Source organism: Sorghum bicolor, chromosome 4, assembly GCF_000003195.3.
Source record: "Sorghum bicolor cultivar BTx623 chromosome 4, Sorghum_bicolor_NCBIv3, whole genome shotgun sequence".
NCBI lineage: Eukaryota > Viridiplantae > Streptophyta > Magnoliopsida > Poales > Poaceae > Sorghum > Sorghum bicolor.
Window position 1 is genome coordinate 51,403,280 of NC_012873.2, and position 60,948 is coordinate 51,464,227.

Here is a 60,948-nt window from a genome sequence, read left to right on the forward strand (position 1 = left end):
TTTTATCTCTTGCCTACTTAGTTTCTATCGGTTCTCTCTTTTAGGTAACCTAAATTTGGACAAAGGACGCTAGGATTGGAAGTTCTATGTAATTCAAGCTGGGATTCAAAGTTCTATATAAGTGGGATCAGTATATGTTCTTGTATATCTCAATTAAATGATTTTTGCATTTACATAAGAAACTCACTGCATATGGATTTTTTGCTCTCTCATACAGAGCTAGATTGTTGCTGTGCTGAACCAATGAAGGTCATGAATGAACGGACCTAAAGGCAATTTTTTTCAGCAACTACAAGCTAACTCACTGACCTACCCAATGTGAACAAGCTGAACATGAGAAAGTAATTGCAAAGAGCTATTAATTTAGTCACCTTATTACTTAATCACATCATATTAGCTTTGTATATGGTTATCATGACCAAATTTACATAAAAAAACTTTTCTATATACATGTACAGTCATATTGGGGTATCTTTGTATCAGATAACAAAATTTGCCGTGAATTCATAAGGATAGTGCATTTCTTGTCTTTATACAAATAATAAATAAATTGATCTGTTTGATGTAAAGATAAAAGATACTTTTGAGGAAGGACATTAGTAGAATACACCACCATAAGGACCACCACAAAATTTAATGAAGTGTTTTTATTGAGATTATTGGTAACAACAACATCTAAATATCATACAAGTACCCCGTTGCAACGCACGAATACTCACCTAGTACAGGCAAAAGGACTGTGTCCTCTTCTTTTTTATTATTAATTCAGTGCTTCCCCCCCCCCCCCCCCCCCCCCGTGTCTTGACATGCCATTCACTCACTTTTGGGTTTGCACAAAGGAATTACGGATCACTCAAGATTTCAATTGCTACGTTTAAAAGAAAATTGGAGTATGGAACTAACTACAGTCCTATAATTGTGTGTTTCTGCGCCGTTGCTGTGGAAGAATCTCTGGAGCATTTGTTTCTACGACGTACTACGTGAAACTCTTGACCATGCATCACTTGCACATGCATGTGTATATGTTGGGTTGGTCAAAGACAGAGGGAGTGAAGACCACCAATACAGCTAAGGCCTTGTTTAGTTGTGAAAAATTTTGGGAAATGGACATTGTAGCACTTTCGTTTGTATTTGACAAATATTATCCAATCATAGACTAACTAGACTCAAAAGATTCGTCTCGTCAATTCCGACTAAACTGTGCAATTAGTTTTTATTTTCGTCTATATTTAATACTCCATGCATGCGTCTAAAGATTCGATATGACGGGGAATGTGAAAAATTTTGCAAAATTTTCAGGGAACTAAACAAGGCCTAAGCATGGCATTGCATTCACGCAGAAGTACAGCTTGTAGCTACCTAGCTATAGCTGGTAGCTCCTCCGGGCCAGTGGCCAGGAAAGCATGAGTTGAGCAGGCAGGACAGAGGAACAGCGCCGAAAGAGAGGAACAATCTTCCTCCTCAGCTCGTATCCGGAGCATGAACAAAATGCACGCCATGCTGCAGGTCTGGTCAAGCCGAATGATGGCAATGTACATGTGAAGTGAAGTGAAGTGAAGGTGATATTTACTATGGTTGACCATCAGACGAGATCTTTGAACTTGTTTAGTTCGACCCAAAATCTAAAAAAAATTCAAGATTTTTCGTTATATCGAATCTTACGGTATATACATGAAGCATTAAATATAGATATAAAATAACTAATTACACAGTTTGACTGTAAATTGCGAGACTGATTTTTTAAGTCTAGTTAGTATATGATTAGATACTAATTATTAAATACAAACCAAAGTGTTATAGTAGCCAAATCTAAAAAAAATTCGGAACTAAATAAGGTATTTTATAGTTTTCACCCTTTGTCAGTCAGATATGACTGTAAATTTCGTCGTTCCTCCTGTAACCACTAGCTGCTTTTTCTGCATTGTATGGAGACGAGAAAGAAATGCTTTGCGCGCTCGCGAGGGCCCACAACAGGCTGTCTGTTGGGCTAGTTCTGCATGGGCCGGCATTCACTAGACGAAGTGATGGCCCAAACAAGATTGCGCCAATCTAAACTCACTTACTCCGAAGTCCTAAACTCCTAATGTGGCAGCTTAAAAAAGAAGTCCACTTAGGTGACTCAACTCTCATGAAAGTCTAATTTTCATCTATGAATTTCAAAATTGGGAAAAATACATCTCAAATCGTGTATATTACGTCCCTGACTTGGTTATCAGTGGTTTTGAAGGTAGTTTTGTCTTTTTCTTTCTTATTTATTTTTTTATTTATTATTTTAGCTAAATCTTTGAAAAACCATAGTAAATCACATAAAATTCATAAAATAGTAAATCTAATTTTGTTAGACTCTAGATAAGTAGATATACACAGTGAACATATAATATGGTATGCTTTAGTATAAAATTTTTGTTATAGCTTTCTATCTGTATTTTTATGTAATTAATTAGAATAATTCATAGCTACAGTTTCTATGGTCAAATTGTGGTGATTTTTTATGTTGGACTAATTATTATACGTTTAAACTATGGTAAAAATTTCATACTCATTAGATCATGTATAACTTAGTTATAGATTTATTAAGATTTAACAAGTATAAACTTAAATAAATCTATAACTAAGTAATACATGATCCTATGAGTATGAAATTTTTACTATAACTCAAAAGCATAGAATAATTAGCCCACCATACAAATTTCATCACAATTGGACCATGCTATAATTATTCTAATTAATTACAGAAAAGCATAGATCTAAAGCTGCAATAAAAATTTTATACTAAAGTATTATATATTCGATGTGTAGATCTACTCATCTGAAGTACAACAAAATTAAATTTTCTATTTTATAGTTTTTACGTGATATACTATGGATTTTTTTAAAAAATCTGCCAAAATAAATAAAAAGAAAATGACAGAACCGCTTTCAAAACCAGGTCATGGATGTAATGTGCACGGTTTTAAAAATTGAGAGATGTATTTTGGTCGGTTTTAGAGTTCAAAAATGAAAAGTGGATTTTCGTAAAGTTAAGTACCAAGTGGAGTTTTTCGGCTTAAAGAGTTCATGTGACGTGAGGAACGGGTCGTAGCTAGAGTACTACACCCGATCGACCCAGACCGTAGCTAGAGTACCAGTACACTACAGTGAATCTACCCCTAGCTTCTTGTCGGTTAATTCGTCCGAGCTGAAACAGTTCATGTGACGTGAGGAACGGGTCGTCTCGTCGTTTTTGTTCGTGTTCTGCCCGCCCGTGCGTGCAGCGGCAGTGCAGGGGTATACTATATGATATGATGACCACAAGTACGAGATCGATCGAGATATGCCATCATCGATCCGTCTTCCGTTGTTCCCGGCTGCCATGATGGTAACGGCCGGGTTGGGTCTGGTTCGATTGCAGAATCCTCTTGAATGCAACGCGATGCATCATCATCATCGTTTGCTAGCTATAGTCGCATAGGCCTTGTATTGTAGCGACATGGAATTAGGGCCGGTGTGCGTTCAGACCGACGACAGTCAATACTCACGTACGTGCATGACTAAAATCTTGCATTGATTACATTTTGGCACCCTCTCTGTTTCAAAATATATGATGGTTAGTTGGCACAAATAACTGACTAGCTGAAAACATATTCCCTCCATTATAAATTATAAGCTATTTTCATTTTTTCGATACATAGATTTTACTATGTATTTAGGTATTTGTTATATCTAGATACATAACAAAACTGATGTATGGAAAAAATTCAAAGTGACTTGTAATTTGGAATGGGAGGAGTACTAATTAACTAGCTTGTTCTGATAAATGTCATTTATTCAAAAATAGTGTGAGTACAAGATTATTAGTCTCTCGTGCTCTGTGCAAACTGTGAACTTTTGTAGATATAAATCCTAGCCCTTCGTGCTGTCAAAATAGATATAATACGATCTTAGAACGATGATCATCAATACAAATTTGCCATCGAAATTGGTATATATTGAAGGACCCACCGTATCAAACTGTTGCTAACAATAGAAACTTGAATATATGGAGTGAGAAAGTCTTCACGTGCTTTCTTTTTACTCCTAACTAGCAAACATGACCGCTTGTTGCAATAAGACATTAGTCCTAAGGCCCATAATTAGCTAGTTATCCACTGCTGCATGATCGGGCATTAGCACCGGTCGGGAAGGGCCTGTTGCCCCGGTTCCCGAGCCGGTGCTGCCCTTCCGGGACTAAAGGCCCACCCTTTAGTTCCGGTTCTGGCAACCGGGGCTAAAGCCCCCCCCTTTAACACCGGTTGGTAAAGGGTCCTGCCAGGGCTGCCACGTTGCAGGACCCTTTACCAACCGGTGTTAAAGGGTTTCTTTTTCTTTTTTTTGTTTCACTTCTTCGGTTCTGTTTATTGTTTATATATAATATATAATAATAGATTTTTCAATACATGTTTTGCTGAAACAATAATATATTTATATTACACGGATATTAAGCATATATAAATGAAAATTATAGGCTTAGCTTAATAATTAAGCTTTGCCTATAATAAAATGAATAGACCACATCAAAAATTAAATAGATATGTAAAAAGCTTTATATATATATAGTTTTATATGTACAAAATTCGTAACACATATATACATAGAGTTTTTTCTCCCAATGTCTACAACCGATACAAATGATCATCGTTGTTTGGAATAAGAGTTTCGTTGCCGTTGAAGTGAAACTCGCCGTTTGGATTGATCACTTGGTCGCGGAGAAATCCTGCTATCGTCTCTTGGATAGCTTTGATTCGGTCTTGTTGTAGGACCTTTTCCCTCAGCCATTCCGTCTTTAAAAGGTATTAGTTATCTAAGTTATTCAATATAATTCAGGAGATAATGGAAAGAGACATGTAACGTACTCTGAGCGTCTCTATGGGTGTTTGATTGACTTGTGCCATCATGAATTTGCACACGTAATATGCACATAGATTGTTCCCCCCTTCTTGTCTTAAACACCACTGTACGATATATATATAAAAATATTCACGACCACGACAATAAGAAGGCTAAAAGTTAGCGAAAGTTTGTTAACTAGTAGAACTTACTTGTGGATGTATTATGTTAAGCGGCGCTTTACATCCACTGAGATGTTCACGGTCAATGAATCTTTCCCAAACCCTATACACAGCCATTGTGGATAGTGAACTAATAATTACAGAGTCATATTATGATATTTTTGTAGCTGAGATCGACAATACGTACCTTTGAATAATGTTTACCATTTGTTGATAATTTTCTTGTGGTTTTCTCATTGAGTCAAAGATTATCAACCGGTTCTTGGGAATTTCAATGACCTTGAGTATCCAGTGAAAGCTGTTTACACACACACATATATATAGTCAGTCCTATAATATAAAATAAAATATGCATGCACTTAATAACTATATAACTCACTCGAAGTTGAAGGGGAAGAGTATTTTTTGTTTTTCTTTTTGGTTCACAAAGAACCTCATAAGACTGGTGCAGACTTCTGTCTCATGATCTGCTGTCCACACTGCCTGCGGAGCCTTGAAAACAATATAAGGGTCAACGAACCCAATACTATTGTCATTTCTCATTCTGAGCTCTCTCATTTGGTGCCTGCATATATACATACAAATCCTAAGTGTGTAAGGATTATATACATGTAATTAAAGAAGTTAGAAGTACAATAAAAAGAAAAAAAATACTTACAGACAAAAGCAGCTGACAAGAGATTTGTCAAGAGCGTCGAGGTGGCATAATTGGTGCAATTCTTCGAACTGCACGTATATGAGGTCATCTCCACGGAAGTAGTGATGTTGTCTAATACGAACAGAAATCCAATTCTCTCCCCTTTTAGACGTCTCAATGCACCATTTGTTTATTGCAAACATTTGTGTGCCGAGCTCGTGTAAACGCTTAGGGTCGAATAGACTCCTGCCTGGTTCATATCTTGCCCTCCATTGATCAACTACCTCGGCTTTTTCAAATGTTTGGTATCCAAGAATGGCGGCAATTTCTTCCATATTTAAACCGCTCTGTCCAAAGTAACGCTCAAGCGAGTCTAGCTCAGACAACGCTAAGGATTTCTTTGGCATCAAGTCTTCATTTGAGCCGTATTGATTTGGCACAATCAAAGGGGGCACCGGTTTTGATACTTCTCCGAGCTGTGGGACCCCCTTTCCTACTCTCTTCTTAGTAGGCTGTGAAGACTTGACCAGAGACCGCTCATAGTCCGAAAGTGCTGGCTTTTTCTGAGCTTCGCGTTGCTTCTTTTGATGGTCCGCCACCTTCTGCATCAGTTCCGATGGCTTCACATAAAAGTACGGCTTTTCTAGGTTAAGCCGTTTTTTCCTATCCTCCTTTATTTTATCAAAAATTTGTTGGGCCTCAGCTTTGGATGTAGCAATTACCTCCTCTTCACTCTTTTCGTAAGGTAATTTTTCTGGCGTCTTAGCTCTCTTTGCTGAGGCAGCCTTCTTTGGAGGTGGGACCGATGACTTCGGTCCTTCTTGGGCGGACCGCTTCTCTCGCTTTGGAGGCGAGGGGACCGACCGTGCACTCTTTGGAGAGGGCGGTGCAGACGATGGAGGTGGTGGGGCCGATCTTTTTGGCGTTGGAGAACGCGGTGGAGGAGTTGGAGACCTCGGTGGAGGAGTTGGAGACCTCGGTGGAGGAGGTGGAGACCGTGGTGGAGGCGGTGGCGGGGTCGGTGTGGCCACCACAGGTGTTGGAGGAGATCCAGCATTATCACCGCCCGCAGCACTATGATGTGTTGGGGAGAGAACTGGACTTAGGTTGGAGGAGTCCCTGCAAAGAAAATAATTACAGGTTTTGTGAGCAAACTTTTTTTAAATTTCAATACATAATAAATAATATAAGAAGTAAAATCACACACAAACCTATGCTGAGGAATAATTATGAAGCGCTTGCGCCAACAAATAAATGTCTTCTCAGCTTCACCTAAGGTCTTCTCTCCGTCTCCCCCTTCTATGTCTAGTGGCACATTGCCACAACCTTTCTCAACCCTATCAACCGAGACGCTAGCATATCCACCAGGTACTGGTCGATTATGGATTCTTGGAGTTCTCGTTCGGTCGATAGGGTTGACAACAGCGATAGCCACCTTTTTGGTGGCATTCCCATCTGGTACATGCAGCTCACAGGTAGTAAAAGCCTCTGTGACATCATCCACGGGGAAGTGTAGCTTCGTGTCATCCTGAATGGTTGGTACTTCTGTGGATGCGAAGCTGCTTTTCAACTGGCCTGGGGGGCTAACATTGACCTCAGGCTTTGATGTACCTTGCCCTTTCGTCATTTGACTAAGTGCTGCTTGCACTTGCCTTTGAATCTCTGCCTCCATCCATTCTTCACGAGCTTTCTCGCGCTCTTGTGACTACAGAACAAAAGCTTCCAGGCGGCGGATCCGCTCTGCCTCCTCATCCTTCTTTCTCTGGCGGCTTCTGTAGGTATCTTGATCGGCTTGGAATGATTGCAGCCATGAAACTGCCCCATAGCCTCTCGTACGCCCACCGTGCTCAGGATTTTCAAGCGCATAGGTGAGTTCATCCTTCTCCCTGTTAGGCCTGAACTCACCAGATTGAACCGCCTCTCGTGCACGGACTAGTCTCTCTGCTGCTCTAGAGATTTCTTGGCCCCAAACTAGCGCCCCGGTGTCTGGGTCCACGCTTCCCCCATGACCGTAGAACCAATGCTTCAAGCGCTCGCTCCAATTCTTTGCTATTGTCTCGGGTGTGACCCCCCTAGCATGCATCTCCTGTTCCATTCGGTCCAACTTGGGAACAGCACTCTTATAACCACCTGATCCCATATGATGGTGGTATGTCTTTTTACTGGCATTCTCTTTGTTTCTATTGGCTCGTTCCTCGCCCTCTTCTGATGTTTTGTACTGCACAAAGTCATCCCAGAAGGCCCTCAGCTTTACATATTGCTTGAGGTTGAAATTTGGAGTCTCGTTTTTCTTGACATATTTATTGTACAAAGACTTCTTTCAATTCTGGAAGAGTACTGCCATCTTCTTCATAGTCCAGTCATAAATTTGCACCTTCAACTCTTCATCGTTGGTGTCGAAGGTGAAAACGTTTGTGACGGCTTTCCAAACTAACTCCTTGTCACGATCAGAGACAAAACTGATCTCAGGAGCACCTCGCTTCTCTCTCCATTCACGAGCACTGATCGGTATTTGATCTCTCACAAGATATCCACAGTGACTAACATATTTATTTGCATGCTCACCAAGTGGTCTGTCTGTAGCTATCTCAAACTCAGAGATTACATAGCGGCCCTCCAACGGCTTCTTTGGCCCTCGTGGAGGTACGCTTCTCCCTGTAGAGGTCGATCCAGAAGGCTACACATAGATATAGAAACAAAAATACTAAATTAATAACCAAGTAATAAGTCTAAAACCTAATGTAAGAGATGCATTAATTATATGTGTTTACATTTACATACCTCGCCAGTATTTTCTTCTTGTTGCACGACAAGTTGTTGCTCAGGGGCATTGCCCTCTTGTTGCGCAGTACGATTGTCTTGCATGATCTCGTGGTAATCAACAAAGTACTGAATACCGTCGTCGATCATATTTTAAATGACATCTTCTATATAATCAGGATCATCATGAGGACGGTCAGCCATTTCTATATCTGCAACCATACATATATATTAGAGACTTCCATATAATACACTAGAATAATATACTAAAAGAATAATACTAGAATAATAGTACAAACAATAATATATACAAAACACTAGAAAATAAAATAGATATTAGAGACTTATATACTACTAGTACTACTACAAATGAAAGTGCTGGAGTTCTCCAAAAATAATACTAGAATCTTAAGCCTAGTAATACACTAGAATAATATAGTAAAAGAATAATACTAGAACAATAGTACAAACAATAATATATACAAAACACTAGAAAATAAAATAGATATTAGAGACTTATATACTACTAGTACTACTACAAATGAAAGTGCTGGAGTTCTCCAAAAATAATACTAGAATCTTAAGCCTAGTAATACACTAGAATAATATAGTAAAAGAATAATACTAGAATAATAGTACAAACAATAATATATACAAAACACTAGAAAATAAAATAGATATTAGAGACTTATATACTACTAGTACTACTACAAATGAAAGTGCTGGAGTTCTCCAAAAATAATACTAGAATCTTAAGCCTAGTAATACAGTAGAATAATATACTAAAAGAATAATACTAGAATAATAGTACAAACAATAATATATACAAAACACTAGAAAATAAAATAGATATTAGAGACTTATATACTACTAGTACTACTACAAATGAAAGTGCTGGAGTTCTCCAAAAATAATACTAGAATCTTAAGCCTAGTAATACACTAGAATAATATAGTAAAAGAATAATACTAGAATAATAGTACAAACAATAATATATACAAAACACTAGAAAATAAAATAGATATTAGAGACTTATATACTACTAGTACTACTACAAATGAAAGTGCTGGAGTTCTCCAAAATAATACTAGACTCTTAAGCCTAGTAATACACTAGAATAATATAGTAAAAGAATAATACTAGAATAATAGTACAAACAATAATATATACAAAACACTAGAAAATAAAATATAATACAAGAATAATACAAGAATAATATACTACAAATATATACTAAAAAATAATACTACAAATAATATACTAAAAAAATAATACTACAAAATAATACAAGAATAATATTAATATATTACAAATATATACTAGCATAATATAATTTATAACACGTCAACACTACACTTATACTAATGTACTAAAAACTATTACTAGAATAATATACTAACATCATGCATTATTTTTTAGTGTATATATATATATATATACTTAATATATATACTAGCTAACATTCATTAATTATTATTTTTGTGTAAAAATATATAGAAATCACTAAAATTGCAAAGTGATTGGCATATAATTCATAACATTTATTTATTTTATATATATAAACTGCAGTGGAGTATTTATTATATATATATATATGTATATATCGATCTCGGTTTTGGATTATACATGGCGTGTGACGCGCGGGGCCGGGCGTGGAGAGGCGTAGATGGCGGCGCTGGTGGAGATGGTGGTCGCGGCGGCGGCGCTGGTGGCCGGAGCTGGCCGCGGCGGCACTGGAGACGGCGGCGCTGGAGATCGGCGAGGTCTCGCGCGGGCAGATGAACGGGCGGCGGCGTTGGATACGATGAACTCGACGAAGACGAAGATGAACTGCTCAGATCCAGTGCGCCCATGACTTAAATAGAGGCGGACCCTTTAGCACCGGTCTGTGGCTAGAACCGGTGCTAAAGGGCCTTTAACACCGGCTGGTGGTCCCCCTTTAACACCGGCGCGTAACACCAACCGGTGTTAAAGGGTCCCTTTAGCACCGGTTCCAGCCACGGACCGGTGCTAAAGGGTCCTAGGCGGGCTCGGGCGGGGTCCCGAAAATTTTCAGGGCCAGTTCTAAAGGCCCTGTTTTTTACTTTAGGTCATTTTAAAGTGTTTATATATACAGTTTATATTATAAATTGTATAGTAAATTAAATATTTTACATAATATTTTTTAAACAGTGACATATATTGTAATTTTTTTAATGTACACATGAAAATTTTTAACCTTAAATATCTTGCTGTATATTTATAATTTGCAATGATTTTGCAAGAAATGTTTAGTATTTTGTTAATGCAAAAATATATTATTCCAATAAATTTACAAAAAAATTATCCAATCAATTGGAAATCTATTTTCACATCATATTGACGTTAAACTTTTTATTTTTGTTATTTATTACTCGGAATGGTAGTAGGGTATAGTTTAAATCAAATAAAAAATCTATTTATCATATAAAAATATATATCTTGATGAACACACCCTTTGACCAAACCCTAGATTGTCCCAAATAGAAAAGTCATGAATACAAAGTTTGTTACACTCATCAAGTTGTACATTTTGTCTAATGGTCAACTTTTCATTTGGAAAAGTTTGAACCACTGAATTTTGAATTTTCAGAGAATTCATAGCCACGCAGCGGTTTCGGAACCCTAGATGGTCTCGAATGGAAAAGTCATGAATACCAATATTGTTCCACTCATCAAAATCTACATTTCATATATATACCATTTTTGCATTTGAGAAAGTTTTGGGAAGGTGTAGTTGAAAATCCACAATTGACACATATAGTTTCATATAGTTTGTGTGAGATTCAAGATTTGGTGGGTATTGTTAACTTAAAATTTCTCAAATGGAAAAGTTGTGTATATAAAAAGTTTAGATCTTGATGATATCTAACAACTTGGTATTCAAAAGTTTTTCATTTTAAGTAATTTAGTTTGTCATTTGACCAAGTTTGACCAAAACTCGTCTTGGATTTTAAAGAAATGTGCTTAGGATTGGCTCAAACATATCCAAATGGAAAAATAGACAATATATAAAATGTAGATCTTAATGATCTCTAATAACTTTATATTCAAAATTGTTTCATTTGAAGTCATCAAATGGGCCATTTGATCAAGTTTGACCAAAGTCAAAGCATTGGTTTTTACAAAAACACCCTTTGATCGAACCCTAGATTGTCCCAAATGGAAAAGTCATGAATACAAAGTTTGCTACACTTATCAAGTTCTACATTTTGTCTAATGGTCAACTTTTCATTTGGAAAAGTTTGAACCACTTAATTTCGAATTTTCATATAACTCATAGCCACGCAGCGGTTTCGGAACCCTAGATGGTCTTGAATGGAAAAGTCATGAATACCAATATTGTTCCACTCATCAGAATTTACATTTCATATATAGACCATTTTTGCATTTGAGAAAGTTTTGGGAAGGTGTAGTTGAAAATCCACAATTGACACATATAGTTTCATATAGTTTGTGTGAGATTCAAGAATTGGTGGGTATTGTTAACTTAGACTTTCTCAAATGGAAAAGTTGTGTATATAAAAAGTTTAGATCTTGAAGATATCTAACAACTTGGTATTCAAAGTATTTTCATTTGAAGTAATTTAGTTTGTCATTTGACCAAGTTTGACCAAAACCCGTCTTGGATTTTATAGAAATGTAATTAGGATTGGCTCAAAATTATCCAAATGGAAAAATGGACAATATATAAAATATAGATCTTGATGATCTCTAACAACTTTGTATTCAAACTTTTTTCATTTGAAGTCATCAAATGGGCCATTTGACCAAGTTTGACCAAAGTCAAAGCATTGGTTTTTACAAAAACACCCTTTGACCGAACCCTAGATTGTCCCAAATGGAAAAGTCATGAATACAAAGTTTGCTACACTTATCAAGTTCTACATTTTGTCTAATGGTCAACTTTTCATTTGGAAAAGTTTGAACCACTGAATTTTGAATTTTCATAGAACTCATAGCCACGCAGCGGTTTCGGAACCATAGATGGTCTCGAATGGAAAAGTCATGAATACCAATATTGTTCCACTAATCAGAATCTACATTTCATATATAGACCATTTTTGCATTTGAGAAAGTTTTGGGAAGGTGTAGTTAAAAATCCACAATTGACACATATAGTTTCATATAGTTTGTGTGAGATTCAAGAATTGGTGGGTATTGTTAACTTAGACTTTCTCAAATGGAAAAGTTGTGTATATAAAAAGTTTAAATCTTGAAGATATCTAACAACTTGGTATTCAAAATATTTTCATTTGAAGTAATTTAGTTTGTCATTTGACCAAGTTTGACCAAAACCCGTCTTGAATTTTATAGAAATGTAATTAGGATTGGCTCAAAATTATCCAAATGGAAAAATGGACAATATATAAAATATAGACCTTGATGATCTCTAACAACTTTGTATTCAAACTTTTTTCATTTGAAGTCATCAAATGGGCCATTTGACCAAGTTTGACCAAAGTCAAAGCATTGGTTTTTACAAACACACCCTTTGACCGAACCCTAGATTGTCCCAAATGGAAAAGTCATGAATACAAAGTTTGCTACACTCATCAAGTTCTACATTTTGTCTAATGGTCAACTTTTCATTTGGAAAAGTTTGAACCACTGAATTTTGAATTTTCATAGAACTCATAGCCACGCAGCGGTTTCGGAACCCTAGATGGTCTTGAATACAAAGTCATGAATACAAAGTTTGTTACACACATCAAAATTCACAATTCTCAAATATAGTTTCATACAAAGTCAAGCCGACACAATAGTGAACTTCTTCTTGACGTATGACCCTTGGTTATGATCCTGCTGTAACCATGGAGTATCCTCATTGTTTAACAGAATGCTTGGGTCTTTGTTGACTATGAAGGGCGGAATTCGATCATCCCTTTCGTAATCACCTGACATGTCTGACTTGTCCTCAATTCCGACAATGTTTCTTTTCCCAGAAAGGACAATGTGGCGCTTTGGCTCATTGATGATTGAGTGGTCATCATTTTTTCCTCTCTTTGGTTTCGTAGACATATCTTTGACATAGAACACCTGACTCACGTCTGCAGCAAGGACGAATGGTTCATCTTTGAACCCACTATTGTTAAGGTCCACGGTTGTCATCCCATACTCCTTGTCGACTGTTACCCCACCTCCGGTCATCTTCACCCATTGGCACCGGAACAAAGGAACTTTAAAATTAGCTGCATAGACTAGTTCCCATATGTCTTCTATGCGTCCATAATATGTTTGTCTGTTCCCATTTGGATCCGTGGCATCCACGCGTACACCACTATTTTGGTTGGTGCTCCTTTTATCTTGGCCAACTGTGTAAAATGTGTTACCATTTATCTCGTACCCTTTGTATGTGAGGACATGCCATGATGGTTGCCTGGCCAACAAATAAAGCTGCTCATCAATGTTTTCATCACCTTGACATTTTTTGCGCAACCAATCGCCAAAAGTTTCCATGTGCTGACGCATTATCCAAGCTTCATTCTTCCCGGGCCACTGGGACCGTAGGAAATCTTTGTGTACCTCAACATATGGTTCCACCAATGAGGAGTTCTGGAGAACTGTGTAGTGTGCTTTATTGAAGTAATCATTTCCCGTACCAATATATGTTTTCTTCCCAAGTGTTCCCTTTCCGCTGAGTCTGCCCTCGTGTCGAGATTTAGGAATGCCAATTGGGTCAAGGTCTGGAATAAAGTCAACACAGAACTCTATGACCTCCTCTATTCCGTAGCCCTTGGCAATGCTTCCTTCTGGCCGGGAACGACTATGGACATATTTCTTTAGGACACCCATGAATCTCTCGAAGGGGAACATGTTGTGTAGGAACACAGGACTGAGAATACGAATCTCTTTGACCAGATGAACTAGGAGGTGTGTCATGATATCGAAGAAGGATGGAAGGAACACCAACTCAAAGCTGACGAGACATTGAACGACATCATTCTGCAGAGTAGCTAGTTGCTCTGGATTGATTGCCTTCTGAGAAATTGCATTGAGGAATGCACATAGCTTTACGGTGGCTCCACGTACGTGTGGAGGTAGAATTCCTCTTACAACGACCGGCAGCAATTGCGTCATTAGAACGTGACAGTCATGGGACTTCAAGTTCAGGAATTTCTTCTCTGGCACATTAATTATTCCCTTGATATTGGAGGAGAATCCAGATGGGACCTTGATGCTGCTAAGACATTCAAACATGCTTTCCTTCTCTTCTTTGCTCAGAGTATAGCTAGCAGGGCTTAAGTAATGACGTCCATCATCTGTCTTTTCTGGATGCAGGTTGTCTCGTTCTTTCATGCGCTGCAAGTCTTGTCGTGCTTTAAGTGAATCCTTAGACTTCCCGTAGACACCCATGAATCCGAGCAAGTTCACACAAAGATTCTTTGTCAGGTGCATCACGTCGATCGCGTTGCGGACCTCTAGGACATTCCAGTAAGGTAGCTCCCAAAATATGGATTTCTTCTTCCACCTTGGTACGTGTCCCTTAGCATCCTTGGGAATAGATTCGCTGCCTCGTCCCTTTCCAAATACCACTTTTATATCCTTGACCATTTCGAGTACATCATCCCCGGTTCGATTGAGAGGTTTGGTCCGGTGGTCTGCCTTGCCTTTAAAATGCTTGCCTTTCTTTCGTACTGGGTGGTTCACAGGAAGAAACCGATGGTGGCCAAGGTACACGACCTTTCGACATTTTTTCAAAAATACACAGTCAAGGTCTTCATAACAATGTGTGCATGCATTATATCCCTGGTTTGACTGGCCTGAAAGATTACTCAGAGCTGGCCAATCATTGATTGTTACAAACAGCAATGCTCGCAGGTCAAAGTGCTCTTGTTTGTACTCATCCCACACGCGAACTCCTGGTTTGCTCCATAAAAGTTGAAGTTCTTCAACTAATGGCCTTAGGTAGACATCTATGTCATTGCCAGGTTGCTTCGGTCCTTAGATAAGCACCGGCATCATAATAAACTTCCGCTTCATGCATAGCCATGGAGGAAGGTTGTAGATACATAGAGTAACTGGCCAAGTGCTGTGACTACTGCTCTGCTCACCGAAAGGATTCATACCATCTGTACTTAAGGCGAACCGCAAGTTTCTAGCATCATCTGCAAAATCTGAGAATTCTCTGTCTATCGCTCTCCACTGGGATCCATCGGCTGGGTGTCTCAGCATATTGTCTATCTTACGGTCTTTTTTATGCCACCGCAACAACTTTGCATTGTCCTTATTTTTGAACATACGTTTTAATCGTGGTATTATAGGAGCATACCACATAACCTTCGCTGGAATTTTCTTCCTATGACGTTCTTCACCCTCAACATCGCCAGGATCATCTCGTCTAATCTTATACCGTGATGCCTTACATACTGGACATGCATCCAAATTCTCGTATTCCTCCCCACGGTAGAGGATGCAGTCATTAGGACATGCGTGTATCTTCTGGATTTCTAATCCCAAAGGACAGACAACCTGTTTTGCTTCATACGTAGTGGTGGGCAATTCGTTGTCTTTCGGAAGCATCTTTTTTATGATCTTCAATAACTGCCCAAATGCCTTGTCAGATGTACCATTCTTTGCCTTCCATTGCAACAATTCTAGTGTGGTACCCAGCTTTTTTTGCCCCTCTTCAGTGGTGGGATATAGCGATTTCCCCTCTAGCATGCGCTCAAACTTGGCTTTCTCTTTATCACTTTCACATTCTCTTTGTGCATCACGGATGGCATCACCAAAAGCATCATCGCCCCGATCATCTTCTGCCGCCACCTCTTCTTCATTATCTCCCCCCATTGCAACATCATTGAAGCCACCGTACTGAGCAATAATATTGGCATGGTCCAATTCTTCTTCTTCTTCTTCACCTTCATCCATTATAATCCCGCTTTCTCCATGTTTGGTCCAACAAATGTAGTTTGGTACGAAACCTGACTTTAATAAGTGTGAATGAAGAGTTCTTGAGTTAGAATATTCCGTCAAATTCTTGCACACGGCACATGGACAGCACATGAAACCGTCCCTCTTATTTGACTCGGCCACACTTAAGAAATAGTGCACGCCATTAATGAACTCTTCGGAGCGCCGATCGGCATTATACATCCAATTACGTGTTACCATCTGCATTAAATATAACATATATATTATGAAAAAAATGCACACATATAGTTTCTCATCTTATTGCACAACATGTCTAAGATACATAGTTGATTAATTTAGAAAAGCTTGGCTACAACAAATACAATCGCAACTAGCACTAAAAAAACCAAAACTAAAATGCACTTAAGCAACATAATTAGTTCGCGTCCGATCCCAACTATAATAGATAGATCATTCGCTTGATCAACATCATTGAACTCCTTTCGTCGGCTCACTGCCTCACCACCTTCAGCCTCAACCACCTGTGCAAAAGATTTCTTAATGTGTTCAATGTATTCTTCCTCCCAGTACCAACCTGTACATCCGCCGGTACCGTCCCACTGAAATTAAAAGAGAGAATCAAAAGTTTAATTAATATCATTTAAAAAATATGCACATATATAAGCAAATGTCTGGAAATAACTCACATTACGATCTGGACACTTGTAGAATATACGACCCTTGTTTACTCCCTCTTTCGACACTTTGTACTCCATCAAAATCTTCTGCCCACACTTGCCACAAGTAATGAGAGGGAGTTCCGGACGGTATCGCTTTTGAACCCGTTGAGAGACCGAAGACCCGGTCACGGTTGCCATCTACTATCCATACTCAATTTTTAAACAATTATAAATTCCACATTTACTAGTAAACATGTATGATACAATGGACATTATATGTAGTAATAAAAAAAAATCAAGTGATATTAACAAACCAATTAATTTGAACTATCCTACTTTCTAAGATCATAAAAATATACTATAATTCATTCTTGCAAACTACATTAATACTAGGTCAACCATGAAATACGATATATATATATATATGGATACTAATTCATGTGAATGATTCAAAATAACAACGTGGATTTGAGCTAAAAATAATGCGAACATCACAAGCCAAAAACAACATGAAAAGACAAGAAAGACAAAAGTTAGTCACCTCCAAGCACGAAGAGACGATGACGGAGTCGAAGAAGATCAACGATGGGCGTTGGAGATGAAGAACAAATGAAGAACAAGCAAGAAGAAGCTCCAAGAACAACAATGGTGCTCTCGGTTTCAAGCAGAGGGGAGGAGGGAGCCGGCCTATAAACCAGAACTTTAGCACCGGTTCAGGACAAAAACCGGTGCTAAAGGGTTACCCTTTAGCACCGGTTTGTAACAAAAACCGGTGCTAAAGGGTTTGCCTCGGCCCGTGGCTCTGGCCGGTGCTAAAGGGACCCCTTTAGCACCGGTTTGTAATACGAACCGGTGCTAAAGGGTCTCTGCCCCGACAGCACGTGTCAGTAGCCGTTGGGCAGGACCCTTTAGCACCGGTTCGTGTTATGAACCGGTGTTAAAGGGGTCTTTAACCCCGGGCAGAAAAAGACCGAGGTTTTTGGCCATTTTGAGCATCGACCAATGCCTCATTCTGTAGTAGTGATCTTGTTCAATTTGATGGGCTTACCCAACCTTATTTTAACTAAAACCTAAGGTGCATAATAAATAAGCTACAATAGGAAATTGATCGATCTTGTATGAGAACCACTAGAGAGATTGACTCTGCTTAAGTAGATGGTCATTGATTGTCTGTGGGGTTATTACAAAAGATGAAAGGCTAGACACACATGTGTATGCCAAAAGTTACGACACGCATAGGCTTAGACTTGGACAACTAGGCCTCGACATGTGTGGTGCAATGCTAGTAAGGTTTTACAACTATAAACTAAGTGAGAAATGACGAACCAAAGGATAGAATAAGAGAGGTGAGAGCAAGAAGGATCGAATAAGTGACACATGAAGAGTGATGTGAGTGAGGGTTTGATGCAGCGAGGAGCGAAGGAAGAAATTTTCATAGTTTACTATTAGGTATATATAGTTATGATTGCTTCTCAAAAGCACCAAAATGCCCAATATTTTGATACAATTTTTTAGTATAAAATACATATAACTTGACTAATTATGGGCCTTGTGAAAATAGATCTTCTTATTTAAACTGTATGCAAGAAATATTGTCTTAGAAGAACATTAACCATCAACATAAATGAAAACTGAAAGTAATGTCTGGCTCATGAACTATAGTTTCTAGTTAATCCAATTAATAAAGTTTAGTTGACTATAATTTAGATGACTAAAGTTTGATCATATGTTCTTTGCATACATGGACTACTAAGAGAGGCTAACAACTAATTGGACTAGACTAAACATTAGTCTATCTTTTAGTCCATCCATTTAGATAGTCTAGTACTATCTTTAGTCATCTAAAATTTGGTGCAGTGACCCAAATAGGCCCTTAATAGACTACGTACAATCAGCCTACATTTGAACTTTATTACAATACAATAATCTTTAGGCTTTGTCATTTGTATTTAACAATTATTGTCCAACCATGGACTAACTAGGCTCAAAAGATTCATCTCGTAGTTACAGGTAAAATGTGCTCCATGTGTATATGCTGTAAGATTCAATATGACGAGAAATCTTGAAAAGTTTTTAAATTTTGAGTGTAACAAAACAAGGCATTAATGCCATACGAATTAAAAACAGGTCAAAGGTGTGATAATGACGAAGGGTGATGAAGCGCATGCTCCGTCGGAGTAATGTATTAACATCAAGTATTCAAGTGGTGTAGCAGAAGAGTTCAGAGCACTACATCGGCTACACCAGATAGCTCCCCTTGACTAGATAGGGGCACCAATTAAGGCCTTGTTTAGTTCCAAAATTTTTGGCAAAATGTGAGTAGTACCAATTTCGTTTGTATTTGACAAATATTGTCTAATCATGGACTAACTAGGCTCAAAAGATTCGTCTCGTCAATTCCGACCAAACTGTGTAATCAGTTTTTATTTTTGTCTATATTTAATACTTTATGTACACCTCTAAAGATTCGATGTGACGGGGAATCTGAAAAATTTTGCAAAATTTGTTGGAACTAAACAAGGCCTAAGCACCAAGCATCAAGTTGAAGCATCAACTAGTACTGGCATGCAGATCTCAGTACACGGCTTGACCATGCATTGGAGGCCTTGGAGCTGCTCGTTCGGCTTGCGCAGCATCATGGCGCCCTTTATATAATTGCTGGTCTAGGATCTGCTCATCTCTGCTCCATGATAATTCTTCCTGCATCTGCATGATGTCTGACACGGGCCTCATGCATGCACGCTGATTTTTCTCGATCGCTCGTGCTGCCGATGCAATGCATGCAGGACGACGATCCGTCGAAAAAAGTTTTCCACGGAACAAATCGATGCACCCCATTGACCACCCTGCTGCGCCATCTTGAGCGCGGCGGGCACGTACTATGGCGGCAGCAGCTGCTGCTGCTGCTGCTTCTTCTTCTCCTTCCTTTTGCAGCTGGACCATTAAACTTTCTGCCCATGCACTTCATTGCACCTGCGCACGTTCCATCATGCCTCTCGAGAAACAATGCAGCTCATTAGTGTTCTGCATGCCCTAATATTTGCAGGCGCCTCCCCCCCGGCCTCTTTCTGTTTCTGAAAAAGGGATTATATATTCCTTTTGCCGGAGCTCCTTAACTGCAAGTATACAGTAGTACTATTATGCGTACAGTTACAGACTTACAGTACAGTGCATGAAAATATCAAAGTGCTGCTACTAACTAGTAACAAGTAACAATTACTACTAAAAACTGAACAAATACGGATTGTATTAGAGCTGAACATGCATGAGCTGAGTCTATGGAGCTTTGACCAAGCATGAAACCAGTTGAGAGCCCCCCCTGCTGCAGCTTGCTGACGGAGCATGAATGCACGAAGCTACTCGCTGTAGCTGATGATGGTATCTAATGGGCTAATGGCTAGGACCATGCATGCATGATGCACTTGCACAGAGCACCAAGTGGAGTACTTGGCTTCAGCCACTACTGTTGCATCATGGCCGCATCGACCATATCCATAGCTATACAGATATCCATTCCGCTTTCTGCTGCGCATCCCCAAAGCGAAAAAAAGGGCAACGAGGAAGAATCCAACACCCGCCGAATCGAGTAACAAGCCCTTTCGATTTCCGCTGCTCGCGATCGAGTGCCCGCCTGCCGTGCCGTGGTAGACTGGTACGTAGACCCAGCACAGCAGGCTGCAGCAGCAGCCCAGCCCAGCAGCATATTCTCCCTCGCTCCCAGCCATTGGCACTGCCAGCGGACAGCGGCCGGGCGGCACCATCACCGAGAAAGCTCCGCTCCGGACCTCCGGTGGTAGTGGCTACCACCTGCAGCGAAGCGATAGCTAGTGCGCATCGGCGGGGGCGGTTCGGATCTGCAAAGACATGGTGGACCGATAGATGGCGGAGAAAGCAATCACTGCGTACTGGAGCTACTACTAACAGCGTACAATGATGGCATAGCTTTTAATCCGTAATCATGTTTGCTCTCCCTTGGCCTTTGGAGATTGCAGTGCAGAGCCGCTGCAGCCAGCAATAGGAGCCTACAGATGCGCGATGATGCACGACCTGTCGTCACAACTAGCGTTTGTTTTGGGGTCAAGATTGCAGTGTGTTCTGTTCTGCCAGGGGCTTTCTAGGTGGCAAAAAAACAGGGGAAGGGCGACTGACCGACTGTCAGTTAGTGGCGAAATATGAAGCCTGGTCAGGAATTCAGATCAAGATCCTCTCTCTTTTTGTAAAAAAAAATATGATTTTGAAACATGGTTCAGTTCAAGGTTTCATTCATGATCATCCACGGTCGAATCTTCAGGTCAAGATCGCAATCCGGGTCGGATCTGGGCCTGTAACAAAGAGGCGAGAGTTTTATGCCTCTTCATTACTACTAGTACGTAGTAGCTACCAACTAAAACACAATGTCAGGGAAAATGTACCTACAGAAATTAATGAACTTCTATTACCCCTACGGGAAAAAATCAGTAAAAAAACATCAAGAGATGGGAGTAGAAAATTCAAAATTCTGAGTAGTTCGCTCAGATTCGACGGTGTTGATCATCAGTTCATCATGTTGTATGAAGGGAGGCTAAAGCAGTCATGACTGGCTGAAAAGATGAGAAGGGGATCATCAGGGGTGGCAAGAAAGAAACAGGGCACAAGACAACACAGGGATGCGATGATGAGCGATGACCCGGGAAGAGCCATCATTACGAATCTTGGGCCGGCTAAGGCCCATAATCGTCGTCATCATTTGGAGCCCTCTCTGCCGCTACCTCCTCTTTTTCCTTTATCCCCATTTTGCTCTCTTATGCACTTGATTGACTGCCAATATTTTGACCGAAATTCCTAATGTTTTTTCCCTTACAAGAACATAACATAGCACCGCGATTAACATCTTGCAGAAGACATGGCCCCCTAGTGGATTTTTGAGAGCTCATGACAATCAATTTAGGAACTAAAGATAATGAGCTTTGTGAAGAGTGTAGAAAGCAAAGATGACTAGTATAGAGCTCTGTTGTCAATCATTCAATACTATTTTTTATTCACAATAAATTAGCGAACAATACTTTCAGCGGTGGCTTATCAACCATCCGTTAAGATGAAAATGAATGACATCATGGTCCCAAGAATGTGTTTTATTCACTCTATATATTTGAATTTATGTTTAGAAAACACCATACCATAAAAGAGAGACGTAATTTTGGAGTGAAGAAAACTGGATGTGTTTTCTAGCCATTTCTTTTGGTCGAGGATGAGGCATGATGTTGAGCGCCATGTGTCTCATTAAACCAGTTGCAATAAAGAAATGCCTTGCTTGAATCCACACAGAGTCTGTTCGCTTGAACTTATCTATCGAATCTGCCAGCCATTCAGCAATATTTTTCTCTCACAATAAATCAGCGAAGTAATTTTAGCCATGACTTTTCACACAAACGAATATGATAGTCCTTATATAACTCTTCGTGTTTCTAGTGTTACTTAGGAGCATATTTCTATGAACTTGGTTTTAGGATAGAACGAAGAGGGGGAGGCATAGTATATTTGTGGTTGTCAATCTTTTTTTTTTCAAAAATAGCGCACATCATACCCTCTCACAAGAGTGATGATGCTACATAGATAACTTTTGTTTCTCAAGGAAGTTGGTGCGTTTATATGGGTTGCCCGATACCATTGGTTCTTATCATGAAGGCAAATTTCTGATTCATTTTGGAGGACATTGGGGCGCAAGCTACTATTTTCTACTACTTGTCATCCATAAACTGATGGTCAAACAACAAAGGTTGTCAATCACAGTTTATCTACATTGATGCAGGCTTTTCTAAAGAAGAACTTGAAATCGTGAAAAGAGTATTTACCTCATATAATTTTGCTTATGTAACAGATTTGTTCAATCCACCATCAAGGTAAATCTGTTTCAGGTGGTGTATAGCTTCAACCCACATTGCTCCAATTGATTTACTACCTTGACCTCCTTTAGAAGCAATGAACATGGATGATGCACAACATGCTAAATCTATTTTGAAGATGCATGAAACGACTAAGAGTAATATCGAATCCATGATTGAGAAAGATAGAGCTTATGGTAGCCAATGTAGAAATCATTTAACTTTTGAACCTGGTGATCTTGTTTGGTTACATTTGCATAAAGACCATTTTCCAAACTTGAGAAAAATCTAAACCCATGCCTCTAGCTAATGAGCATTTTAAGGTACTTGAGAAGATTAATGATAATGCATATAAACTTGAGTTGCCTACAACCTTTGTATCTCCTATACTTCATTCATATTTGCAAATTCAAAATATATGTTTACTTTCCTGCCTGTGTTCTTCGATTCATATATAGGAAAAGCCTTCTTAACTAAGTCAATAACCGTGGTGTGCATGGTTCATAACCAAAGAAACACTAGTACTGTAACGGTTGCAAGGATTCAAATCTTACTTGAATATATAGATACCCGGATTGTGAACGTCGAATTTCACCAAACGAATCTACCACACCTATCGAAAGGATCAAGATGATTCCATCCTCCATTAAAGATAAGATTACAACGCTTGAATATGCATTGGCTCTATCTGTGTATTCCATCAATGCCACAAACCTACTCTGTTTTTACTGTAGCCTGTACCTCTTGGTTATGCAACTTTTTACGCGTCGATGTGGAGAGCCCTAAAGCCCTTTTGATCATGAGCATGTACCACTAAGTTGCTAGTAAATGCTAACAAAGCACCGAGGGCTCACATGTCAGCTGAGTGGACCATCGCCGTACAGGTTACACATACCAAACCAAAGTTACGCCAGAAGTATACACACACTATATGAGAAGAGAAACGGCGCCGCCTATTGAAGTAGGAGAGGGAGAGGGACGAGAGCCTCTATAAATAAGCTCCACCGCCCCGGCCACACCGAGCACACAAACCATTCCCCAACTCCTCCCTTTTCTTTTTGCCGTCGCCCTGCCCCCACAAACATCCGACAGTCTCATCGCCGTCTCCCTGCTTTAGGCCAAGGTCACCGGGCGGCCACCGGCTCCACCACCACCACCACCAGCAGCTAGCACAAGGTCGATGCCCCTCCCTCAGGCTCAGCACCACTCTCTAATTTTGCCACTCTGCACAGCTCTGCTTCCTTGGCTTTCATGGTGTCACATTGCGCGGTCACACGCTCGATCGTTCTAGCAAGAGATGGATGGATGCCCTCTTCAATTCCTTTTTGCTTGCTTCTCTTTGGTTTATGCATGCATGCATGCATCCGTCGATTTGTTAATGCGTCTGAGATGACAGCTCGCTTTTTTTTTTTATAATACGCCGCCGGTGATTATGCTGCAATTGTCATTGAGCAGATAGCAGCAGCATCTTTTTCTTTTCTTTTGCCCTTTTAGCCGCGTGGCCATGCGTGGGATGAACTCATTGTCAATGCAGGTAGTTGATGTGGTGGTGTTGTGGTGCAGTGCAGGCAGCTTCAGAAGCCATGGAGAGGCTGAACACGAAGCTGTACCTGCAGAACTGCTACATCATGAAGGAGAACGAGCGGCTGCGCAAGGCGGCCCTGCTGCTGAACCAGGAGAACCAGGCCCTGCTCTCCGAGCTCAAGCACCGCCTCGCCAAGTCCTCCGCCGCCGGTGCTGCCGTCGTCGGCGGGAGCAACAACAACAACAACAACAACAACAACAACAGCAGCAACAGCTCGGCAGCGGCGGTGGCGAACCGCGTCTCGCCCAAGCCCGGCAACGACGCCGCTCCGCCGTCTTCTCATCAGGCCGGCGGCAAGGGCATGCCTGCCACCAAGCCCAAGCCCAAGTAGGCTGCTCGGGCTGTGTCCATCACAACTCGATCACAAGCGTACGGTGTCGGTTTAGTGGTCGCTTAATTAGAATCCGGATGTGACGTTCCTTCGTTTCAGGAATGTTTGTTTAGTTGTAGTTGATGGAAACCTCAACTGATGTGTGTCACAATGATCTTGTAATGAATGGATGACTCGATCGATCGGAGGTATAGAGAGACGTGCGTTTCTGAATTCCGAGAGCTGAGCTTCTTCAGTCTTTCTTTTTTCTTTTTTTTCCCTCCGGTTTTGTCATCCTGCGATCTCAAACAGTGAGTGTTTCGAGATCTTGTCGGTACACGTCGTCAGTACGGCAGGTTGTTCATACCAAATATTCAGAGAGAATGGTCACCATCGTATTACCTGTCTCCGTATCGCTTTACAACTTTGAGTACTACGGAGTTTCTAGTTTTCTACCGTAGACGCAGCATGTATGTATATGTACTTGATTTGTACGTACAGCAGTTGTTCATACAGTACGCATCAGTACCGCTTCAACAGTTAATAAGAGAAAGCAAGTTCACATGACAGAGGTGATTATCCTCTTTTATGGCATTGATGATGATAGCTTCCTTCCAAGACAACATACTGTACATCTATAAAATCGGTATGGCACAGTTTACGAGATGACACTTGAACTTGTACTAGTTGACATGAAAGTGTGACATTTCAAGTAAATATAAAGATATATAATTGTCAGTTTTATTTCGTTATTGGTGGTCAAAGTAAGAAAAGTTTGACCGGCCGATAGGGATTTTTGGATCACATATATCTTGAATAGATTTGGCGCGCAGTTTCACTTTTTTTTTCCCCTTCTTCTACCTGCTGGTCTTTACCACGCTATGATTGGCTACAAATAGATAGTCCAAGACAGTACAAGGGTGCACTCAACAGGATTCCTGCGAGTGCACATGCCAGTATGCCACTGCCATCATCATTCGACATGGTCTACTATACCTTTCATTCATTTGTCCTACCCACTTAATACGTATACAAAAAAAAATGAGCTCATAGAGAGCTTGCATGCAATTCGATCCTCTGTTCCTCCCTGCTCACTCGCTACGACTCTACCTAGTCACTAGATTTATTTATCCCTAAATAATTGACTTGACAAACATTTACAGAACCTTCCATCTCACAGCAATGTGATTATTGGTAGCTACATTCATTCATATTGGCAATGTTGGCATGCCTTTGCTTTAGCTTGCTTCAGAAACAAATAAAAGCAGACCAGCACCAAAATGACCAGCCATATGCATGTGGCAACCAAGTCTCCTGGACCATGAACTCATCGTGCACCGGGGCCGCCAGTCACCACGTCTTGAGCTCGTAATGCGCTTGTGTATAATCGACAGCCCCCTGCCTGATTTTTTCAACAACAACAAAAAAAGGTAATGCGTCTGTGGCAGAAAGCAAGGATGCACTTTCTTTTTTCAGTTAGCTCGAACGCAGTAGAATTTCAGAAGCAGCAGTAGAAGAAGATGATGAGTGGGATCACATCAGACGGAACTCGACATGTAACAACTGGTCGTAGACACACTTAAGCCCTTGATCCGGCCTTCTTCAGTTAGATCTCAATGCCACATCATTGCGCAAGATATGTTCGTCTGCTCTCATCTATACTATCTTAACAGCTCCAGCATCTTCCCCTTGCCTGTATTTACACATTCATAATGCGATTTGTCGTGAAATGAGATCTGCAAAAACGCAGATAAGATAAAGCTATATACTCACCCGGTAAAATGGAGAAGATATATATAAGAGGCTAATGCACAAGGCACATTCTTGTGGTACCGATGACCCATTGGCCTTCCTTTCAGACACTGTCACACTCACATAGAAGTATATTTCGTATTTGGTGGAACACTACAACTGCGTGCTGCAATAAGATGGGTATGGTCCCTTGGACCAGTGTTGAGAACTATGAGTACGCCTGTACATAACCTGCCAGATGCAAAATTTGTAAGCATGCGTCCTGTGAAGCACCTGATCATGAATCATAATGCCAAGTGCCAAAAGATATCGAGTGCTGCTCCGAAGCACAATGATCATGGGTGATACGAACAGATGCGCGAGGCTCAACTGCTGTTGCACCGAGCGTGCAGTACGTCCAGTGGAAATGGCGATATGATACTTCGGAGTACGTTCTGCATGCCCATGTGTTCTCTAGAAAACACTAATGGCTGATAAGTAGAAAACACTAATAGCTGATAAGTTATGACAAAAAATATTATTGACTGATTTTTTTAAGAAAAAAAAATGACTGGCAGTAAACTCAAACGGACATGTTGTTCTTCACTAGGGAGCAATCAGGCAGATGGAACATATCCTGCTCGATGCACACACAAGGAACATGTTCATTCAGTGCTAAACCATTCGTGCAGAAAATACTATTGACTGATTTTTTATAAAAAAAAATAACTGATAGATTAAAGTAATAAATTCAAATTAATAAACTCAAACGGACATGTTGTTCTTCACTAGGGAAGAAATTCAGGCAATCAGGCCGATGGAACATATCCTGCTCGAGATGCACACACAAGAAACACGTTCATTCAGTGCTAAACCACTGATTTTTTATAAGAAAAAATAATATCTGACAGATTAAACTAATAAACTCAAACGGACATGCTGTCAGTAGGAATGAAATTCAGGCAATCAGGCCGATGGAACATATCCTGCACGAGATGCACACACAAGGAACATGTTCATTCAGTGCTAAACCATTCGTGCAGAAAATACTATTGACTAACTTTTTTTTAAAAAAAAAATAACTGGCAGATTAAACTAATAAATTCAAACTAATAAACTCAAGCGGACATGTAGGGAAGAAATTCAGGCAATGAGGCCGATGGAATATATCCTGCTCGAGATGCACACACAAGGAACACGTTCATTCAGTGCTAAACCAGATTCGTGCAGAAAATACTATTGACTAATTTTTTTAAGAAAAAAAATACCTGGCAGATTAAACTAATAAACTCAAGCGGACATGCTGTTCTTCAGTAGGGAAGAAATTCAGGCAATCAGGCCTATGGAACATAATCCTGCTCGAGATGCACACACAAGGAACATGTTTATTCAGTGCTAAACCAGATTCGTGCTAACTGCTAATAACATCCGACACGCACAAATATTTACATACTACTGCAGTCTGCAGCCGCAGCCACACGGCAGCACGTCCAGCCATCCAAGGGGCTTTTTAGCTAGGGTCACTAGCACTAACCAACTACACTACAAAGTACACCACACACACAGCCACGGCGATGGCTAAACCAGGAGGCAGCCCAAAATGAGACACAGGCACCTCACATTTCCACCCAACGCATCGCCGCTACCTCTCCCCACTAACAACTACTAGTACTACAGCACAAAAGCCAGATCACACTAACACTACAGGGTTGCAAAATGGGTCGCACGACCATCGTCTCCTAGGCACGCCACGAATACGACTTCACTCCTCGTCCGGCACCACCTCCATGTTCTGCTCCTCGTACTTCACCCCAACCAGGAAGCAGATGCTCACCTGCACGACATGAACCAGGTCACGGGTCGCAACAATGGCGGTCACCAAATCCACGAGCCACCCACCAGGGAGGTGAACACAACAACAATGAACAACACACACCTGCTTGGGGTCGTACACGGCATACTCGTTGTACTCGAGCGGGCCGTCCTTGTTCGCCGACGGCACCAGCTTGCCGCAGGGGACTATCACACCGTCCCTCCAGGAGATGTGCTCCGACTCGTCGGTCGTCTTCCTCCCGACGCCTTTCACGCCCATCTTCTTCTCTTCAAAGACTCGTGCCTCCTGTTTAGTGGTCATCAGAACAGATGGCTGGATCATTCAGAGCCTAGCTAGGACTAGGATGGGAGTGGCTGCTTCGAGACACTGAAGGCTCACCTCTGCGCCTGGTGTTCCGGTCACTTCTTTGATCTCCTCTCCTAGAGAGGCCACCGCCAGGACCAGGTACCCTTCTGGGCGGTCCACTGCAGTGAAGCCGTAGCGAGCAGCTTCAGCTGCTGCGTCTGAACAGACTATGGCTTTGCCAAACTGCAATGTCACACGAAATCACTTAACAGACCTCTCAAATCTCCTGTGAGTGCATGACATGATTTACCAATGGGTTACTTACCATGTACCCTGGCACAGGAAGATGACAGACAGCAGGAAGGAATCCTTTATGCAGGTGCCTAAGCAAGTTCGAGCTTCTAGTCCCTGTGCCAAAACAAGAAGGCCACATGTTAAGCTAGAATGAGAGTACATGCTTCAAAATCACGGTTAGCACTTATGATTCAAGATTTTGTGAATCGAGAAAGAAACATACCACACCAGAGAAGAATTTTGTTTGGCAGATTCTTTATTTTCTCGTAAGAAGGAAATGCACTGGATTCAACAGCATATATCCTCTCCACGGACACACCATAAACCTGCACCAAAGTTTTTATCATTGGACATGTTCCGTGGAAAAGGAATTAGGATCTACAGGCAGAGAAGTATGAGATCTTACCACATCCTCCACCTTGACAGGCTCGTATGTTTTCTCTAGGTACTTCAGAATCATCTTGTAGTCTTCTGAATCCTCAGTAACAGGATTGATCGAACAACCGAGCTTCTTGTAGCATTCAGACAGCGGATCATCCAAAGTCGAACTAAAGACATCCCCAATGAGATGAGATGCGTCGTTTATATCACGTACTGTCTCAAAACCTGATGCTACCTGCATCCACAAGAATTGTGAAAAATTCAACCAAGTAGATCAGATGACACAAAACAAAAGTATAGTGCATAACAATAACATACATTGTCAGCAATCTGCTCAAACCCCCTCATCGTGTACGGTCGAGTTGTGGGGAACAGAGTGAACCATTTGCTGCTGACTTCAGTCCAGAATGCATCTGCTTCTGGGCCAGACTCTGCCACTGACTCTGCATCTCCTCTTATCTGAAGCAGCATATCCTCCCCTGCCAGTTTGAACAATTGATTGATGATAAACTGCTAGATAGCGGAACCAGAAGCACTGAAGTTCTAACCTCTCTTCAGATGGAGATCAGTAAGCATCCCTATGGGAAGGTCAGGCAGGTCCTGGGCCATCTCCATCAAAGCATACCTGTCACATAAATTATTAAAATCAGGTTTCCATATTGCATCTGTTGTGCTGATTTCTCTAAGGAACACAGAACATTATATGACAATACCAACCGAAAGATTATATTTTTCAACTAGAACTTATAAAAAAAATAGTCTGTTCATCTATAGGGTACCTATAAATCTCTTGGCCACATAACTGTTTCACAAGGAAAGAAACAGAAGGATCAAGCTTGCAATGTGCTGCTGCAGAACCCAACTGACGAAGTGCTGCACCTCCATGACGCACATCTACACCAACATCCTGCCACAAGTTTGACATACAACACAGTTCTTGAGTCTATATGAGGAAGGACTAATAAGTAAACAAAAAACCTAAGCAACATCTTGAAATTAAATCTAGTGCAAGATCCAAGTACCATGTCCAAGGGATACATCTTCATACTCTTCTTCTCAAACTTCTTCTGCCTTTCCCAAGGCTCAAACTCATTTCCAGTAACCTCCTCAAATAGCCGAACAAATTCTTTAATAGCATCATTGATACGGCTACCAAAATCCTCCACTCGTTCCTCTGCCATCTGGTCATGACCAATTGGACCTTTCTTGTAGAATAGGTGCAAACGATTTTCAGGGACCATAATCAGCTGCATGATGCATAACCTGCATAGAAAAAAGTTCTGAAGTACACGAAGCAAAGTACAGTCCACAGAAAGCCATACCCCAATACACATGAGAAATTGAGAATACAAAAGCATACTCATTCATCTGGCATCCTAGATCGCATACAGCAAAAGCACAGTTGTAGATTATGCCATCCTTCTCAAAGACACATCCACCATCTTTCTCGAGTTTAGAGTCCTTGTGGACAGATCTCTTGCCAGCAAGTTTAACCTACCCAATCCAACCATTGCTATTGAGCAACTAAATAAATTTGTAACTGACAGATGCAAAATCAACTAGATTAAGGCAAAATACCTCTGCAGCTAAGGTCTCAATGGCCTCCTCACTTGGATCAAGTTGGCCCAGTGGGAGTCCTCGGCCTTCCGGAACAACATCAGAAACAATATCATAGGCAGCTAAAGGCTGAACTTCCTTCTTCTCAATACTATCAATTATCCAATTCTCACTAACAATAGGAGTTCCACGCTCCCTGTGCAGTATTAGTTGTCAAATTTAGTTCAAATGTGCTATCAATTTCTATGAGAACTTAAAGCAAGGAGCATGTAAAAAACAGAAGTATATTAGGCAAGGGATTACAGTGCTTCAGCGAATCCTCCAGAGCCACCTTTATCTCTCTCAGCTGGAGAAGCCACTACACAGGTAACCCCTGCGAACACAAATGCACCAGTATCATTAAGAATCTGTTGCCATACCCTCATCAAACATCATACAGTTCATACATGAGAGCTAATGGAGGAGCATATGATACACACCAAGCACGGAATTATTGACCTTCCCTCCATGTTTCATAATCTGCTCCTTGAAGTAACCCTAGCCATTTTCAGCATTAACAGAATTAAGGTTCATGAAGTTCAGCAGGACAGGTCTAACTGTCTAATAGATGAGGTTGTTCAAAGGCATTACATGTGAGCGTGACATCCGTCCAGACAAGGCAATCATCATGCCGGAGAAGATATGGGCCTCTTCATCAACATCACGTTTAGGGAACTCCTTTCCTTCATGTTGTTTCAGCCACTGCAAAATAATAAACAAAATGCAGATAGTATATGAGCATTTATTAACTAAACCATGCTCAATGCAGTGCTCAGTACTTATACTATGCAAATTGCAGTCTCACCTTGCGGATAAAATCATCTTTTATGTCATCAGGAACTTCTATAGGACCACTCCTCCTTGAAGGGTCGTTACTACTGAAAGTACAGCGTGCCCACTCGCTGTAGTTCCCAGTGCACCTGTATTTCCACCCCTTAAATTCAAGCTGACCACCACATACTGGGCACTTCTCGAGAGGCCCATAGAACATCATATCCTCACTGCAGGCATGAGAAAATTCAGACATTCCATTTAGCATGTGAATGAGGAGGTTCTAGTTGCAAATAAAGAACTCCAGTTTCAGCAAAAGTTCAGTACCATCTTAGAACGACTGCATCCTCCGATCCAGAAGCATCTTGCTCATTGGCTTCAAGGATATTGCGCATGTCGTCCAGGGAGAGGTGTTCTCCTAGGGCCTTGCAAAACTCTGCAAAGTCTCTTGCGGCAGCTTCCCTCCCATTGGGCTCAGATTCATCAGCTTTGAGCTTCTTGCTCTTCGTTGGTGCCTCTGATTCCCCGTCTTGCCCTTTATTGTCCACAGGCTTTTTGTTCTTGGAGGGCACATGCTGGCCCCTTTCCTGGTCTTCATTCTCTGATTTCTGCTTTTTTGAGGCGACCTTGCCTTCTTCCTGGGCAACTGCGTGCACCCGCGATCTCGTCTCGTGCACCTCCAAGAATAGAGTTCAGACTTTAGTCAGACAAGAATATTGAGAAACTACATGACAGAATGGGTAGAAAGAAAATGCCACAGCTAAATATAACAGAAGAACTAATTAAAATGTTAGATTTCGGGTATGTACCACAATGATCTTTCATCAAACATAAGAAGGTTTGCAGTTGATCTATTCGAGATGGATGCTTTGGACGGAAACTAACAGTTTTTCCCACTCTGAATGGAAATATACGACTGGCAGTTCTAACATAATGGGCACATCTAATCTGACAGGCAAAAAGTAGCAAAATTTACACAGATCAATGAGCAAACTTTTCGGTGCAAGTTAAAGAATTGGAACTACTCATGATTGCTGAGATAATCTTAGGTACAGTTACAACTAAGGGCATTTCAGATCAGCGGATGCTGAACAAATGAAACAGTGAGGTGTACACTTGTCATCGATTGGCGAACCATGCTAGCGGCCACAGTCAAATAAGGCACATTCCCGTGACATCCAATCTAACTTGTGCAAAAATAGACACCAAGAACCACGCATCCACCTATTTCGACCCAACAAAACAAACAATGACAGCGAGCGAACATGTAACTGCGTAGTAGTTTACTACTGTACTTCACAGAACAATGAAAAAGACCTAGATGAGAGCAATGTTCGTGGGCAAGGACGAGCAGGGAGAAGACGGAGCTGACCATGGCGACCGGACGAGAAGAAACCGTCAGCAAGAAGCATCAGAGTCTAGAACGTCCTCTATCGCTGGGGATAAATAGGCGCGGCGGCGGGACCGGGTGGTGGGGGATTGGATGCGGAGGGGGGAAGGGCAAGAGGGTGTCTGGGTGTCGCCGCGGCTGAGCTCCAGCTGTCGCCATGCCCGCCTGCCTCTGCGACACGTCGCCTGCCGCCCCCGCTCACATGCAGAGCGCTTCGGGCTCCGTGAGCCGGGAGGGACACGAAGCGGGGGTATGTGGCCGCCTTGCCGTGTGGGAGGGCGCCGAGGGGAAGCGGTGGAGCGGTCGGAAGGAGGGAGAGCGGTGGCGGCACCAGCAGGCTCGAGTGCGTATGTTGGCACAGTAAACCTCGCAAGGACTGTACGACACATCTGTTTGAGCTGCGATTAAGGCCTTGTTTAGTTACAAATTTTTTACAAAATATATAATATATTATTTTTGTTTGTATTTAACAAATATTATTTAATCATGGACTAATTAGATTTAAAAGATTCGTCTCGTAAATTACAGGTAAATTATGCAATTAATTATTTTTTAATTTATATTTAATGTTTTTATGCATGTGCCGTAAGATTTGATATGATGAAGAATCTAAAAAAGTTTATAAAATTCTTTAGGAACTAAACAAGGCTTGGGTGAAAAATTTTGAGTTTGAATATTATAGCACTTTTGTTTGTATTTTATAATTATTATTAATTATATACTAACTAGAATCAAAAAATTCACTTTATAAATTATAGATAAACTGTGTAATTAGTTTTTATTTTTTATTTACATTTAATATTTCATATATCCATCGAGGATTCGTTGTGATTAGAAATTTTAAATTTTTTTGGGATTGTGAGGTGAACTAGGGAGCGACCGTTTGGTTCGGTGACAACTGACAAGGCTGAACGGCTCTAGTTCCTCCTTTGTTGATCGATCTCGTTCAGCAGCGAGTGATCTCAGACGTTTGCTCGCTTGAACCTTCAGCGAGAATCAGTGATCCTTTTTCTAGTTAGGCCTTGTTTAGTTTCCAACTTAAAAGTTCTCACCTATTACATCGAATGTTTGGACATATGCATGGACAAATGTTTAGACACATGCATGGAGTATTAAATATAGATAAAAAATAAACTAATTACACAGTTTAGTTGAAAATTATAAGATGAATCTTTTAAGCCTAGTTAGTATATGATTAGCCTTAAGTGCTATAGTAACTTACATGTGCTAATGATAGATTAGTTAGGCTTAATAAATTCGTCTTGCAGTTTCTAGCCGAATTATGTAATTAGTTTTTTATTAGTATCTGAACATCTCTTCGTATATCCTATAAAACATCCGATGTGACACTCAAACTTTTTCTCTCTCCAACTAAACAAGGCCTAAATTAATATTTGTCAGGCATCAGCATGCTACTTTTATATTACTCACAATTTGATTTTAGTCTACTAGTTCTAGTTTTGTAGTACCTCTCCATTATCAGCCTGCATCTCTGCACTAATCTTCATCACCACTTCCTCAACACATATCTCTACTATTCTAGTTCTAGTTTTTGTGGTACCTCTCCATTATCAGCCTGCATCTCTGCACTAATCTCTACTATCCCACCATCCGTATGATAAAAGCCATAACTCTCAAGATACCTATTTACCCTAACAATCCTAAGGTTCTTCCCGCATAGGCAAACTGGACACGTCATCTCGAAAAATTTGATTGGTCCAGCTCAGGGCACATGGCCGTTTGCCCACGTCGCCATATCCACACAAATCTTGGCCCCAGCCCCGTTCTCTCCTCATCAATCAACCCTTACACTAGAAACTGGGATGTTAAACTGGTTCGTGATACTTTTTGGGCCGGAAATGCTGACCTAATCCTTGTTTTTCCCATCCATCAGGGCCGAGAGAATATTCTTGCCTGGCACTTTGATAAGCATGGTGCTTTTAGTGTAAAGAGTGCATATAAAGTAGCTCGGGAAGATCGAGTAGGTGTGCAAACAACGGCGGCAAACAGGAGAGCAACAACAGGAAACAACAGAGTTTGTGGAAATCATTCTGAAAGCTGAAGTGCCCGAACAAGATAAAGCACTTCTTTTGGCGATTTGCTCATAATAGTCATCCTTTGCGTTGCAACCTGGTGAATCGAGGGATGAAGATTGATACCTGTTGTCCAGTTTGCAATCATAACAGTGAAGATGGTGCTCACTTTTTCTTCAAATGTCAGTCTGCTGTACATCTATGGGGATTATTAGGACTGGAAACTGAAAGAGCTCAACTGGCGCTGGCGCTGATTCAGTCTGCCTAGGAAGTGGTTGAGGCTATACTGAAGGCCACAGAAAAGAGGAAGACTTTGATGATCATGCATTGTGGTTCACTTGGTCTGAACGGAATGCAATTAGGGAGGAGGGAAGACGGAGAAGCTCCCAGGTACTCGCGAGATGTGTAGAACAGTATGCAAAGGAGAATGAATTTTCAACTACCACCAGCACTCATCTGAACCAAATCCGACAACAGGGGAGATGAGTCAGACCACCGATGGATACCTTGAAACTCAATTGTGATGCTGCTTTTTTCGCGGAAATACACAGCGGTAGTTGGGGAGTGATCATCAGGGATGCTGATGGCGATGTGGTGAACATTGGAAGAGGGAGGGTTAATAACCTCAATAACCCATTCCATGCGGAACTCATTGCATGTCTCCAAGGGATTCAGCTAGCGGTGAACATGGACATAGACCATATCATTGTTGAAACTGATGCACAGGAGGTTATCAAGACTGTAAACTCCAGGGAATATGATGATTCAGCTGTCAACCACATGATAGCTGAAATCAAGTCGCTATTAGGATCAAATTTTCTTAACCATGAGTGCGTTTTTGTGAGTCGTGATTGTAATCAAGCTGCACATAATTTGGCGGCTTTGGGGTAGTTCTGCACTGAGGGTGAGGTTTTAGTGACTAGCTCCTTATCCGAAAATATCTGTAATTGTTGCTAACGATTTGTTAGCCAATGAGTAATGAAAGTTCATAGTTTCAAAAAAAACACCGCCCTCCTCCTCCGAAAGCCTCTCGTCTCCTCCGCTGCCTGCCCTCACCATCTGACCTCGCGCGTGGCACGGCGGCCGCAGAGCCTTGCAGCACTCCGCAAGGGCAGCGGAGAACTAAAATGATCAGGTAGGTTTCTTTTTATCTAAAAAAACATGTCCTCATGAATCCAAGATTCAGCAATATCTCCACGCACATATAATAGCGATCCATCGACGTTGTTAAAAGCCTCACCAAAGTGAAATCTAATCGCAATTTCATTTAGATTATCCATCGAGCCAAAGAAATACAAGTTCTCAAAACTCGTTCCTACCTAAAAAAATGCACGTGTTCATCCTTCATGCTCAATCAATCCGCCAAGATCACAACTCCTAGCCCTAATTAACAGCGGTAAGAAAACGACAATCTCACTTACGCAAAAATATAATGCCATCTGCCGCTGAGAAATAAAAAATGGAGGAGGGCGGTATTACAAGTAGCAAGCCGAACCTGATCACTGTGCAACAATTCCAATCATCGAAGTGTCCTCCCGATCATCACCATGCCGCTTCCGTTCCCGGAGAGATAGAAGATAGTTCGGAGAGAACGATGAAGTGGATTTGAGCGGATGGAGGGTGAGAGAAGGTAGGAGAAGCTAAGGAGGCGTATTTGTAGGCTGGTGTGTCTTCGCCTGCCAATCTAGAGCGTCACATAGGTAAATCAGGTGTCCAAATCAGCCTATCCCCTTTTTGTCCTATAATAAAACATATTTTTAAAATTAAGATAACTTAATAAAATCCTAAAATAACGAATGTTTCTATAAAATTAATACCAATTAAGGTGTTTCTTCTCAAAATATAGTTTTCTTTTTAATAAACTTTGCTAAATCTAGACATTGTCATCCATAGAATATATTATATTTTAGTATAAATTGTAAAAGTCAAAGCACACTATTTCAGTACAAATTGAGGCCTTGTTTAGATACACCCAAAAACCCAAAACTTTACAAGATTTTCCATCACATCGAATCTTGCGGCACATGCATGGAACATTAAATATAGATAAAAAAGATAACTAATTGCACAGTTTATCTGTAAATCACGAGACAAATCTTTTAAGCCTAGTTGCTTTATGATTGGATAATGTTTGTCAAATAAAAACAAAAGTGCTACAGTGTTAAAATCCAAAAAGTTTTTGGATCTAAACAAGGCTGAGTATGTGGTAAAATGTGGTTTAATGTGATGAATACGTAAGATAGGAGTTTAAGTAAGCCATAAATTTTAGAAGTCACTGCACGATATGTAGGAGGATTATTTAGATTTTTTTTTTCATTTCTCCAAACGTTCCGCCGGAGCCCGGTCTCCAGTTGTGGCCACGCGCACGGGGTTCTCCCTTTTGCTTGTTTGCTCTCGTCTCCGCCTCCGATTCTGCGATGATAACCCACCATCCCTCCCTGCTCCGCCCATCTATCCTCACCCACCGTGCCGGCGTCCTCGGTCGGCGCCCAACACTGAACGCCTTCCTGTCCACAACCGTCGCCTCCGCTACGCCGCCTCTCCGCTTGCGGTCTCTGCGCGCCACCGCCGGTGGAACTTCGCCGGTAACAACCAAATCGAAACCCCCCCTCGGGTTCTCTGCTACTCCTTGGGCCCATGCTTCGATTCAGCTGCAAATGCGTAGTTACCCGAAAAAAGTTGTAAATGCCTACTTGCTCCGCAGGTCAGTGGCGATGGAGGCAAACGCGCGGTGCCGCCTCCCACGCTTGGGGCCGCCCTGCTCGGCTTCGTGCGTAGCAACTTCCTCCCGCTTGGTGAGTTCCCGCTTGTATGCGATCCCAGCTGGTGCTTAATCATCTTCATATCTATGGCCTATGGGCGATTTTGTACTGCTGTTTCTGTATGTAATGCCAAATATGCAATGCTTGCCTTAATTGTGCAGTTGGACTGATGTACTCCACGACCCAAACTAGGCACATTTGACAATGCTTCAATGCATTATTAGCTCCAAATCCAAAATAGCCTTTGCATCTGTGCCATCCTGAATTTCTACTGTAAAAAGCAGAAACATAGTGGATTAGCGAGGATGGGTTTGTTTCTAGAGTGCAGAAAATTTGTGTGTAAATCAAGTATGTCTGCTGTTAAAAAGTTGAAGGTGCTGTGTAGAGAGTACTCCTATGTCTATAATTGCTTTCACATTATCGTTATGTATTTAACAAGAGCATGCAAATGTCTCTGGTTTTGAACTTTCATGGACTGATTTGTGTCTTCCCCATTGATAAGCTCTCATTGGTGGGATCATATTGGGTCTCCTAGATCCTACTCTTGGATGCCTTGCTCACAAATACTCCCTGTCAAAGTACGGCACTTTTGGGATATTTGTTATCTCAGGTTCGGTTGCGTAACCTATTCGTGTGAATCCTTGTTCTATTACTTCTGTGTGCTGCTGATAGCTTCCTCTTGGCTGCATAGGACTGACCCTACGCACTAGGGAGCTTGGTGCAGCATTAGAAGCTTGGCCTGCTGGACTATATGGACTAGTATGATCTTATGTTTGTTCTGTGGCTGTCAGACTTGCATGTTCTAATATCATTCTGTGGCACAACTATTAGTATGTTGGAATAAAGTTCTCACTCCCAATTGATCCAAGGCATAATTCAAGGAAATTCCATGCCATTGAATTTCTGGCATTTATTTCTTACTAGGAGTACTAATTGCCTTTCTTGTTGTTTTTGGGATACCAGTTCCCATACTTCTGTTAGTCATCAATAGAGCACCCTCAATAAGTTTGCTAATGTCTTATATTATTGTATAATTGCAGGGATCTATTTTGCTGTTTACACCCTTTCTTGCTCAGTTTATTATGCAAGTTCAGTTCTCCCCTCGTGAATTTATCACTGGTAAATGGGCCAAGCACATGCCTGCTTTTCATGATGGATTTTCTGTTTTCATCCCATCATTTTTTTGTTGCCATGTGATTAACTCATACTTTTGTGCTCCTTATAGCTTTTTTTTTGGGCATCTTACAGGGTTAGCTATATTTTGCTGCATGCCAACAACACTATCAAGTGGAGTCACACTAACACAGGTACCACTTAATACTTATCCCTACTATCTACTAACATGTAATACCACATACTAGCATTGCAATCTAATAAAATATTTTTACCACCATGCAGCTTGTTGGCGGTAACTCTGCACTTGCTCTTGCAATGACAGTTGCATCCAATTTACTTGGTATTATAATTGTAAGCAAAATTTTTCTGTAATTTTTTGTTTATAGGCAACTGACATAAGTAATTAACTAACCCAATACATTATTACAGGTTTAACTTTGTTGTTTATAGTTATGAAGGCCTTGTTTAGTTCCCAAAAAATTTTGCAAAATTTTTCAGATTCCCCGTCATATCGAATCTTTAGACGTATGCATGAAGTATTAAATATAGACGAAAATAAAAACTAATTGCACAGTTTGGTCGGAATTGACGAGACAAATCTTTTGAGCCTAGTTAGTCCATGATTGGACAATTTTTGTCAAATACAAACGAAAGTGCTACAGTGTCGATTTTCCAAAATTTTTTGGAACTAAACAAGGCCCAAAGTTCTTGAATATAAAATGCTGATCAGCTGATGGTAGCAAGATGTTACTTTTCTTGTGTTTCAAGCCGAGTGTGATTGCAATCATGTAGTTCTTTTTTGTTTTACATGTAAAATGACTATCCAGTTATCCACTGACATGATAGTTTATGAAATTTGGGTATGACCCACCAGTCCTCAAACATGCCAAAAAAAACTGGATTATAGACTAAATTATTGTAAATGTTAAATATATTTTTCTATAAACTTGGTCATAGTTAGAAAGTTTGACTCAGGACAAAACCAAAATGACTTCAATTTTGAAACTGGCTGAGTTTTTTTACTAGTAGTTTTTAGTAAAGTAATTGTTGGTCAAGACTTGTTCAAATGAAGTAGTTAGATAAGTTTGACTCAGTACAAAGCTAAATCGACATAAAATTTTAAATCGGCTGTGCATTTTTTTACTAGTAGTTTTTAATAAAGTAATTGCTGGTCAAAGGCTAATTTCAAACGGTGGATGTCTGGATTATGAGTGAGTTTTTTTTTTCTATGTAAAATAATTTCTTGAAAGGTGAAAAAACATTCTATGCTGAGCAATCTGGTCATTCTTCTTTGTGATATGGAATCAGGTACCTCTTTCTCTTGCAAAATACATTGGCACTGGTGTTGGGGTTTCCTTGCCTACTGAGCAATTATTCAAAAGTCTGGTCACCAGCCTTCTAATCCCTCTTATTATAGGGAAGGTATGTGGTTATTCATATCTTTGTACTCCATGTCATACCTTACTATTTCATCTCAATACAATAGTACTGCACCCATTATGTCCAGATCTCCTATCAGTTTAATCTTTGGATGTAAAAACAACAGGGTTTATTCTGAGTCTCATGTAACTACCTTTCGTGATCAATATAATCTAGTAAGCATGATTTGTTTGTCGGATGTTTAGGAGCACAATTTAGGTGAGATCTTCATTTCTTTTAGTAGGATGTGTTATCAGTCATGAATCACCTGACAATATACAAAGGATAATTTGAACTCCTCTAACTTAAGTGCTTATAATGTTTTTCTGTTTAGGCCTTGTTTAGTTCGCAAAAAATTTCAAGATTCCCCGTCACATCGAATCTTTGGTCGCATGCATGGAGCATTAAATATAGACGAAAATAAAAACAAACTGCACAGTTTACCTGTAATTTGTGAGATGAATCTTTTGAGCCTAGTTACTCCGTGATTGGACAATGTTTGTCAAATAAAAACGAAATGATACAGTAGCCAAAAACAAAAAATTTCGCGAACTAAACAAGGCTTTAATTTTGAATTTACTCTCTCTGTTTCTCATAAACAAGAAACAATTGAATTCACCATCTATCCCCATGTTTTCCTTAAAGACTATAGTGCCATCTTGAAATATCTGAGGCTTCCTGGAGACACTTATGATGGTTTGTTCTTTGTCAGGTTGCTCGAGAAACCTCAAAAGGTGTGCAAACTTTAATATCTTCCAGTTTTTGACAGTCACTCCAGGTTATTAATGTTAATTATCATTCATGCATCTCTTATTTAGGTATTGCTGATTTTGTTGATGGAAATCGACAAGGCTTTTCAGTTGCAAGTGCTGTTCTCCTCAGCCTAGTATGTCTCTAATTCGAAACATATGCCAGTTGTCATGTTCTTTACTTGCTCTGTAAAAAATGTTGCTGGTAGTCACGATAACTCATAACAAGTGAAGAAAACCGTTTTATTTTTTTTTGATATAATCAGTAGTATCTGGCTCCCTTGATTTGTCCTTCAGCATGTCATGCTTTTGGGTTCATATACGTAGTGTTTCCAGCCCAATTAGCCAGCCCTTTTTTTGGCAAAGCGAGTACAAGAGGCAACTGATGCATGCATAAACCTATCCTGCATGAAGTATTGAAGTTTATCAATACTGACTACTGAGTATCTGGGCTCTGTGTTGATCCAATCATATAACAAGAGAAATACAGAAATCAACTTTCAAGTTCAAATAGAGCATAACTGATAGCGTCTTGGTGTGGGAGAAAGATTTCTGGAGTTGCGCTTTAGTTCATGTTGCTTTTGTAGTTTGCATCAATACATTGCAAGTCTGCATGCCTTGTGATCTATATGGACTTTAGTTCTGAAACATTTCATGTGACAGGTCCCATGGATTCAAGTAAGTAGATCAAGATCACTGATCTTATCTGTTCAAGTAAAATCCTTTGCTGTTGCCGTTACTATTGGAGTGTACGTTTACCATCTAAGCTTATCACAGTGAGAATGTTTGTGAATCTTGTTATGTGGATGTGGATGCAAATGTTTAAGGGTGAATGAAGATTAATCCAATTTTGTCTTGTTCTCTATCTGTGAAAAGCTCATGTCTTTGTTATGTTTTGCCTTGATTACTGCACAAGTATTGTGCTTGAAGCCTTGAACTGCTATTCTTCTCAGTTACCTATCAAACTATCATTGCTGTTTCAACTTTATGAAAATCTTTATGTTCTAAATTTGTCTAAGGAATCAACTTCCTCCTAACATTCAGTGTGATGCATGAGTAGACAACTATTCTTTTTGTTTTCAAAACATTCGACTTTACTGATAGGCACACTTGCTAAGATGCTGATCCAGATGGCAGTTTGATATATCAAGCAACCTACTGTTATTCAGTTCATCTGTCATGTTGAAGTAGTGTTAACTGTATACTTATTCTGTTGTTGCTGTCTTGTTTGGGGTTTCACACTAGATTGTAACACTTGCTACTCCAATTTCACAGCCTTACTAAATAACCATCAGTCAGGATTGAGTCAATACTCCCTGTCCCGATAAAACAGAAAAGAACTAATGGGACTACCCTTCTTCAATAGTTCTTAACTGATTCCTTGCTTGTCAATGGTGTTGCTTAGTCTTTTCTTTTCTTTGCCTCCAATATAAATTGCAGCGTTGTTGTATCTTCAGCTACACCTTAATATCTAACATGGGCACATTTCTTTTCACAGGCTTCTTCATCTTGCTCTGCTGGCTTTCAATGCTGCAATGTTGGAGATCTTGTCACGTCTTGAACAGAAAGGGGAGTCAGTCTTTGCAAAGAAAGAGTATGCACGAGCTGTCATTTTGGTGGCTAGTCAGGTCAGTCTTTATCATCACTAAAAGAAATAGAAAGCCTGTCTGATATGGCATCTAGCCGAGGGCCAAGGTTGTCAACTGTTACTGTCATGCTTTGGATTGCAGTGCAGTCTGTAGTGTGAGGTGGGTGGTCTAGAGGGGTCTTCTAACATAATCCAAACTTATGTGCAAGCCTGTAAGGCAGTGCTTAAGTCAGCGAGCAAGCCGAAGACAAGTGATTTTTTTGCTAGCTAACCTTTACCACACCTAGGATGTTTTCAAAACAGTGGTGACTATTTAGGATGCTTTTCTAAGGGTTTTCATGTTTCCACCGAATAGGGGGTTTGAACTGAATATTTTACTGCGCTTCTGTCCATTGCTGGCCAGTTACCGCAAGAATGGCCACCCATCTATTACTGGATTAGAAGCAGCTTGGGAAACCTTCTTGGAAGGAAATCTATTTTTGGCCATTGAACTATCGCCTGAGTCTGATTTTGGCCATCCAACTCCAAAATCAGATATCCATGACCATTGAACTATTAAAACCAGACAACTTTTGCCATAGTTCTGGTTTCAAAGGTGTTTTTCCTATATGTGTGTTTTTTTAAAAATGTGATTTAATATTAAAAAATCATTACTTATTCATTTTAAATAAAAAATATGAGACCAGTACGAAACATTTTTCTAAAAGTGTAATATATATATTAGTGCTCTACTTAGAGTTATTTGGATCTTACTTGTTCCTGTTTCTAGTGTTTTATTGCTCGTAGACGTGACCGTTATTTATTAAAAATAGCGTTTGCGCTATATTAGACCAACAGACCAACGAAAAGGATCTAATGGATTCCGAGTACATGGATCATAAAGGTGACACCAACCTTGCAGATGCCATGCTCCCCCACATATAGATCAGTGGCGAAGCTAGAACAAATTAGAGGGTGGTGTGTTTTTCTTATAGGTGTGAAAATTTAAGCAGCAAACATGGTGAAATTTGATCCTAATACTGGTTTTCCAAATTTTGCAGGTGCATCTGTACCCACCAGCCACAACTTAGCTTCGCCACTGATATAGATCCTACTTAGGCATTGCATAGCTACTGCTTTACTTTATTTTGATTGCATGACTAGGTAATAGGTTTCAAATAAGACAGGGGCTCAAACATCATGCAATCAACTAATCAAGCAATCAACATAAAGTAAATCCGAAAATGATAATTTAAATAAATGACAGTGGTAACTATGAGCAATAAAACAATAGCAACAAGAACAAGTACAAGATCTAAGTAACTCTGAATAGAGCACCAATAGATAGATTATATTTCTAGAAATACATTGGTACCAGTTTTGTTAATTTTCAATTTAAAATGGATTATTTATGAATTTTTAGAGATTGAACCATATTTTTATTATTTTAGGACAATGCATATATAGGGGTAAAACCACCTTGAAACATGGTTGAGGGCCAAAGTTGTCCCACCTTTAATACTTCAATGGCCAACAATATCTGTTTGAATCCAATTTGTTATTGAAATTGTTCCAAAACACTAGTAGGTAAAGATGAAGTTGCTATTTGGCTTTCATGGCATGAAAATATTTTAGCTGGCTTTCTTCTTATTCCTGTAGAAAACGTTGCCAGTGTTGGTTGCTGTGGTTGAGCAGCTTGGAGGAGCGTTCGGGGAGTCTGGATTTCTGGTCATCCCTTGTGTTGCTGCACACATTAACCAGGTTCTTATTGCAAATACATTATTGCTATGTCACTTGCATTCTCTTAGGGGTCATTTCTAATGTCTGCAACACTCTGCAGATCATTATTGATTCTATCATAGTAAATTGGTGGCGCCAGAAGGATCAACAATTTACTTCTGCAAAGTAACTGCAGAATTCAATTTCGGTGTGTAACACAGGGAATCAGTCAGTCAGGAGCTCTTAATGTTTATCTCATGACGCCAAAGCAAAATGAGATATACATGTTCAGTTGTTTGGAACGAAAGCAGTCATATCGAGATTATTTTACACAGAATTGCTTTCGTGCCTGAAGAAACGATATTATGTCTTTCCTCCACAATCTTCAGATTTCTTCCTCTCAAGGTTTTTGGATAGTTGAATAAAAAAATGAAAAATGTAATTGTACTTGTCATGCAGGAAGTTCAGTAAAAGGAAGAATTGCTGACTGCAAAGCTGAATTTGTGAAGATCATTATACGCTTTAATTTCATAGTATCCTTCGGACTGATCTTACTTCAGTTTTTCTCATCACCCTCTGGGTGGCCATTGAGGCCCATTCCACGGTACTAACTTTTCTTTATGTGGGTGGTAATAAACCTTCCAAAGTATAATGGATTCTGGGAGCCATGGCAACAGCAGCTGGCCTGTAGAGCAGCAATACTATTGTGTTTAGGAGGTGACTGGAGCAGATAACTGTGGGATGGTACTCCCTCATCTAGCCACAATTATGTTGCAATCTAACCTCCTATTAACTATCGCTTTCTTGTTCAGATCATCCAACATATCCATTTCATTTCAGAGTACAGTCTTCTGTGGTGTTGGTGATCATAGCCGAATGCTGATCCTACTCAATTTGTACAAAGCTCGTGACCATTGTGACCGGCAATTTTTACGGACAGCCTCCAAGTCGCAGGTTTTCCGGTACTAGATAACATCAGGTTACACTGGCAACGGTACATCTTTCTTTGGGCAAAAAGCTGGGATGTGGGATGAGAGATTCCAGCTTGCTGTTGCCGCCTTTGACAATTATTTGGGCAAAAGCTGTGGTATGTACGAGAGATTCAGCCTGCTGTTGCCTTTGACGAGATGCAGTGTGCCCTGATTGGTCACCTGGTGTACGGGCCCTCGAGGACACGAGTCGTGGATGGACAGATGGTGTCGTGCTGGTGCAGTGGACATGGACGGATCCGTGGGGCATGCGCCAGGAGCCGACATCTATGTGCTGCTGTTCTAGGGTCCTGTTGGAGGAGAACAAAGGCTCCGGTGCTGGTACTTGCAGTGCAGGGCAACTTGGTACCATTGACACATGGGCTTGTACACACATATGATCATCTCCAGCTTGTACTGTTAACTGTTGTGTCCTGTGCCGACAGCTGTTGCCCACTTTCCTTTGTACAGAAAGAAGTGTTAACTGGAGCAGCAAGCATATCTGATGCTCCACGGTAGCATATTCCAGCCATGCCAAATATCGATCGGCTACCATGTAAGGTCAGTACTGTTGATCGAAGCCAGCAGGAGCGGAGAACTAGAAGGCGTGTGCAGTGTGCTTGGCGCGGGCAGCAGTAATCCATGCATCAGCTGATTCATCGCGGCCTCAAGAGCAGAGCACCTTTGCAGGGCCTGAAGCATGCCCACTGGAGTCTCCACTTTGAAGAGCTCCGATGCATGCACCGGAGAACTGGAAGCTCTACCCTACGGCTACGCGTCTTTCTTTGGTCCACAAATCGGACCGAGTCCAGGACGTCTGCAGCTGCATTTGATAATGGGTTCTTTTGCCTACTTATAAAACACAGAGAAATATTATAAAGGGAGCGGGCAGATCGCATCCACCTCGTACATAATCGGGTGTAGATAATTCACGGATTTATTGCCTGTGGTGTGCCCCCGATGCTCTCCGTCACCCTGTCGAGCGCCAAGATGGGGCGGGGACGGGGGAGGCTGCCGAGATGATCCCAGGCATCGACACGTCGATAGGCTACCGGGTTTCGCGTGGGGCTATGCTCTGAGGAATGTCCTGTGGCAAGGACCAACTTAACCTATCAAATCCGTGCCATGTCCCTCTCCCGGCCATGTTTGTCCTTGGCTCCAGCGCCTGTACACACTTGCTCGCCTGCAATGCTCTGTACTTGGTCTGGTCTGGTACACGGGCACTCCTGTGGTAGCAGGGTGCCAGCTGCATGCCTCAGCGTGACTAGCTGCCTGTTCATTTTTTCACTTGTATTTGTCATGACATCTTTCTTTTTGGAGCACATGTGCTCTTTACCTTATGCATCTACCTAACTACTACGTACTATTGTATTACCTTTCCGTAGGTCGTGCTTTGCTTCACTAAGTACTCGCACGTACTATATATGCATGTGGTATCCTGGCATCGCGGAACAGGCGTATTAATTACCACGTGTAATAACTGATTACCGGCAACAACGAAATGGCCGAGCTCAGGTACGGTATTCGTTCCTACAACGAAATGGCTTTGCTTCCACACTGATATGTGACTTGGCGTGTTGGTTGGTACGTACTACAGTATTATCACTATCTGTTTGGAACTTATGCTGCATTAGATCCAGTAGCTCAGGTGTCAATGTCATTCTAGTGACGCACCTGTGTAGGGTTGCCTGTGCTGCTGATATCATTCTTCCTATGGTGAAGCATAAATGACTCCTGATGTTGACTTGAGCGCCACTAATTTCTTTAGTGAGTGAAATGGATCTTAACAACCCCCGCCTGCCGTTCAGAACGACTTACAATTTGGAAAAAAAAAGTATTAGGGTTATAAGTACTAACTAACTACTAATAGAAAGAAGATTAATTTCGACAGTTGCCTGAGCGTGGTGTTGTAACACGACCATCCTGCCAGACATGGTTTCTTGTCACTTGTCGGTTTCTTGCTTTACTAGAAAAAAAATACTATCTCACAAATGAGAAAGGTCATCAGGTATTAAAGAGGTTATCGCTATTGTTCAAGAGAACAGCTGAAAAGGCTAGTTGACATGACATTGAGTACTAGACTGATGGCTTCGAATGAGGTAATTAATATCTTTCTTCAAAGGAATATTTGTTCATAAACTTATTCAGATAATTGCACTTGTGATCCTAGTGGCTAGACGGCCCATCTGGCATATATGCACAGATGCAATTAAGAAACCAGCATTGCAAGATCGTGTATTATAAAACGACTGAAACGACGTCAAAAAGGAGGCCTCGAATAGATGCTGCATTCTTGTTTTCAGCTTCATATATTACACAGCTAGCGATATGGCCGGTGAGAGCAACATCACACCCAAGGTATATATATAAACATATATGTATATATGTATGGACGTCTTGTCATTGAAAAGTGGGAATTTGGGATAATATAAAGAGAAATGGAAGAGCAAATGATGGCATTACAAAAATAAGCAGCAAGCTGTGTAGTGAGAGGATCAAACAAACAAAGCACTCTCCAGCATATATGACAGAATAGTAGGCAATGTAATACAAGAGTCATGGCCGTTGCTCTCCCTTCCCCTTCACCACTCGACACGTAGTCCTCCATGGCCATTATATTTTGCTTAAGTTGTCACACTATGCCCAGTCAACATTGCAACCCTACTACCAATCATATTGTCACCTTCACAAATCATCTAGAATGTGCAGCAAGTACTAGTAGTAGGTTGTAGCTGCTAGCTCATGGGGTCACAGGCAAGCAGCTGATTAGCTACCTTTTTATTTGAACAAACATACATTAAGACTTAAGAGGAAAAAAAAAGGGGGCTTGCGCAGCTAATTGCAAGATGATCAGGTACTTAGGGTCGTTGGTTGGTCTTGTTTCGTACGTTCAGCCGTACGGTTAGCGCCGGCGGGCGGCGGTCTCGCGCTGTGCGTTGAAGTAGACGGCGGCGACGGGGAGGCCGAGGTCGTTGTCCTCAGCGAACTGGCGGGTGCTGAAGCGGTCCTTGGACGACGGCGGGTTCACCGCCTGCCGGCGCTTCTGCCGGAACAGCACAAAGATGAACCTGTGGATGCCAATGTTTGGCTTTGGGGTCTCGTAGCTCACCACCTCTCTCCCTGCATGTATATATGCATGGCAAGCATTAGATGGAGGAGAAAAAGGAGTGGCGAGGGGAAGGAGAAGACAAAGAACCGGTGATTGATTTGTACACCACTACACCATATATGACCATAAACCTTTTTACCCATTTTTCACCCTTCTGTGGCTCTGTACTCTCCTCACCTCAAAACTAGCAAGAACTAAAGCAACATGTACAAGAAAAAGACTTACCAAAAGAAGCATCAGTAGTCCCAGGAATATCAGTAACAATCCTGCCAGTGCCAGTGTGTGGTCCAACAAAAAAACACACCTGATTAGCTACATATATATATTAATTCTACAAATGCCTCGAGATAATAATATGAGCATTTCTAAGACCATCATGCCACTCCTAACTCGGCTTTGTAAAATATATATATGCATGCCGGAATCTAAGTGAGCGCTAGCTAATCATGGCCGAGAGTCAAGCTATACACTATAGTAGCTAGGTGATACCCTCTTATTTGGTCTTCTCTATGATCACTTTATTTAGGATTGAAGATAGACTATCTTGCATTGATTAAATTACCAGTGAAGGTGCTCCCTCAGGTAGGGATCACTAGGTCCTGGAACATCAGGGTCAGTCATCACCAATGTGAAGAAGGACCTGAGGTCACCCCCTTGGACCTCAACACGCGGCTTGGCGGTGACTGCGGAAGGGAAGAACTCATGTCCGTTGAAGACCTGCTTGTTGGAGTTGTAGGTGACCACCATCTTCACCGTGGGGTTGAAATGGTCCAGCACCTCACCAATCACTTTCCCCACAATGAGAGGCTCCAACACCCTTGACATGTCTAACAGTACAGTTGAAGCAAATCTCAGCTGAACCTAATGACCTACGATGATCCAGCAGTTGGTGTTTTGTGCTTCCTAAATGGTGATGTGCAGGAGCTTCAGTTTCCTATATGTGTTTGTGTGTGTTGCCAAGAGGCCAGGGCATTGGCCTCTATTTATAGACGTCAAGACACGAGCCTTATCTATCTGTTTGGCCAGCTATATATTCCGAGCTGAGTGGGATGGATCATCATCATATATTACACCTTTCAAACAGAAGTTCCTAAAAAGTTCAGGTTGGAGCGTCTCTATCGTCTTGTACGGTGGCTATTATCATAGATTAACATGTTATGTTAAGATTGCTATATAGTCCCAGTCATTTTCATCCAGGTGTGATGTGGACCCTGGATTATAGAATAGGGGCACTTGCATGCGGCACACAAGTTCCTTATTATCCAATATATTCCAATTTTCACATCTATCTCAAAGATATTTATTCTCTTCAGAAGATTTATGGGCGTTCAGGCCGAAATAATTAAGTGCCTAGAATCCACATTTGGCAAAATAGGAAAAGGCTCTTTGTTACATCCATATTATTATAGTTTCTCTGGTGAACACAGATCAACTGATCACATCCTTTAGAGATCAAGCGAGCACTATGAAATATATATATATATATATATATATATATATATGAGACCTATGCCCATATACATGCTATACTTCTCTAATGAGTAGGGATGAAAACGGATCGGATACAAACGGATATCACCGATATCATATTTGTTTTTATATTTCTGGTCGGATTCGGATTCGAATACGGATAATGTTAATCATGTCGGATAAGATATGATTGGATATCGACATCATAAATATACGATTTAAATATTCGGATACGAATACGGTATCGGATGTTAAATATTCGGACTCGGATACGGACAGATCTAAACCTCTATAAACGAATTTGGTCTCGAATATGGTCGAAAAATATCCGTACCGTTTTCATCCCTACTAATGATGTGTGAAACCAGTTTGGAGATTTAGCTATGTCTATGTGTGTACCTTGCATGTTATAGGGATGGGTATTGAAGGAGACTAGAATTGTTTCTTCATAATTCATTGCTTGATTATATCAATAGAGTCTACAGATATTTATGTCCCTTCTACTTCACCTCTTTTGCTAAATAACCTATCTGGGGCTAATATAAATTGCAAATACAAAGATAATTAAACTTATAAAGATAACTGGGCCGAACTATCAGCCCGTCGGCCTTGGCAGCCTATTGGCTGCCCATGACATTGCACCAAACAGCAAATCACATTACACTTTATGTTTACAAAAATGATAATAAGTATGAATTTTTATGTATTTAAACTTGCATTGTGGAGTTAATTGAAGACATTCTTAGTAGTGTACCAAAGAATCTTCACTAAACGTGCATTTTATTTTATTTTCTTCAGAAAATCTTAGAGACATAATGTGTGGTAGTTAGTGTAGGAATGGTGTCAAAGATGGCAGCTTGATTATGCTAGTTCTTTCGGTTGTATTCTTTGCCCATCCTTTTATAAAGAATCATACAACGTTAATGTGAATTCTCTCCATTGATTATCCCTTTATTTACATGTATTTTATTTTGCGTTGAAACCCATATTTTATTTTTGCTTTTTGCAGCTGGAGAGTGAGCTTGGGTATTCTCAAAGCTGCAGCACAACTGCACCCACGAGCATCTTTTTCTCTTGAGGTAAAAAAGCGAGGCACGCTGAATCACCAGTCTGCTGAGCTATGGGCTGCAAAAGAACATGCCCTAAACAGCATTGCACTTGCGCGAACTTGCCACTCCTGGTGATTATTCCTGTCAGGCGGGTGCAAGAGGAGGGCATAAACTAAACTCTCAAGTGGGCTAGGCCTCCCTCCACTACTCCACAAAGTGGCCCTGTGTCAAAGTGCTCTGCTCATAACACTCCTTTTGAGGGAAAAGGAGATCCTCAATTATGAGCTCTTCATTAGGCAAAGGTTAGTGCTCTTGTTTCCAGAAATAGCAGAACCATCTCCAAGTACATGCATGTCCTATAATTTGCATACTCTAATCTCTGTAGCAATATACTTGCATTGCATGCTAACTTGCTATTAGTATAGTATCAAGGGTGAAGTTGACTGCCGGTCCATTCACTTGTCTTCTCATCATCACAAAGTCACAAGGAAATTAAGTGGCAACGTAGGGGGCCAAACCATCGCCAAACAAAATTGAAATAAACATTTAACTCCCAACTGAATCTGCTCTAGACAAATTGACATTATCTCATCCATCTTTCTACAAAACACCTAACAAAAGGACACCCACCATAAAGATATACTAGTACTTTATATTATTCCTCTTATCTAGAAGAAGTTATATATAGGCTTCAAGATAGCAAGTACACATGTACAGACATAGTTGTTCTTGCACATATACGCACACTCATTCCTATAAACACACGTACATATTCTACTCTTATGATCACTTTTGAAAAGGCTTAAGATAAGTACACATGTATAGACATAGTTGTTCTTACACATGTACGCACACTCTTTCCTACAAACGCACGTACACATTCTACTCCTATCATCACTTTTGAAAAGGTTTCTGTCAATATAGGTATTTAGCTCTTAGGGGGCACATTGCCTACTATTAATACGAGCATCCATATTAAATCAAGGACACCTAAGTAGATAGGTTTCACCACAAAGAACCTAACTAGCTAAGCTACGTTTAGTTTATGTCAGGCCCATCCTTTCTTTTTTTTCTCACAACAGTATCATAAGGCATATTTTTCATTAAGAGAAAGTAGAGTTTGAAAAGGTACAAAGACTCGCAGTAATCCTAGAATTACCATAGCAGAGTCCCAAAGACACACTGAGTAGGAAGATAAAAGCAAAGAAGAGGGACTCAACACCCCAACAAAATGAACATGTGAAAGAACAAGATATCAACATAGTGGTAGTCTAAAGAGAAGTCAAACCGTTGTGGCGAAGCATCCACCCAGAGAAGACAAGACGAGCTTCCAACAGTAGTGGCGGCAAAGCATCTGGCATAAAAAGACTAAAGCGACCTCGGCGACAAAGCATCCACCAAGGAAGCCAGCATGACAATGGCGGCAAAGCGTCCGCAAGAGAAAATATAAAAAGCAGCCAAGTGTTCGTTCGAGGAGACATGCAAAACGGTAGAAGCAAAGTATCCACTATGTAAGACAAACAATGGCAGCAAACCATCCACTGGAGAAGAGACTTGCAACAGCAAAAGCATCCGCCGGAGAAGAGTAACGGCGCTGGCAGCAAAACATCCACCAGCGAAGTGACAAAGGTAGCAAGAAAGCATCCGCCGAAGAAGTAACAACAGAAGTGGAAAGTATCCGCAAGAAGACCATTGTATGACAAGCAAGAGCGTTGAAGGATATGAAGTGCGCAAGCATAACAAAGAGCTTTGGCAAGTGAATTTCTTTATCTCTGCATCGAAAAGGGCCAAATTCCAGTGAGTAGTGGCATCCAACGAAGTAGAAAGGACCATTAGTGGTTGACCTCGCTCGTGGCATAAATGAATTCAGTTGAGCAAAGTAGTGCATTCCGGAGAGGCACTGATGTAGGCAAAGACGTTATGTAGCCACTTGGGTTTGTATAGAGGCCTGTTAAGTTCGTGCCTTGGTACAACCAAGCCTAATGGCAATGGTTTGTTTGATGTGTAAGGTAATATATATGTGACACTTTTTAGGAGTTCTTTTAGGCCCTTGCGAGATACCACCAAATTATAGTTGAGGTATCAAAAAAGTTGATAGATTAGAAATTTAGACATCGTAACTGATGATTTTCAAGGATACATAGCTTTGTCCATTTCGTCCCAAAATCCTCAAATATAATAGTGTCTGATACCCCAGAGGAGTTTGTTTCTCATGTAGAACCATATAAAGAATCCAATCTCCACAAGTAGGTATATTTTAGCTGTCATCAACAAACCTCGGCTTTAAAACAGCGTATAAGCTAAATGATGAGTTTAGATTGCGGTTAGTTTGGGATAAGGTGGGATGGAATGGTGTCTCCCCAGATTTTTTTGAATAAGACAATTCTATCTTCTTGTTTGGTTAAGAGGATGGAGTCAATTTTGTGTTTCATAGAAGAGATAGAGGCACTAGAGGAAATGCTATTTGATTTCCGGTTTGTGGGCCCCAAAAATAATATGATTTTCACCATCTTATCTCCTCCGTCTATTCTTACCCTCACCATCTTCTCTCCTCCATCTATCCTTGCTCACCACGGGCCATAGATGGCGCTGCCTAGCTTGACTCGGCCTACCGCCCCCGCCAGTCCAACCAAGAGCTCACTCGCTCGATTTGCCGTCAACACTAGGGGTTCTCCAGGGAAGCTGTGATGGAGCTCAACTGTCAGCTGCTCCGCACTAGAGCTCTTTCATCCACGTCGTGCATGGCTTGTTCAAGGGTGTGACCTGACCAGGGATAAGACATCCCCCTCTGTCCCTCCCTATGCTCCCTCCACCTTGGACAACGCCCCTGACGACAAGGTCCCCTCCCGAGTTGTCTCTTTGGGCCTCGGCGTCCCCTTTCAAGACGCCATTGTGGCGGTCCCTTCTCAACAATGTCTATTCTAACCTTATTGTTGTGCCCACCCCTTACCCTCTACTAATGTCTAGAAGACGAGAAGCGAAAACAGAGGATAACAACATCACAGAGGGATAAATGTGTAACTTATTTTTTTTGGGATGGATGTGTCCCCAAATCTTGAGGATTCTCTCTCTCTAGGGATGATTTTGTCCCCTATATCTCTGAATCAAATGCTAGCAAAAGTGTGATCACCCCGCCTTCCTCCGTCGTATCTCCTAAACCCAATGCCACTTAGACAAATGTTGGTTTGCTGATATATTGGGTGCATATGTAACACCCAAAAATTTGATTTTGAATTAATAGGGTTTAACTGGATTTATTTCAATATTTGTGTGAGCATTTAAAGTAGCAAATAAATAATTTTTGTGGAAATTAAAATTTATCATAAGCTTAGTAACAATGTTTTGTGCATTCATTTTTGGGTCATTTGTTTTATTTTGGTGTGGATTTAACTAAAGATCAAACATTTCAAACATATTTAAAAAGGATTTTGAAATGAGTTTGAAATGGCTTTTACATAAAAGAAAACAAAACCAAAACAAAAAAAGGGGGAAACATCTCTCTCCCTGTTTTGGCCCGAGAGGCCCAACCAAATTCCCCCTCCCTCTTCTTCCCCTGCCCCGCGCTCGGCCCAGTTTCCCGGCGGCCCAACTCCTCCCGAGCAGGCCGCGCGCTCTCCTTTCCCCTCTCCTCTCTTCTTTGGCTGGCAAGCGGACCCCGCGCCTCTGGTCACCGACAGGTGGGCCCTCCTCGTCAGTCGCCCTTCTTCAACCCCGAGTCGGGCGCAACCGGGACTCTGTTTTGATGCCGATCTCCGTATCCCAGTTTTCACGGGAATTTCCAATCCAAGCCCCATCCGACCCCTATAAAGTCTTTTGGCATCCGTCGGCATCGCTCTTTCGAATCTATTCCAGGAAAGCGCCGCCGTAGCCTATTGGACATCAAGACGGGATCTCCCGAGCCGGAGTTTCCCCGCCGCCGTGGAACTCCCAGTTCTTGGCCATAGAAGCAAGACCAAGGCCGTGCCGAGCTCCGCGCTGAGGTGAAGTAGGTTCCGAGCCCTTCCCCATACCCTCTACCAGCCCCTGTTCTTCTCAGATGGTCGCCGAACCTCGCAGGGACCAAGGATCCGCCCCCTCGCGACGCCGGGCCACCCCGAGCTCCCTCTGCCCGCGATAAGACCCTGGGTGAGTTCGCGTTTGACTAATCTTGATTCCCGTGCAATTGGTTTGTCAAATCGTGTCTTTAATCGCTAGATCACCGAACTCCGGCGAGTTTTCTCTTTTCCGGCAATGGAGCCACCGTGCAGCTCCTAGGCACCTCCGGCTGGAATCCTCCCCATCCCCTCGATGTCTCCTGGACCATCAGATCAAGATCCAACGGCTCACAATAGAACATACCCCTTCATTCGCATTTTTGCTAAAGAGCCCCTGCTGTTTTTAGGAATAAACCCGCAGTCCATTGCGTAGTTCATAGAATACGCTTTCTCGGTTCTGAAAACGTAAACTGCCCGGCTTAGTTCAAAATACGCCTTCCAGTATTTACAGAAGTGCCATTGAATTTGTTTTGCTCATAAAATATTTATTTTAACTCCGTTTTTATCCATTCAAATTTCCTTAGATTCGTATTTACATGCTCTACATGTTAGAAATATTAGTTTACTGTTTTGAAACTTTTTAATTCTGCAGTAGCATTTAATTAATTATTTCTCTATAGGAAATCTTGGAAAATTCATATCTTCTACGTTTTAATTCCAGTTTTCGTGATCTTTACGTCTATGAACTCGTAGCGATGCGTAGAATCATTTTATAAACTTTTCATACTATTTTTATATGATTGGTATACTGTTCTAATTGTAGCTTTGTTTGTTTCATGTATGTTTTCTTCGATTGTTTTGTGTGATCGATGATCGTGATTAGACGGTGAATAATCTGTGGTGATCAAGAGTGCTACAACAAGTAAGATCAGTACTTGGACATTTAGCAAGATCAGCAAGAGCATTTGGATTAAGACAAGTATAGCATTTGGATTTTATTTCTGTGACCATGATCCTGTGACTAGATTAATGTTAAGTAATAAATGATAAAAATGACTTTTTAGCCACTTGATGATTTATCTGTAAGTGATAACCGGGACAACAGTGCAACCATGAGGGCTATAATGGCTCTGGCTTTAGTTAAGTATGAGTAACTTTTCTAGCTCGTTAGCGGTTACCCGTTGTGGCGCAATTGGGGAATAGCAGACCGTGGATTCCTGCGGGTGAATCACATGGACTGACTAATGAAACCAAGCGGCCCTAACTTGTTAGACGAACCTTTGAAAGACTTCATAGTGATCCCTGCCGACCTCCCTTGGAAGGGGGTTAAGAGATTAGCTACCTCGGGCGAAAGGGTAAATCATGACTCATGGGTAAAGATGTACAACCTCTGCAGAGTGTTAAAAACTAGTATACTAGCCGAGCTCACGGTCAGGAGCGGCCTTGGGGATTCTTGCTGCGACGATGATGATTCCTGTGTGTTAAATATGTTCATTATTTATCATCTAATGCTTTACATTATTTATGTCACATTGATCATGAGATTGTGGGAGCTATACAATCTAGTTGTTATACTTGTGGAGTTCGACATGGACTCACTCTTGCTATTTCCCCCAAACCTCAGGAGATGGTTTAGGCTTGTGATCAACCAGTCAGTTGGATCCTGTAGAGAGAAGTTAATACCCGAAGCTTGGAGTTGTCTATCCGCTGTTTGCTAATAAAGGTTATCTCTTTTATACTAAGTACGTTATATATTTATGCATTGTCTTTTGATATTACCCCTTATTTGTAGCTATATATGAGAATTGACTTCTAAAACTCATATATAGTGTATATCTGGTTTTGTCCTTAAAATCGGGTATTACAGCATGCCTTCACGTAAAAGAAGGATAGTCTTTAATTTATAGATTGCTTGACTTATGTATAACGGTAACAATATGGCAACATGAAACTCTTTTGTATAAGTTTTCTACAATACATTAGTTATGTAGTTGGTGTTTGACTAGTCTGTTGCTCACTCTGAGGTTAAATAAGATTCACAATGACTAGAAGAACACTTGGACGGTAATTTTGTTTTTGGATTCAGGGTTGAGGAAGAATTATAGGCTATAGAGACAGCTACAAACCTAGAAGTCATTTCTTTGGAATCTGATCTTGAGTCTGACGTCGAGCAGCCAATATATATTTTTGGGCTAGAAAGGACATGATCCATCATTATATCAAAGTGCTCTAGCTGGTTCGTGATTACGTAAGAAAATAGTTCGTAATTGAAAAGAACTCAAGACGTTCACTACTGCAATCAACTAGGGCTGCAAATGGAAAAGTTTCCTACCTAGCAAGGCGAATAATACAGCCGACGGTTGGCTATAAGGGTCTTTGCAACCTATCTCTCAGACCACACATATAGTAGTTAGCTTTTCATTATTAATATATGATTTGTTTTTCTCACAAATTTTTTTAGTATGTGTAAGCGGACTATAAACTTATAGCTTGTTTCTTCTCTCTCTTCCATCTTAATATTCAGTCTGCTTATAGCCTGTTATTGTACTAGCTCTAAGGGTCGTAGATTCATTCGAAACTGCTTTGCGGACACCGAAGCAGCAGGATGTTGAAATAACGCGCCGGGCAAAGCGTCAAACTGGAAGATGCGAAATGCTAAACGCTTTATCATTTCTGTCACATGCTAGCTGTAGGGAATGTTCTCTGTTCTCAAATAGAAAAGGCAAAACCTATTGCAGGGGAAGCAAAAGAGCATTCTTTTAAAGTTTAAAGCGAAAAGCCACATCATCAAAACGGTGTGAGGCAATGTATCCATGACACGTAGATCACTAGTGTGCAAATATGCTGGGTTTGCGCAGAATGTGCTCTGTTCAAAGCTGGGAATAGAGAGAGGTAAGATGGTGCGAGGATCCCCTTTTTTCATGCTTCATCTGGTGTCTTTACTGCCAGAAGCTTTTGCTGTGGTATTCCGTCAATCATTCTCCGTGGAATCATGTCAGGTTGTATAATGCACTTTGTTCAGAATTGAAAAAGGGCAAAACTGGTGGGAAGAGCTCATTTGGGGCTCCTGCTGTGGCCGTTTCTTTGTAGTAGCACAAAGTGAATGCATCAAACCAGTCATAAGCTGGTGCACGCATGCCATTAGGTTTTTATATAACAACTACCAAAAATAATGATGGATCCAACCAGTCATAAGCCTAGGAGTATTTGTTTTCCCTGATCCTACCTTCTGTCTTTCGGTGTAGACACTTGTATTACTCCCTTCATTTTTTACATGTCGTATTAGGTTTGTCCTAAGTTAAACGTTCCTAGTTTTGACCATTAATTTCAAAAAATTCATGTAATTTCACAACATAGAACTATATATTATAAAATATTTCTTATAGGTAATCTAAAAATATAAATATTATGTTGTCAATCTATGCATTTTTTTTGAGATTATTGGTTAAAGTTAATAATATTTGACTTAGGACAAACCTTATTACATGTAAAAAATAGAAAGAGCATTTTGTTTTGGCAGTTTTGCTGTGCCATGATGAGTTTATTTCTTCCAAACTCCTAAGCACCTTTTCTTTAAAAGGAAACAAAAGTTTTAGGCCCTTTTTGGTTTGTCCTCCTAAACTTTAGTAGCTCCTAAATGGGTTAGTCCCCTTTAGTCACTTTAAAGTGATTAGAGAGGACTAAAGGTCATTTGCTCCCTTTTAGTCATAGTGTTTGGATAAAAAATGACTAAATAAGACTAAATAAAACTAAATTTAGGACCTGCTAGGTGAACCAAGTACCCCCTTAGACGTTTGTGGTAAGCCTAGGCTTACCCAATATGAAGTACCCACCAGCCTAGAGGGTAATTTCTATTTGGCAGGATTTCTTGACGCGTTTGATCTATGACTTTCCTGGCTCTTAGGGTAAAGCCCTACTAAACACTAGCTCAAGAAATAGCTCTGTTACAGAAGGTCGGGTAGAGAGAAGAAGCTATTTTTTACTACTCCGTACATGCTTATGCTTGTGCGTCGTAACAGGGAAAACTACACTATGACAATTGTATTTTGCACATGTGTTGTACTTGTACCATAGCTGAAAAACTAGGTTTTGAGTATGATCTTCACAATACTCTATTTACATTCAAATCGTCACAATTACATGAATGTTAATGAAGTCATCACAATTAGCACAAAAAGCACATAATTCACTTTTTATATGAAATTGAAGCAAGTTTTTACTATAGTAACCACCCACGGGCCATGGGCTACAGTTAGGAATATTTAGAATAGTCAAGTTCATTCTCAAAATGGGTATAATAAATTATAGAAGGGCATGTTTGATGGACTAGGACTAACAACAAGCCATGTTAGCTCATTGTATGTGGATTAATAGAATACCAATTAGTAATCTTGTTAGCTCATGTTTGTGGCGTTCTATACATTTGCTTTTTGGGATTATTCCCCCATTTGTATGTCTGATTTGTTTAATAGTTGGTCTAAATTGGGAACCAAAAAATATAATTCATTGTTATTAACAGCGGCTGCTGCACTGCTCTGGCTATTTGGTTAACAAGGAATGAGGTGGTCTTTGACAGATGTAGACCAAAATCTCTTTTGCAGGTACTATTTCGAGGAACGCATTGGCTACGTCAGTGGGCAAGCCTGCAACGACATGATGATCTTAAAGATCAGCTCATCTCGGGGGCTCAGCATCTAGAGACGTGCGCCCTAGACTTTTTCAGTTCCATTGGATGGTTTTATCGAAGGCATGTTGGCTATGTTTAGTCAAAAACATCCTTTTGTTCTGGTTTCTATGTACACGGTTGTAATCTGCTATAGCCGATCTTTACGCCCATTTTAAACTCTGTAATAATTGGTCTGATTCTATCCTTGGATAGATGAAGCCAGATAATATATCCTTTATCTAAAAAAAATGTATGTGCACTAATAGACTAATAATTAGTCCATGACTAGTGGACTAACAATTAGTCTAAATATTTGGATCTTTGGAGGCTAAAAATTAGTTAACCAAGTTGTTAGTTTTATAGATCCAAACAAGTCCTAAGGCTTTTTTTTGCATGATATTAGATATTCAACCATAGATATAGCAAATAGTGTAAAACTATGTGATATGGGGAAACTACTTGATCACTAGCCATTATGTTATAAAAACAATTGCATCCAATGACGGAGCCAGAATTTTTCTTTAGGTGGGGGACAAACTAAACCAAAAATTTGAACAAAATCACACTGCATTCACCTATTATGATCACACAAATCTGACAAAAAAACATACAATCACATAGATTATTGAAATATGGGGAAAAAAAGATAAGTAGCACAAGCTGTCCTCCTCTCCTCTATCCATAACCGCTTTGCCGGTCTGCCGCTACGGTCCTGCTTGCAACTCCCTGTCCTGGCTGGCTGCTGAAGGGCCGCTGCCTCCTCTGCGATCTGCAACACTGCTACTGCTCGTGCCCGCTGCCGCTACGGGCTCGCTGTTGCTCCATGCGCTGGGCCGCTCAAGGCTCCAGCGGGCATTGGTAGTTGCCACAACGCCGAGAAGCTGCCGATGGAGATTGGAGATTTTACCAGACATCAGTTGGACAAACAGTTGGGCCTTCATGTGGGCTCTTAGCCTGCTGCTGGGCTAGTGGGTTAAGCCAAGGACAGCCGAACATGCCAGCCGCTTTCTCATCGAGTCGTCCCGGTCTCGTCGAGGGTCACCAGCGCTCGGCTGCCTGAGAGTCTGAGACGGGAGGCCGGAGATAAGGAATAAGTGGAGGTTCCGGAGTCTGGTGCAAGCGCGCAGTTAGAGCTCGGGCGGCTGCCCCACCCCGCCGCTAGGGTGCCTCCGCCAGTGATTGCATCTCATGGGACAATTAATGCACTTGGAAAGAGTTAAAATAGCTCTTGACTAGTGGATGTTGGAAGCTAAAGAAAATGAAGCACACAGACTCACCGAACATAATCCAAACATCAAAGAGATTAGGTTGTGTATCAAAGTTAGAGCAAGTG

General features: G+C 40.9%; 4 protein-coding genes across 6 annotated transcripts; 2 read left to right on the plus strand and 2 right to left on the minus strand.

Moving 5' to 3' along the window:
- LOC8058638 (protein LITTLE ZIPPER 4) lies at nt 23,861–25,120 on the plus strand. Of its 2 annotated transcripts, none has more exons than XM_002452153.2 (2): nt 23,861–24,013; nt 24,406–25,120. In XM_002452153.2, exon 2 carries the CDS (start codon nt 24,421–24,423, stop codon nt 24,751–24,753), a length of 333 nt encoding a protein of 110 aa, XP_002452198.1. In that variant the 5' UTR covers nt 23,861–24,013; nt 24,406–24,420; the 3' UTR covers nt 24,754–25,120. The 2 variants fall into 2 exon arrangements, with proteins under 2 accessions (XP_002452198.1, XP_021314645.1); XM_021458970.1 differs by having other exon boundaries at nt 23,872–24,013; nt 24,401–25,120.
- On the minus strand, nt 27,829–33,345 carry LOC110434453 (poly [ADP-ribose] polymerase 3). The gene is made up of 18 exons (XM_021458525.1): nt 32,997–33,345; nt 31,952–32,301; nt 31,659–31,854; nt 31,445–31,555; nt 31,294–31,351; nt 31,118–31,187; nt 30,836–31,010; nt 30,618–30,751; nt 30,280–30,520; nt 30,037–30,164; nt 29,806–29,882; nt 29,576–29,736; nt 29,283–29,492; nt 29,100–29,202; nt 28,908–28,990; nt 28,676–28,825; nt 28,400–28,582; nt 27,829–28,297 (listed from the first exon to the last, which is right to left on the minus strand). The coding sequence occupies exons 1-18, from the start codon at nt 32,997–32,999 to the stop codon at nt 28,226–28,228; spliced, it is 2,505 nt and encodes an 834-aa protein (XP_021314200.1). The 5' UTR covers nt 33,000–33,345; the 3' UTR covers nt 27,829–28,225.
- Nucleotides 37,359–44,938, plus strand: LOC110434939 (probable sodium/metabolite cotransporter BASS4, chloroplastic). Of its 2 annotated transcripts, none has more exons than XR_002452524.1 (14): nt 37,359–37,632; nt 37,752–37,842; nt 38,312–38,419; nt 38,501–38,568; nt 38,850–38,928; nt 39,058–39,116; nt 39,208–39,276; nt 40,234–40,347; nt 41,057–41,078; nt 41,163–41,230; nt 41,757–41,842; nt 42,592–42,721; nt 43,722–44,421; nt 44,501–44,938. XR_002452524.1 is itself a non-coding variant. In XM_021459999.1 (14 exons), the coding sequence occupies exons 1-14, from the start codon at nt 37,465–37,467 to the stop codon at nt 44,567–44,569; spliced, it is 1,233 nt and encodes a 410-aa protein (XP_021315674.1). In that variant the 5' UTR covers nt 37,363–37,464; the 3' UTR covers nt 44,570–44,938. The 2 variants fall into 2 exon arrangements, 1 of the variants encoding a protein (XP_021315674.1); XM_021459999.1 differs by having other exon boundaries at nt 37,363–37,632; nt 44,320–44,421.
- On the minus strand, nt 47,832–49,408 carry LOC8058640 (protein SELF-PRUNING). Its single transcript, XM_002453886.2, has 3 exons — nt 49,019–49,408; nt 48,682–48,722; nt 47,832–48,467 (listed from the first exon to the last, which is right to left on the minus strand). The coding sequence occupies exons 1-3, from the start codon at nt 49,279–49,281 to the stop codon at nt 48,250–48,252; spliced, it is 522 nt and encodes a 173-aa protein (XP_002453931.1). The 5' UTR covers nt 49,282–49,408; the 3' UTR covers nt 47,832–48,249.

Bases quoted from the DNA above. Each gene is read 5' to 3' on its own strand.
- LOC8058638 (XM_002452153.2), top strand. From the start codon at position 24,421: ATGGAGAGGCTGAACACGAAGCTGTACCTGCAGAACTGCTACATCATG.
- LOC110434453 (XM_021458525.1), bottom strand. The intron at 29,737-29,805 runs GTTAGAACTTCA...TCAAACTGGCAG, and splicing joins TGATCTCCATCTGAAGAGAG to GGGAGGATATGCTGCTTCAG. The intron at 28,826-28,907 runs GTAAGTAACCCA...GTGACATTGCAG, and splicing joins TTCCTGTGCCAGGGTACATG to TTTGGCAAAGCCATAGTCTG.
- LOC110434939 (XM_021459999.1), top strand. From the start codon at position 37,465: ATGATAACCCACCATCCCTCCCTGCTCCGCCCATCTATCCTCACCCAC. The intron at 38,420-38,500 runs GTTCGGTTGCGT...TTGGCTGCATAG, and splicing joins TGGGATATTTGTTATCTCAG to GACTGACCCTACGCACTAGG. The intron at 41,231-41,756 runs GTATGTCTCTAA...TTCATGTGACAG, and splicing joins GTGCTGTTCTCCTCAGCCTA to GTCCCATGGATTCAAGTAAG.
- LOC8058640 (XM_002453886.2), bottom strand. From the start codon at position 49,281: ATGTCAAGGGTGTTGGAGCCTCTCATTGTGGGGAAAGTGATTGGTGAG. The intron at 48,723-49,018 runs GTAATTTAATCA...TGGCACTGGCAG, and splicing joins CTGAGGGAGCACCTTCACTG to GATTGTTACTGATATTCCTG. The intron at 48,468-48,681 runs GTAAGTCTTTTT...ATATACATGCAG, and splicing joins GACTACTGATGCTTCTTTTG to GGAGAGAGGTGGTGAGCTAC.